This window comes from Cnephaeus nilssonii, assembly GCF_951640355.1.
Source record: "Cnephaeus nilssonii genome assembly, chromosome: 4".
NCBI classification, from domain to species: Eukaryota; Metazoa; Chordata; class Mammalia; order Chiroptera; family Vespertilionidae; genus Cnephaeus; species Cnephaeus nilssonii.
Window position 1 is genome coordinate 22,552,834 of NC_137075.1, and position 64,042 is coordinate 22,616,875.

General features: G+C 43.4%; 1 protein-coding gene across 2 annotated transcripts; it reads left to right on the top strand.

The window, feature by feature from the left end:
• Window positions 1–6,072: 6,072 nt before the first annotated feature.
• Window positions 6,073–32,948, top strand: EAPP (E2F associated phosphoprotein). 2 transcript variants are annotated; one of them, XM_079769827.1, is made up of 6 exons: window positions 6,073–6,238; window positions 11,117–11,295; window positions 13,176–13,271; window positions 14,889–15,006; window positions 25,162–25,275; window positions 32,391–32,948. In XM_079769827.1, the coding sequence occupies exons 1-6, from the start codon at window positions 6,165–6,167 to the stop codon at window positions 32,665–32,667; spliced, it is 858 nt and encodes a 285-aa protein (XP_079625953.1). In that variant the 5' UTR covers window positions 6,073–6,164; the 3' UTR covers window positions 32,668–32,948. The 2 variants fall into 2 exon arrangements, with proteins under 2 accessions (XP_079625953.1, XP_079625954.1); XM_079769828.1 differs by lacking the exon at window positions 25,162–25,275.
• The last annotated feature ends 31,094 nt before the right edge of the window (window positions 32,949–64,042 follow it).

Genomic DNA, 64,042 nt, shown 5'->3' on the forward strand with positions numbered 1-64,042 from the left:
TTACTGTCTCTGTATCTATCTTTTTGTTCAAGTTTATAATGTTCTTTATTATCCATATATGAGTGAGATCATGTGGTATTTTTCTTTCATTGACTGACTTATTTCACTTAACATAATGTTCTCCAATTTCATCCAGGTTGCTGCAAATGATGAGAATTCCTTCTTTTTATGGCAGCATAGTATTCCATTGTGTAGATGTACCACAGTTTTCTGATCCAGTCATCTGCTGACGGGCACCTAGGCTGTTTCCAAATCTTAGCTATGGTGAATTGTGCTGCTATGAACATAGGGGTGCATATATCCTTTCTGATTGGTGTTTCTAGTTTCTTCGTATATATTCCCAGGAGTGGGATTACTGGGTCAAATGGGAGTTCCATTTTCAGTTTTTTGAGGAAACTCCATACTGTTCTCCACAGTGGCTGCACCAGTCTGCATTCCCACCAGCAGTGCACGAGGGTTCCTTTTTCTCCGCATCCTCGCCAACACTTGTCGTTTGTTGATTTGTTGATGATAGCCATTCTGACAGGTGTGAGATGGTACCGCATTGTTGTTTTGATTTGCATCTCTCGGATAATTAGTGACGTTGAGCATGTTTTCATGTGTCTCTTGGCCTTCCTTCTGTCTTCTTTTGAAAAGATTCTATTTAGGTCTGTTACCCATTTTTTTATTGGATCATTTATCTTCCTTTTATTAAGTTGTATAAGCTGCCTGTAGATGTTGGAGGTTAAACCTTTATCAGTGATGCCATTTGCAAATATGTTCTCCCATGCAGTGGGCCTTCTTGTTGTTTTGTTGATGGTTTCTTTTGCTGTGAAAAAGCTTTTTATTTTTATGTAGTCCCATTTGTTAATTTTCTCTTTAGCTTCCATTGGGTAGACTTTTAAAAAATATGTGTTTGCAGCTCTAACTGGTTTGGCTCAGTGGATAAAGCATTGGCCTGTGGACTCAAGGGTTCCAGGTTCAATTCTGGTCAAGGGCATGTACCTTGGTTGCGGGTACATACCCAGTAGGGAGTGTGCAGGAGGCAGCTGATAGATGTTTCTCTCTCATCGATGTTTCTAACTCTCTAGGATTGTTTTTTTTCCCCTGCCATTCTTACTTTGCTTATACAATAACTATAATAAACAATTTTAAGGAAGGCTCTTCTAAGAAAATATCACATGTTTAAAGCTTTCTTTCTTTTTTTTTTGGTGTCTGTAGTTGTAAAATATCTTCTTGTATATAAGCTTCTAATTTTTTTTATTAAATTACTAGAGGCCTGGTGCATGGAATTCATGCATGCGGGGTGTCCCTCAGCCTAGCCTGTACCCTCTCCAATCTGGGATGCCTGTCACAATCCAGGACTGTTGGCTCCCAACTGCTCGCCTGTTTGCCTGCCTGATTGCCCCTAACCACTTCTGCCTGCCAGCCTGATCAACCCCTTAACCACTCCCCTCCCCTGCCAGCCTGATTGATGCCTAACTGCTCCCCTGCCAGCCTGATTGCCCCCAACTGCCCTCCCCTGCTGGCCTGGTCACCCCCAACTGCCCTCCCCTGCTGGCCCAGTTACCTCTAACTGCCCTCCCTTACCAGCCTGGTCTCCCCTAACTGCCCTCCCCTGCAGGCCTGGTTGCCCCTAACTGTCCTTCCCTGCAGGCCTGGTCGCTCCCAACTACCCTTCCCTGCTGGCCTGGTCACCCCTAACTTCCCTCCCTTGCCAGCTGGGTCACCCCTAACTGTCCTCCCCTGCCAGCTTGGTCACCCCAATTGCCCTCCCCTGCCGGTCTGGTTGCCCCCAACTGCCCTCCCCTGCAGGCCTTGGTCACCCCCAATTGTCCTCCCCTGCCGGTCTGGTTGCCCCCAACTGCCCTCCCCTGCAGGCCTGGTCACCCCTAACTGCCTTCCCCTGCCGGTCTGGTTGCCCCCAACTGCCCTCCCCTGCAGGCCTGGTCACCCCTAACTGCCTTCCCCTGCAGGCCTGGTCACCCCTAACTGCCCTCCCCTGCAGGCCTGGTCCCCCCCAACTGCCTTCCCCTGCAGGCCTGGTCACCCCTAACTGCCCTCCCCTGCAGGCCATCTTTTGGCGGCCATCATGTATACACATGGGAGTGGCCATCTTTGACCACATGGGGCGGCTATGTTTGTGTTGGAATGACAGTCAATTTGCATATTAAGCTTTTATTATATAGAATTTATCTTGGTAGCCTGAGCAGAACTAATTATTTTGAGGGTACATATAGTTGGTTCACTGATTGATTATATTAACTTTGAGCTCTAAAAGTTCTAATTATTAATTTGGTCTCTTCACAAAGTGATAAAAATTACCTTAAAATACTTAGTAACACAGTATGAATTTACTGTCTGAAGAACTGTGGTTCTATATAATTATGAAATGTAGCTCAAAGAGAATTGTCTCCTTCATCTAGAGATATAAGTGCTAAGGCTTTCAAACTTTTGGTAGCATTGTGTTGTTTGAACACTAGGCCATATGACTTGATTCTCAGGGCCGACATCACACTCGCTCTGAGGTTCCTTTGCCCAGAAAAGCTTCCTGTGTTGTTTTTTTTGTCTATAGACTTCTAGGTTGGAATAGGGAAAAATGTCAGAACAGTGTTGGAATCGTCAGATTGGAAAGACTGCAGATATTTTGTAAAAATAATGCATTGGATACTTTGGAGATTGGGTGCTTTCATTATCTCAAGACTCCTTAAAATTGAATGTGAGGTTGATCTTCATGTTCTTTCTTTACTCTCATTAGTGCTTCAGATACAATGCTAAATAAAACTCAGAAATGATTTTGCTTTAAAAATAAATAGCTATAACCAAAAAATATTGACTAATAACTTAATACCAATTAATACAGAAAGAAAGAAAACGAAAACTTTAGCCTTTTTTGGTGTCACGTAACTTTTTAAAAGAAATCTTTATTGTTGAGAGTCTTACAGCTGTCCTTCTCTCCTCCCGCCCCCTGACACCCCCATTGCCAACCTCCACCCAGCTCCTGTTCTGCCCCAGGCCCCTTTCACCTTATTGTCTGTGACCATAGCTAATGCATATATGCATATAAATTCTTTGGTTAATCTCTTCCCAATGACTCCTCCCCACCTTCCCTCTGAGATTCACCTTTGAATCATGTTTCCAAGCCTCTGGTTCTAGTTTATTCATTGGTTTATTTTGTTCATTAGATTCCTTGTTTGTTTATTGATTTTAAATGTTGATCGATATGTATTTATTGCTATTTTATTGTTGTAGTTGCTCTTCTTCTTCTTCTTCTTCTTCTTCTTCTTCTTCTTCTTCTTCAAGAAAGCCCTTCAAGCCCTAACTGGTTTGGCTGAGTGGATAGAGCGTAGGCCTGCAGACTGTAGGGTCCCAGGTTTGGTTCTGGTCAGGGGCATGTACCTTGGTTGCGGGCACATCCCTGGTGGGGGGTGTGCAGGAGGCAGCTGATGGATGTTTCTCTCTCATTGATGTTTCTAACTCTATCCCTCTCCCTTCCTCTCTGTAAAAAATTAATAAAATATATATATTTAAAAAAAAGAATGCCCTTCAACATTTCATGTAATACTGGTTTGGTGGTGATGAGCTCCTTTAGCTTTTTTGTGTCTGTGAGGCTCTTTATTTGACATTCAATTCTAAATGATAGCTTTTCTGGATGGAGTAATCTTGACTGTAGGTCCGTGCTATTCATTACTCTGAATCTTTCTTGCCACTTCCTTCTGGATTTCAAAGTTTCTGTTGAGAAATCAGCTGACATTCATATGGATGCTCCCTTGTAGGTAACTAACTGCTTTTCCCAAAAAATATATTTTTGTTGATTTCAGAGAGAAAGGGAGAGGGAGAGAGAGATAGAAACATCAATGATGAGAGAGAATCATTGATCAGCTGCCTTCTGCATGCCCCACACTGGAAATTGAGTCCACCATACAGACATGTGTCCTGACTGGGAATCGAACTGTGACTTCCTGGATCATAGGTTGATGGTCAACCTCTGAGCCACTCCGGTCGGGCCATAACTCATATTCTTTTTTTTTTTTTTAATATCTTTATTTTTTTTAGAGAAGAAGGGAGAGGGAAAGAGAGATAGAAATATCAATAATGAGAGAGAATCATTGATTGGCTGCCTCCTGCACGCCCCCTACTTGGGGTCAAGCCCACAACCCAGGCATGTGCCCTTGATCGGAATCGAACCTGCAACCCTTCAGTCCGCAGGCTGATGCTCTATCCACTGAGCCAAACCAGGTAGGGCCATAACTCATATTCTTTTTTTAAAAAAAATATATTTTATTGATTTTTTACAGAGAGGAAGGGAGAGGGATAGAGAGCCAGAAACATCAATGAGAGAGAAACATCCATCAGCTGCCTCCCGCACACCTCCCACTGGGGATGTGCCCGCAACCCAGGTACATGCCCTCGACCGGAATCGAACCTGGGACCCTTCAGTCCGCAGGCCGATGCTCTATCCTCTGAGCCAAACCGGTCAGGGCCATAACTCATATTCTTGAGTAAGCAAATTGTCCTGGATATGTGTAGGGAAATCAGTTTGGCATGATGGATTGAACCATATTTTGGAGGGCCATCAAGAATACTTCAGCCAAAACTGGTTTGGCTCAGCGAATAGAGCGTCGGCCTGCGGACTGAAGGGCCCCAGGTTTGATTCCGGTCTAGGGCATGTACCTTGGTTGCGGGCACATCCCCAGTGGGTGGTGTGCAGGAGGCAGCTGATTGATGTTTCTCTCTCATCGATGTTTCTGACTCTCTGTCCCTCTCCCTTACTCTCTGTAAAAAGTCAATAAAATATATATTAAAAAAAAAAGAATACTTCAGAATAAAGTGAACAGATTAGGAGGTAAAGATGAAATATCTGGACTTTTTAGAAAGGAAATCATCCAAAGCAAAGATGTGCTGGAAGAGGATCCCTCGGCCAGTAGAGAGTAGGATGGATTGCAGAGGGAACAAAAGCAAAACAAGGCTGTCATAGGAGCCTATATCAATAGTTAAGCTGAGGGGTAGGGAGATCAGATGTGGATGAGAGACATTGCTAAGAGATCTACAGACTTGGGAATTGAGGACTCATCCAGGGACAGAGAAAGAAAAGAGTCTAAGGACTTTCAGTCTATAGCAGTTGTAAGGATGGAGGAAGTGACAGAAATCAAGAGTCAAAAGTAGCTATTGGCCCTGCCAGGGGGGCTCAGTTGGTTAGAGCGTCATCCGGATAAAAGGTAGTGGGTCGGATCCCGGTCACGACACATACAAGAAATCAACCAATGAATGAATAAGTGGAGCAACAAATAGGTGTTTCTCTCTCTCTCCCTCCTTGCTCTCTCCCTAAAACCAATCAAGTAATAATAAAAAAAAGTAGTTATGGCTAAAGTATAGGAATGGGATGGAACATGTTGAGTTGGATTTGAGCTATATCGACTTTGAATTGGCAGGGGAGCAGCAGACGGAGATACCTAGCCAGGCAATGGGAAATCCGACATAGTGCTTGGAGGAGAGGGCCAGGATCCAAATAAGAGGGGATAGTGATCTGAATGGGATTTTGCAGATGGGAGGGTTGTCCGGAAGGAGGCAGGAACTTGAGTATAGGCTGGTACAGAGACGGGAGAAAAGGTGTCACAATCAAGAGGCTGTCTGCCTCAGCTCCAGCATGGAGTGGATAAGGGCTGAGCAAAAGTTGGGACTGAGAAGAGTCCCAAAAAGACAACTGGGAAGTAACTGGTGACAGCCTAACGACTTTTCCGTAGGAAGTCAGGGCCGCTGTCAGAGTGAGGAGTGAATGCTGAAGGCGAGGCGGCGGCGCGGCGCAAAGGAGGTAGAACGGCTTGAGGCGAGGGGATTGGAGGAACGTCGGTTGCCAGAGTCTGAGGACCTACAGGCTGCATGCATGTCCCTCCGCATCGAGATTTCTGCTTTTCACATCACGAAATGAGGTACGGCAGGACGAGGATTATTATATCCGGTGGTAAGGTAGCTGCTTCCAGGTAAGCAGAAGCGGCGGGCGGCAGTGACCGGATACACCCCTTCTCCCCGCCGCTGGGACACTCTGCGCAGGCGCGGGGGGGGCGGAGCGGAAGTGCGGGCGGAAGTGCGGGCGGAAGTGGAGTCCGCATCGCCTCAGTGAAGGGGCCCCGGAGGAAACGTACTCTGCGGCCGTCCGCGGACGGTGTTGGAGTGCGGAGGCCGACATGAACCGGCTCCAGGATGACTATGACTCCTACGCGGTTGAAGAGCCCAGCGATGAGGAGCCGGCTTTGAGCAGGTGGGCCCCTGCTCCGCCCCGGCCCAGGGCCTCGCTGCGGCCAGGCCGCCTCCTCCCTGCGCTGCGCCGGCCGGCCTGTGCGGACCCTCGGCCCAGCGCCTCGGGCCCCTGTCGCGCCCCGCTGTCGCCGGAGGGGGGTTCTGGTGAGGTCTTGCAGCCACGGGGGAGGCGGGGCCGAACCGACGCGGGGAATGGGGGCTATTCTGGAATCGCGCGTAAGTCTTCAAAAGCCGGGTGATCGAATCCTGCCTCTGCAGCTGACTAGCAGTGTGACCCAAGGCAAGTCGCTTCTCCTCGGTTTCTCATCTGTAAAAAGGAACTATAGCCGAAACTGGTTTGGCTCAGTGGATAGAGCGTTGGCCTGCGGACTCAAGGGTCCCAGGTTCGATTCCTGTCAAGGGCATGTTCCTTGGTTGTGGGCACATCCCCAGTAGGAGGTGTGCAGGAGGGAGCTGGTGGATGTTTCTCTCTCATCGATGTTTCTAACTCTCTGTCCCTCTCCCTTCCTCTCTGTAAAGAATCAATAAAATATATTTTAAAAAAAGGAACTATAATAACTATATCGTAAGTATGTTGTAAGGCTCGTGTCACTTAATGTAACGTGAACAGCTAGGAGACCAATACGCCATAAACAGAAATAAGAGGATTTTTAACAGGCTTTTTTTTACACTTGATCTTAGCCAAAAGGCCGAGAAGCGATTTAACAGGCTTTTTTTGAGCACCTGTTAATGTGCTTGCTCTGGGTTACAGAGATCAGTCATAAGGTTTTTACCTTTTACAGGTTTACAGCATAGGAGGGGAAATAATATACATACCTTGGAAGGTATATATGTTGGGAATAAGCATGTATCTCTGAAGAGCATTGTAGAAAACGATCTTAGCTAGGCACCGACGAAGTTTTCGTGGGAATTTCCAAAAGGAAGGACATAATCCTACCTGAGGGAAACTTGCAGTTTTGTTGGCAATAGATTTCCAGGCAAATTTAAGCCATTTTAGAGCCGTCAGCGGATCCTACTTATAACTTTAAGACATTTTGTCGGATTGAGCTTTCTGTAAAACTGTCCTACTTTGAATCGCAGTGTTTCCTTCCATTATCCTGGGGAGGGGCCCTAGGCATGGGAGGTCAGGCTGTTGTGAAGGTTTCTGTTGTGGGGAATGAGGATGGATTCCAGGATTCCCTGTGAAAGAGAGTTTCCTTACAGGGTCAGGTCTGTGAAAGGAGGTATAGATAGGCTTCAGTTAGTAATTCAGTTTGATTGGAATAGAGGAGTGTTTCTGGACTTGAGTTATTCTGCCGTTACCATCTCCATATTCACTTGTGTTACTTATTTAACACTTTTCTTTAAGTCACTTTACACTTTTGTAGTTAAATATCTTAAAGAAAGCTTATAATCCTGACAGTTGTTAATTGTAAAGTAGTGAAAAAAAGAAATACTATGAAAACAAAACAATGCTTTAAGGCAATATTGCCTGCTTGAGGCTCTGAATGCAGTGCTTGTTTTAAAGTGAATCCAGTGCTTGAGGCTCTGAATCCAGTGCTTGAGGTAAGAGGTATCTGTCAGGATTTGATTTTACTCCTCTTTATAAGATAATATTTTATAGCCTGTCACTGTTTCCTGGAAGCTGGCAGAGGATCTGAGACTCCTGGGTTACAGAAAACTCACAGCATAGCAGGCAGCATGAGCATTATGTTGGTATTGGTTGCTCTTCCTAACTTCTACAGAGGTTATGCAAAGAGACCAAGATGGATGCTAATATTCAGTGGATTGGTATCCTGGCTGAGGACCACTTGAGCTTGGAATCTACCTCTTTTACAGCAGGCAGTAAATAAGCCTGCTCTTTGTTCTGGGAAGGGACATTACCTCATCCATCAATTTTTTTTTTTTTTTTTTTACTGCAAACAACCCTGAAAAATGACCTAGGTAAAGAGTTTTGTGAACCTTGCATTCTTGGCATACTCAACAAGAATATGCAGGGCCCATGATGTATTGCCTTGACTAGCAGTGTTAAATGCTGAGACTTTTGAAATAATCACAAAGATTAAAGAAAATTTGCAAAAAGAATAACACTCTTGCCTTGGGTTTTAATTTTTTAAATTAAACATTTTGTTTTTACAAATAGATTCACATGTCGTTGTAAGAAATAATACAGAGAGATTGTGTCCCCTTTACTCAGTTTCCCTCAATGTTAATATATTGCAAAACTAGTACAATATCACAACTGGGATATTGACATGAATACAGTCAAGTTACAGAACATTTCCATCAGCATGAGGATCGTTCATATTCCCCACTTCCCACTCCCCATGCCCCACTTAACCTCTGGTAACTGCTAGTCTGTCCTCCATTTCTATACTTTTGTCCTTTTCAAAAAAATATCTGCGTATGTAACCTTTTGGGATTGGCTTTTTTCACTCAGCATAGTTCTCTGGAGATTCACCCCCACTTTTTTAGGTATTAATAGTTCATTTCTTTTTTTTTATTGCTGAGTAATATTCCTCACTTAACCATTCACTTGTTGAAGGACATCTTTCAAGTTTAGACTATTGTAAATAAAACTGGTATAAACATTCATGTATAGGTTTTTTTTTAAACCTCACCTGAGGACATTTTCTCCATTGATTTTCAGAGAGAGTGGAAGGGAGAGGGAGAGACAGAGAGAACACTGATGAGAGAGACACATTGATTGGTTGCCTCCTGCATGCCCTGACCATGGTTGGTGGCTCCTGAGGTACATGCCCTGGACTGGAATCGAACCAGGGACCCTTCAGTCCAAGGCCAATGCTCTATCCACTGATCCAAACTGGCTAGGGCTATATATAGGTTTTTGTGTGCATATACATTTTCATTTTTCTGGGATAAATGCCCAGGGGTTCAGTTGCTGAGTTGTATGGTAATTGTATGTTTAGTTTTATAAGAAACTGTCACGCTGTTTTCCATAGTGGTTGTACCATTTTACATTCCCACTAGCAATGGCTTTAGTATTCTTTAACGGGTCATCATCTATTCTGCTACTCATTAAAATAATCTATGTCCCACACTTTGGCAACACTTAAATATAGAATAGATCAGGATTTCTCAACCTTGGCAGCATTGACATCTTGGGTCAGATATTGACATCTTGGTTTAAAATTGATGGTTGTGAATTGGATTTTTCTGATTTACTTTCTGCTAGAGGCTCAAAAGCATTGTTTAGAAGACAAAAATAGAAAACCAAAAACCAAGAATAGTCTGTAAGTATTCATCAGACCATGAGTAACTGAGCATTATTTATGTACTGTTGACTGTATTAGAACTGTTTTGTGCATTTCAGATATTTCTGCTGATAATCTGGTTTAATTTTGTCCCATTCCTATTGCTGGGGAAACCCAGGCACAGAAGGCCAAATAAATTGGCAGAAATTGCTCAGGAGAACTTGGGATATAATTTAGTTTTATCTCTCTTTATAGTTCTCTGCAGCACTGTGCCTTTTATTTTTTTATTTTTAAATATACTTTTATTGATTTCAGAGAGGACAGGAAAGGGAGAGAGAGATAGAAACATCAATGATGAGAGATAACCATTGATTGGCTGCCTTCTGCACACTCCACACTGGAGATCGAGCCCGCAAGCCAGGCATGTGCCCTGACTGGGAATTGAACCCTGACCTCCTAGTTCATAGGTCGACGCTCAACCACTGAGCCACACCAGCCGGGCAGCACTGTGCCTTTTAAATTGTAATGTTTAATACTGCCGGTTAACATTTTATGTGGATATTAGAGATATATTACATATTTTAGGATTAATTTAAAAAGTATTTTTACTGATTTCAAAGAGGAAGGGAGAGGGAGAGACAGATAGTAATATCAATGATAAGAGAGAATCCTTGATCGGCTGCTTCCTGCTCGCCCCTACTGGGGACCAGCCCGGAAACCCGGGCATGTGCCCTGACTGGGAATTGAAATGTGACCCCCTGATTCCTAGGTTGACACTCAACCACTGAGCCACATTGGATGGGCATTTTAGGTTTAATTTAAATGTCCTGAGTTTTAAAAAACTGTGGAGTAAATTTTTCATTGCTGATAAAATTAGAATTGGTGCAATCCTCTGGAAAGCAGTGTGATAATCAAAGAAGTCAGAAAGATGTTTGTATCTCGCCGGTGGTCTTGTTCCAGCATCTAGAAGGGTTCAGAAATCTGGAGAAGGGGCTGTGCGTAAATTAAATAAGAGTCCAGAGATGAAACATAATTTTGAAAGGTATATTGGGGAGAGTCAGAGAAGACTTAGCTAAAGGAACTAAGTTCTCCTTGTCTCAGTACCCCTTGCTTTTTATTAACACAATTTGTCCTAAGGCATGGCGGAGATATACACATCAAAGGCCAGGGTTTGTACACAAATCCATTGTCAGATTGGGGAATTGCCTTCGGCTGTTCAGGTGTTTGGCCAGTAGGAGGCAATAACATGTAGATTAAGATGCCCTGAGCTGTCTGGCAGCAAGCAATCATTCTTTTCAGGTTTGGGGAAATACCTTTCAGCCATCCCAGATGACTCAGCCCTGCCTACATGCTGGAATTGGCTTCCGGCAGTATCTAATTCTAGACATTCATCCTAAGGAAATAAAGTTATATATACAAAGATGTTCATTCTAGTGTTTAATAGCAAAGAGCTAGAAATAAATGTACAACTTTTACAAGAGGAAGTGTTATGTTAACATTAAAAAATATACTTGTAAAGATGCAAAAATGGTTGATCTATTAAGTGAAAAAAGCTCTATGTAATATGCCATATAAATCAAATGCAACCTTATAAACTTAAACTTGTTGGGCAGTGAGGTGGTGGGAGTTGTAAGTTATTTCAATTCTTTAATATTTATATTCTTTATGATTTAAATTTATATTAGTTCTGAAGATGAAGTGGATGTGCTTTTACATGGAACTCCTGACCAAAAACGAAAACTCATCAGAGAATGTCTTACTGGAGAAAGTGAATCTAGTGAAGATGAATTTGAAAAAGAAATGGAAGCTGAATTAAATTCCACCATAAAAACAATGGAGGTCAAATTATCCTCCCTGGAAACAGGTAAACTTTTAGTTAGATTTCAATAAAGATATTTTTCCAAGCTCGTATTGGCAAGAACCTTGTTTGTGCTCTTTTGTGTCCCCAGAACCTTCAGTAGGTACTCAGTAAGTAAGTAATTAAAATAAATACCATATATATATATATATATATATATATATATATATATATATATTTATGGATAAGCTGAACTTTTAAAAAAATTCTTATTGATTTTTTAAAAATAATATATTTTTATTGATTTCAGAGAGAAAGGGAGAGGGAGAGCGATAGAAACATCAGTGATTAGAGAGAATCATTGATTGGCTGCCTCCTGCACACCCTCTACTGGGGATCAAGCCTGCAACCTGGGCATGTGCCCTTGACTGGAATTGAACCCGGGACCCTTCAGTCTGCAGGCTGATGCTCTATCCACTGAGGCAAACCAGCTAGGGCTTGATATATATTTTTTTAAGAGAGTGAGGAAGGGAGAGAGAGAGAAACATCAATGTGAGAGGGAAACATTGATTGGCTGCCTCCTGCATGCCCCCTACCCGGGATTGAGCCCAAAACCAATGCATGCACCCTGACTGGGAATCTAACCAGCAACCTCTTGGTACCTGGGATGATGCCCAGCCCCCTGAGCTACATGGACCATGGCAACTCAGTAAATATTTATTGAGTGAATGAATAAAGTGTTCAGCAACTTGAGCATAGTTTTCTTTGATGACTAGGGAAGAAGTTTTCTGTGTTATCGGACAGAGATTATTTAATACTGTTTATTTGCATGATTTCTTTTTGTAATTTTTACCCTGGGAGAAAAAAAAATAAGCAGGTTTATAGAAGCATATTTAGGGTTATATAGCACTGATATGGCAGGTTGAATGATGTGTCAGCACAAATTCCTATCTTATTAAGTAACTAGAGGCCCGGTGCACGAAATTCATGCACTCGGATGCGGGGCGGGGGGTGTCCCTCAGCCCAGACTACACCCTTTTGCAGTCCGGGAGCCCTCAGGGGATGCCCTCATAGGGAGCGGGCCTAAGCCATCAGTTGGACATCCTTAGCGCTGCTGCAGAGGCGGGAGAGGCTCCCACCACCACTACTGCGCTAGCCAGCCATGAGTCTGGCTTCTGGCTGAGTGGCGCTCCCCCTGTGGGAGCACATTGACCACCAGGGGACAGCTTCTGCATTGAGCATCTGCCCCCTGGTGGTCAGTGTGTGTCATAGTGACTGGTTGTTCTGCTGTTTGGTTGATTTGCATATTAGCCTTTTATTATATAGGATGAAACACTTTGTTTTCATATGTAAACTGTATCTGATTCAAACACTGATTTGTGATAGTAGGACTCCTCAGCATTGGTTTCCATGTTGATACGCTATGTATTAGTTGTTAAGAAAGTGTATATGATAATAATAAAAGCAAAAGCAGATTTTAAGAGGAAGAATTAGGATGCAGGCATATGATGACATAAGTGTAGGTAATGTCATAGCACTAGGCACAAATGAGTCCTTGAGTCATTCCCCTGCCTCTTTGTAGAGCTCTTACTCTCCCCTGAAGTTCCTTTAAAACAAGATGTTTTTTCCCTGTTCTCCACAGTATATTGCATGGCTGAAAGGTAGAGATATGTATGCTGGCAACCTGAAAATAGGCTATTTAATTAGATTTGTGGGAAGGGAGAGAAAAAAATAATCCCATGATCTGGAACATTTAATCAGGAGGGGCAGCTCTCTGTAATGCATGGGGCACCAATCTAGTAAATCATTGATATGAAAATATTTTTCCATCCAAATGAGATTGGGAATGAGTTGATATTACTTTGAAGTGATGGGAGAATATATGGAGATTTTTTCTTGTCAATTATGTAAAATTTAGTCTGTAAACTTCCTTATGGTTTGAACAGGGTCTTCTTCAGGAAATGGGAGAGTTGGAACAGCTTCCACAAAGTACTATGATGATATATATTTTGATTCTGATTCTGAGGATGAAGACAAAACAGGTAAGTAAAATGTTTACCAGGTTTAGCAGTTATATTTTATGAAGAAAAGTTTATCTAGGAATTATTTTGTATTAGGATTTCCCTGTGTTTGATTTTTTTCAAAGAAATCGCAGGCTGCTGATGTGAAAACAAAAGCAGGATCGATGAATAAGAACAGATGTGGTACAAATATTGAACTGTAATGTTGTACACCTTGTGATATATATAACCTTGTATACCAGTTTTACCACAAGAGAAAAAAAAGAACAGGTGGGAATGCATACATATGAGGACCAGCACTGGCTCTGCATAGGCACAGCTCAGGAAAGGGAGAGTATGTTTCAACTCTGGGCTCTTGGCCCCCCCTTCTTTCACGTTCCCTAGCACAGCAACATTTGTTTTCACACTTGCAAATAGTTTCTATATTTTTTTACCCCCCTTGCAGAATTCTCCCTAACTCAATTTAAAAAAAATATGTAATTTTATTGCTTTCAGAGAAGAAGGGAGAGGGAGAGAGAGAATCATCAGTGATGAAAGAGAATCATGGATTGGCTGCCTCCTGCACACCCCACACTGGGGATCAAGCCCACAACCAGGGCCTGTGCCCTCGACTGGAACCTTTCAGTCCGCAGGCCAACGCTCTATCCACTGAGCCAAACCAGCTAGGGCTTGTTATTTTTTAAAAATCAGCCTCTATTTTTTGGAATTGGTTTTGTATAAAATTTGAGTGAAGATGAACATACTGACAAGACCCAAAACTAATTTACTATATCAGTAATTACACTGGAATACACAAATAATAAATTTATTTGGTAAAGAAATAATTTTATATATTATTAAATATTGATGTGCTTAAGTACATTTTAAAAGTCTAGTGTATGTAGATGACCATATTTTTTTCCATTCACTTGAAATTTTTTTTTATGATTTCAGTAGCATTTTATATATGGGAACTTGTAGAGAATTTAGATGTCAAAATATTTTCTATTCTTGCCTTGCTTTGAGTAGCCTTTTTGGACTCAGAATTTTCATTATTTAAATACCAGTTTGAGATACCAGTTTTTAGTGAAAAAACAGTTTTGCCTCCTCTGTCATCTTCTTTTTAATGCCTTGTTAATTGGGCAAGAACTGTACTTGGAGGAATAGTTAAAATTTTTTAAAAGGAAAATCTAAATAGAAAAAATATGTAGCTTAGGAAATGGGATTCTTCATTCTGTATTAAAAAGTTATGAACTTTAACCGTGGCCGGTTTTGCTCGTGGTGAGTGTCAGCCTGAGGACTGAAAGGTCTTGGGTTCGATTCCCGGTCAAGGGCAATACCTTGGTTGCAGGTTCCCCAGTCCCGGTAGGGGTGCATGCAAGAAGCTGTCAATTGATGCGTCTCTCACAAAGATGTTTCTCCCCCTCCCCCTCCCCTTTCCTCCCCCTTCCCCCTCCTCTCTCCTCCCCCTCCCCCTCTTCCCCTCCTTCCCTCCTTCCCTCCCCTTCCCTTCCCCTCCCCTTCCCCTTTCCTCTCCCTTTCCCTCTCCATTCCACTCTCTAGAAATCAATGGAAAAAATATCCTCAGGTGAGGATTAAAAAAAAGGTGTGAACTTTAGACATGATACTTAGCCATATCCTTAACATTTTTAAAATTAGCACAGGTGACCAAGAGAAAAAAGAAGAAACGACACAGGATTCTAACCAATGATGAGTTACTATATGATCCTGAAAAAGATAACAGAGATCAAGCCTGGGTTGATGCACGGAGAAGAGGGTAAGAACTGAAATTTAATATTTGGAATCTTTAGAGAACATGATTAAAAAGATAATCTCACTACATTCACATTTTGAATATATGTGTATGCTTATATAGATGTACATAAAGAAGTTTGAGAACAAACTGCTGAATACTTGATTTTGAAAATAAAGCCAATTTCAGTCAGAAAGTTGATTTTTTAAAAAACTTTTGAATTCAAACTGTTGTAGTCAGTCTCTCCACTCAAGAACCAGAAATGGCCCTGGCTGGCCTGGCTCGGTGGATAGAGCATCGGCCTGCGGACTGAAGGGTCGCACGCAGGTTTGATTCTGGTCAGGGGCATATGCCTGGGTTGCGGTCTCGATCCCCAGTGGGAAGCGTGCAGGAGGCAGCTGATCAGTGATTCTCTCTCATCATTGATGTTTCTATCTCTCTCTCCCTCTCCTTTCTTCTCAAATCAATAAAATATATATGTGTGTGTGTATATATATATATATATATATATATATATATATATATATGAACCAAAAATGAATTAAAAAAATAGACAATTTAAATCTATTGGAAATTAAGCGTTTATGTGGATGAAGAGTGGATGTTATGTTTGCATCTGAACTGTTTTAACTGTTTATAATTGGATTTTTAATAATTAAAGTAAAATTCACATAACATAAAACTAACCATTTAAAAATACACTGACATTTAATATATTCACATTAAAGTGACATTGAGTATATTCACACTTCTATTTAATTTCCAACCATTTTCATCATTTCAGGAGGAAACTTCATATTCAAATTTGATTTTATAAAGGCTGATATGTCATAAAATAAAACTAGGTAACTTGCCACTATTACACAGTGCTTCCTTAACCTGGCTGTGCTTCAGAGTTACCTAGGGAGAATGAAATGCAAACCCTTGAGTTGTAGTCTAGGAAGTTTTGATTCCGGTAAGGTGGGGTCCAGGAATTTATATTTTTCAAATCCAGATATATTTTGATGTAGTGTGGGTCTTTATTCATTTTTTAATATTAAAGTTAATACAATGTATATGTTAATTTCAAAGCAATATAAAAGGATACAGTAAAAACTAAGTCCTTAAGCCAGACTCTAGTTGTCCTAGACTCCCTTTCCAGAGAAACCACAATGACCAGGTTCTTGCATATTCTTTCAGATAGCCTAGCCTATATAATAAAACCCTAATATGCAAATCGACTGAACGGCAGAACAACTGGTTGCTATGATGTGCATTGACCACCAGGGGGCAGACGCTCAATGCAGGAGCTGCCCCCAACCTGGGCAGCTTCTGCATTGAGTATTTGCCCCCCCAGAGAGGGAGGAGACTGGTGGTGGTGGGGTGGGGCCGGCAAGCGGGCAGCGCCCAGCCACCAGCCAAGGCAGGTGCCAGCCTGGGGGTGGGTGGGGGGGTGGGGGGGTGGGTCCCTGGATCGCCCCGCCTGCTGGTCGCCCCACAGATGGCCCTGATTGCCGGCTAGGCCTAGGGACCTACCCTATATATTGGGAACAGCCTCTTAGATTTAAAAATTAAAACCTGGTAAGGCTATTGCACATTTTGTGGTCAGCCCTGATTCTGACACTTTTAACTGTGACAAAGCCAATTACTTAACTTCTCTCTGCTTCAGTTTTTCCACCCATAAGATGGGAAAATGGTACAACTGCCTCAGAAGGATCATGTTATGTACTACCTTTTATAATCAGGGCAAAAAAATGTAGGTGACCATACAACAGCAAGATGCCTTGCACCTGTATGAAAAGTATGGTCACTGGTGCATACAGCGTCCCAGATTGCAAGAGGGATGTTCGACTGCCAGTTTAGGCCTGATCCCTGGCAGTTGAACATCCCCTGAGGGCGCAGGCCGGGCTGAGGGACCCCCCCCCCCCCCCCCACACACACACACATATTTTGTGTAACGGGCCTCTAGTAGATTAAATAAGTTAATATACTGGAAGTCCTTAGAACATTGCCTAACTCAAATCAAATGCCATATAAATATTTGCTTTAAATAGTGAAAGAGAAGGTGGTGGTACTGGTAGTGGAGTGATAGTAGGTGAGCATTTATCCACTTCAATCTTTTTTAGTGGCTAAATGTTATTATAACTGTAAGATAGTACTTTGAACATTCCCTTACAAAAGGTATGTGCCCTTGACCGAATGGAACCAGGGACCCTTCTGTCCATAGCTGATGCTCTATCCACTGAGCCAAACCGGCTAGGGCTCAGCATAATTTTTTTTAAAATTTAAATTCTTTATTGTTGAAAGTATTACATATGTCTCCTTTTTTTCCTCATTGTCCTCTCCCTGGCCGCTCCCATCCCCCAGCACATGCCCTCACCCCTTACTGTCTGTGTCCATTATTTATGTTTATATGTATGCATACAAGTCCTTTGATTGATCTCTTAGTACCCCCCCCCCCCCTCGCCTTTCCTCTGAGGTTTGACGGTGTGTTCAATGTTTCTGTGTCTCTGGATCAATTTTTGTTCATCAGTTTACATTGTTCATTATAGTCCACAAATAAGTGAGATCATGTGATACTTATCCTTCTCTGACTGGCTTATTTCGCTTAGCATAATGCTCTCCAGGTCCATCCATGCTGTTGCGAATGGTAAGAGTTCTGTTTTTACAGCACCATAGTATTCTATAGTTTTTTAATCCACTCATCTGCTGATGGGCACTTAGGCTGTTTCCAAACCTCAAATATTGTAAATTGTGATGCTATGAACAGAGGGGTGGATAAAGTCTTTCTGATTGGTGTTTCTAAGTTCTTGGGATATATTCCTAGAAGTGTGATTACTGGGTCAAATGGGAGTTCCATTTTAAATTTTTAAAAAAATGTATTTTATTGATTTTTTACAGAGAGGAAGGGAGAGGGATAGAGAGTTAGAAACATCGATGAGAGAGAAACATCGATCAGCTGCCTCCTGCACACCTCCTACTGGGGATGTGCCTGCAACCAAGTTACATGCCCTTGACTGGAATCGAACCTGGGACCCTTCAGTCCGCAGGCTGACGCTCTATCCTCTGAGCCAAACCAGTCAGGGCCCATTTTTAATTTTTTGAGGGAAGTCCATACTGTTATCCATAGTGGCTGCACCATTCTGCATTCCAACCAGCAGTGTATAAGGGTTCCTTTTTCTCCACATCTGCGCCAGCACTTGTTATTTGTTGATGATAGTCATTCTGACAGGTGTGAGATGGTACCTCATTGTCGTTTTGATTTGCATCTCTTGGATGATTAGTGACGTTGAGCATTATTTCATATGTCTCTTGGCTGTCTGTATGTCCACTTTTGAGAAGTGTCTATTTAGGTGCTTTGCCCATTTTTTGATTGGATTGTTTATCTTCCTTTAGTTAAGTTGCATGAGTTCCCTGTAAATATTGGAGATTAAACCCTTATCAGATGTCACATTGGCAAATATGTTCTCCCATGCAGTGGGCTTTCTTGTTATTTTGTTGATGGTTTCTTTTGCTGTGCAGAAGCTTTATATTTTGATGTAGTTCCATTTGTTTATTTTCTCCTTAGTTTCCATTGCTATGAGATATGTAGTATTGGAAGTGCTAGCCATAGCGATAAGACAAGAAGAACTAAAAGGCATCCAAATTGGAAAAGAAGAAGTAAAACTGTCATTATTCACAGATGACATGATATTGTACATAAAAACCCTAAAGACTCTATCAAAAAACTATTAGATTTAATAAATGAATTTGGCAATGTAGCAGGATAGAAAATCAACACCCAGAAATCTACAACATTTTTATATACCAATAATGAACTCACAGAAAGAGAAACTAAAAAATAAAAAAAAAAAATAAAATCCCATTTACCATTGCAACAAAAAAATTAAGATATCTAGGAATAAACTTAACTAAGGAGGTAAAAGACCTGTACTTAGAAAACTACAGGACATTGAAAAAAGAGATAGAGGAAGATATAAAAAAATGGAAGAATATACTATGTTCATGAATTGGTAGAATCAACATCATTAAAATGTCCATACTGCCCAAAGCAATCTGTAGATTCAGTGCAATCCCCATTAAAATACCAATGGCATATTTCACAGACCTAGAACAAACTCTCCAAAAATTTATATGGAATAAAAACACACACAAACAAACCCCCCTAATAGCCGCAGCAATCCTGAGAAAGAAGAACAAAGTTGGAGGGATCACAATACCAGATATCAAGCTATATTACAAAGCAACTATTCTCAAAACTGCATGGTACTGGCCCAAGAACAGACATATAGACCAATGGAACAGAACAGAGAACCCAGAAATCAACCCAAGCCATTATGTTCAATTAATATTTTGCAAAGGAGGCAAGAGCATACAATGGACAAGACAGTCTCTTCAGTAAATGGTGATGTGAAAATTAGACGTGTGTGTGTGTGTGTGTGTGTGTGTATACATATATATCCCATCTAATAATAGACAAATATGCAAATTGACCATACCTCCACCACGCCAACAAGCCACGACCACCATCCAATCCGAGTGAGTATGCAAATTAACCCAAACCAAGATGGCTACAGCCACAGAGAGCAAGGTTTCCTAGGTAACTGAGGAAGCCAAGCTTTCCTCCTGCCCTTGCCAGGCCTAAGCCTCCACTCAAGCTACAAAGTTTCAATTATAGAAGGTAAATTTAAACAAATGGCGGCAGAATGGAGCTTGAGAGAGCAGGCCAGGGTTGCCGCCGGCAACAGGGGAAGCAAAGCTTTCCGCACACCCTGGCCGGGCTCACCCGCTTAAGGCAACAAAGTTTCAATTATAACCCCAACACAAATGGCTGCTGGCCTCGGTGGGAGCCCCAGGCTTGGCTCTGCTCCAGGCTACAAAGTTTCAATTGTAGAAGGAAAATAAATTCCAGATACCAGGGCCTCCCCTTGGGTTGCCAGGGGGCGTGGCCGGCCTGCAATCCACCACAGGCCCCTCGTTCAGGCCGCCCCACGCCCCAAGGGAACCCCCACCTGATCCGGAACGCCCTTCAGGGCAAACCAGCTGGCCCCCACCCCTGTACCAGGCCTCTATCCTATCTAATAAAAGAGTAATATGCAGATTGATCATCACTGCAACACACAATATAGCTGCCCCCATGTGGTCAAAGATCCTGCCCCCATGTGGACACAAGATGGCCACCACAGATGGCCAGCAGGAGAGGGCAGTTGGGAGGCACCCGGCCTGCAAGGGAGGGCAGTTGAGAAGGACCAGGCCTATAAGGGAGGGCAGTTGAGAGGGACCAGGCCTGCAAGGGAGGGCAGTTGGAGGTGATCAACCCTGCAGGAGAGGGCAGTTAGGAGTGACCAGGCCGGCAGAGGAGGGAAGTTGGGGGCAAATAGGCTGGCAACAGAGTGGTTAGGGGGTGATCAGGCTGGCAGGCAGAAGCGGTTAGGGCCAATCAGGAAGGCAGGCAGGCAAGCAGTTGGGAGCCAGCAGTCCTGGATTGTGAGAGGGATGTCCGACTGCCCGTTTAGGCCCGATCCCAGTGGGCCTAAACGGGCAGTCGGACATCCCTCGAGGGGTCCCAGATTGGAGAGGGTACAGGCTGGGCTGAGGGACAACCGCCCTCCGTGCATGAATTTCGTGCACCGGGCCTCTAGTATATATATATGTATATATATATATCCTCTCTAATAAAATGGTAATATGCAAATCCACCATCACTCCGCTACATAAGCCACGCCCACCAGCCAAGCCACGCCCACCAGCCAATCAGGGTGAGTATGCAAATTAACCCCAATCCAAGATGGCTACAGCCACAGAGAGCAAGGTTTCCCAGGTAACAGAGCAAGCCAAGCTTTCCATAGCTGTTGCAGGCCTAAGCCTCCACTCAAGCTACAAAGTTTCAATTATAGAAGGTAAACAAATTCAAACAAATGGCGGCAGAATGGAGCTTGAGAGAGCAGGCCAGGGTTGCCGGCGGCAACAGGGGAAGCAAAGCTTTCCGCACACCCTGGCCAGGCCCACCCGCTTAAGGCTACAAAGTTTCAATTGTAGAAGGTGAATTAACTGCCCCAGAAATGGCTGCCGCCCCAGAAATGGCTGACGGCCCAGGCTACAAAGTTTCAATTGTAGAAGGAAAATAAATTCCAGATACCAGGGCCTCCCCTTGGGTTGCCAGGGGACGTGGCCGGCCTGCAAACCACCACAGGCCCCTCGCTCAGGCCGCCCCACACTCCAAGGGAACCCCCACCCTTATCTGTGACACCCTTCAGGGCAAACCAGCTGGCCCCCACCCATGCACCAGGCCTCTATCCTATTTAATAAAAGAGTAAGATACAGATTGATCATCACTGCAACACACAATATAGCTGCCTCCATGTGGTCAAAGATCCTGCCCCCATGTGGACACAAGATGGCCACCACAAGATGGCCAGCAGGAGAGGGCAGTTGGGAGGCACCCGGCCTGCAAGGGAGGGCAGTTGTGAGGGACCAGGCCTGCAAGGGAGGGCAGTTGAGAGGGACCAGGCTTGCAAGGGAGGGCAGTTGGAGGTGATCAACCCTGCAGGAGAGGGCAGTTAGGGGTGACCAGGCTGGCAGAGGAGGGAAGTTGGGGGCAAACAGGCTGGCAGGGGAGCAGTTAAGCATCAACCAGGCTGGCAGCGGAGTGGTTAGGGGGTGATCAGGCTGGCAGGCAGAAGCGGTTAGGGGCAATCAGGAAGGCAGGCAGGCAAGCAGTTGGGAGCCAGCAGTCCTGGATTGTGAGAGGGATGTCCGACTGCCCGTTTAGGCCCGATCCTGGTGGGATCGGGCCTAAACGGGCAGTCGGACATCCCTCCAGGAGTCCCAGATTGGAGAGGGTACAGGCTGGGCTGAGGGACAACCCCCCGCCGTGCATGAATTTCATGCACCGGGCTTCTAATATATATATATGAAACTAGACCACCAAATTACACCATACACAGAAATAAAATGGATAAAAGACTTAAATAAAGATGGGAAACCATATAAATCTTAGAAGAATTCATAGGCAGCAAAATATCAGGAAAAAACTCATTTTTACATTTCCATGGAAATCAGTGATACCGACCCAGATATTTGGTTAAGAAGTGAGCAAAGGAAAGAAGAGAAGCATGTACTAAGATACAAGAAGATGTTTTTCTGTACAATCTGGTATTTATTAGTACTTTGGTCAGAGACATCCAAAGTTCACTATACTGGAGGGATTCTGGAATCCCAGGCTGTTTCTGAGACTATAGGCTGAATGGCCTCAGCTTGTCATACTGGATGAGGTTTACCCAAACAACAGACCTAAAGTGCATCAGCAAAGATGCTAAGAACCCTTTTCTTCTAGCTGGGGCCTGTGGGTGAGATATTGATATAGACAGTGGAAAGAACAGTCAGACATTTCCTCCGCATCAGGAAAACTACAGTTCCATGATTTGCTCGATGGTATAGGTATCAGGGAACTAAGCAGGAACTGAGGGCTCCAGCCTCTCCAGCTGAGGATCTTGCCTTTGGACATCACTTGTGGGACGCTCGGTGATGATAGAGTCCCATGCCAAATTGGAAGGGCCTACAGGCTGAGGTGGAAGGGAGCTATGGGAATAATACGGACTGGTTGATGTTGCGGGTGAGGTGGGTACATTCTTGGCTGGAAGAATCTGATTTGGCTGTTTTAGTGATAGCTGCTGCTGCTGCCTCTGCTTCCTTGATTTGACTCTTTGGTTCCTTAACCAAGTCTTTATTGTTGACTCTGGTGGGTAGAGTTCCAAGGCAAGTTTCTTCTGGAGATTTTTATTTGGAAACCTGTTGCAGTTAAATTGAACCTCTATGTTGCATACACATGAATGAGGCATGTTTTCAGGGACCAGCTGGATGCTACCAAGAGACATGGTAAACATGAAACAAATGAACAAACAAGACAAAAACCCACAGACACAGACAGTGTGGTGGTTACCAGCGGGGTGGGGGTAGTAAAGGCGGTCAAACATATTGTTAAAGAAGATTTGACTTTGGGTGGTGGGTACACAATGCAATATACAGCTGATGTATCATGGAATTGTACATTTGAAACCCATATAATCTTATTAACCAACTAGAGGCCTGATGCACAAAATTCGTGCAAGAGTAGGCCTTCCTTCCCCTGGCTGCTAGCACCAGCTTCCCTCTGGTACCTGGGACCCGGGCTTCCCTCTCAGCCCGCGGCTTCATCCGGTCTAATTAACATTATGCTTTTATTATTATAGATGACACCCCAATAAATTTGATGAAAAAAGTAAAAAAAAAAAAAAAAAAAGAAACTTGGTAAACATAAAATGTATAAAGCTGCAGCCAGCATAAGGCACATTTGTTTTATAGCATATTTCTTATTTTTGTAAGTAGAAAGAGTCCACTCAAAATAATGATAAAAGTATATATAGTAAATATATAGCCCAGTAACATAGTTATTTATTATCATCAAGTGTTATGTACTGTACATAATTGTATGCACTATACTTTTATATTACTGGCAATGTGGTGGGTTTGTTTACACCAGCATAACCACAAACACTTAATAACTTGTTGCTGAGTAATACATTGCACTACAATGTAACCATGGTTATGATGTCAGTAGGTGATAGGAATTTTTCAGCTCCTTAATAATCTTATGGAACCACCATTATATATGTGTTCTGTCATTGACCAAAATGTTATGTGGTGCATGATTGTGTATTGTAGGAAGCCTCTCTAATTGGAATTTGCCTCATGTTTTTCTCATGATTAGACAGGGATTATATAGGTTTTTGGGAGAAGACCAAAGATTCAAAATAGCATTTTTATCACATATCAAGGGCACATACTGTCATCATGATTTATGACTATTAATGTTGACTTTAATCATCTTGGTTGGGTAGTGTTTCTCAGGTTTCTCTCTACTATAAAGGTACCCTTTTCCCCCTCTTTACATACTGTGGTTTTTGGAAGGAAGTCACTATGTGCAGCCCAGACTTGAGTAGGGAGTTATGAGGGGAGAGTATCTTCATAAGTTATTTGTAATTCTTCTGTATGGGAGATTTGTCTATTCTTCCTCATTTATGTATTCAACTAGAGGCCCGGTGCACGAAATTCGAGCACGGGTGGGTGGGTGGGTGTCCTTCAGCCCAGCCTGCACCCTCTCCAATCTAGGACCCCTTGAGGGATGTCCGAACTTTAGGCCCCATCCCACTGGGATGGGGCCTAAACGGGCGTTCGGACATCCCTCTCACAATCCAGGACTGCTGGCTCCCAACTGCCTTCCCCTGCAGGCCTGGTCCCCCCCAACAGCCCTCCCCTGCTGGCCTGGCCCCCCCAACTGCCCTCCTCTGCCGACCTGATCCCCCCCAACTGCCCTCCCCTGCTGGCCCGATCACCCCCAACTGCCCTCCCTGCTTGCCTGATCGCCCACAACTGCCCTCCCCTGCAGGCCTGGTCCCCCCCAACTGCCCTCCCTTGCTGGCCTGGTCACCCCTAACTTCCCTTAACTTCCCACAACTGCCCTCCCCTGCAGGCCATCTTGTGGTGGCCATCTTGTGTCTACATGGGGGCAGCCATCTTTGACCACATGGGGGCGGCCATCTTGTGTCATGGTGTGATGGTCAATTTGCATATTACTCTTTTATCCGATAGGATCATTTACATCAGCATAGACTCAGGAGAATTTATACTTTGGGTTAAAATCCAATACTACTTTGTTTATTTTTTTTTTATCTAATTGCTTTAGTTTTGGCCATTGGGAGTGCTTTCAGTTGGCTCCTGTGCCCCTTTGACATACCTACTGCATTGCGTTTTTCTTTTTTAAATATATTTTTATTGATTTCAGAGAGGAAGGGAGAGGGAGAGAGGGATAGAAACATCAATGATGAGACTCATTGATCTGTTGCCTCCTGCATGCCCCACACTAGGGATTGAGCCCAAAACCCAGGCATATGTCCTAACTAGGAATCAAACCACGATCTTCTGGTTCATAGGTTGACTCTCAACCACTGAGTCAAGCCAGCTGGGCAGGTTTTTCTTTTTCTTCTTCTTAGCACTTCCTTACTTTCTGGCACTACAAGTTGCTCCAGGTTCATCTTGTATGCCCCATTCCTAGAATTAACCAATTTTCTGAGGATTACTGATTACTTTTATTGAGAGTAGCATTAGAAATCAAGTTCTGGTTTTAATATGTCTTCCCCCTACTTTCTTTTTCTGTTCAAGATACCATGGTTTTGGAATACAGAGGCCACGCCAACAACAACAGCCTGTTCCAAATAGTGATGCTGTTTTGAATTGCCCTGCCTGTATGACCACACTGTGTCTTGATTGTCAAAGGTAACAGATAAAGGCTAACAATATACACATACACACAAAACAATAAAAACAAAACGGTGGGTCTTTTTTAAAATCTGAAGTAGACTTTTGAGGTAGTCAGGAATTCTGATAAGGTTCTGTTCTCATATATCCTTGGTGCTACATGGTTAATCTTTATATAAATAATTTTGTTTATACATAGTTCTGTCACAAGTAGTGTAAAGTGAAGCACTTGCCAGTATTGACAAGGATTCAGTGAAACTGTGTATATGTTGTGAAATTATATAATCTCTCCAATACACTCTTTTTTTTATTATGATAAAATACATGTAACATAAAGTTTACTATTTTAACCATTAAAAAAAATTTGGTGTTGAAGAGTACTTCATTGGAATATTTAATTTATTGTCAACAAGACCATTTAAAAAAATTAAAAATTTTTCAGTTTTATTGACTTATGAGATACAATAGGCATTATATAAGTTTAAAGTGTATAACATGATGATTTGATATACAAGTATATTGTTAAATGATTATCACAATAAGGTTAGTTAACACATCCATCACTTTTCTTTTTCTTTGTGGTGAGAACTTTCAAGATCTACTGTCTTAGCTACTCTCAAGTATGTGGTATACAGTATTGTTGACTATAGTCATCATGCTGTACATTACATCCACAGAACTATTCATCTTATAACTGGAAATTTGTACCCTTTGACATTTTCACCTATCCACCCTTCCCCATCAACTATCAATCTGCTCTCTCTTTCTATGATTTCAGTTTTTTTAGATTCTACATATAAGTGAGATCATACAGTACTTATCTTTCTCTGTCTGACTTATTTCACTTAGCATAATGCCCTCAAGGTTCCTCTATGTTGTCACAAGTGGCAGGGTTTCCTTTTTTTAATGGCTGGATAATATTCCATTGTGTGTATTTACCAATTTTTCTTTATCATTCATCTGTTGATGGGCACTTTGGTTGTTTCTATGTCTTGACTACTGTAATTAATGCTGCAGTAGGTTTTTGGTAGGAAGACCACAGAGGTGAAGTGTCATTTTCATCATATTATTATATCAAGGGCACAATTTATTTTTTTAAATCTGTATCCAAGGATATATTTCCATTGACTTTTAGGGAGAGTGGAAGAGAGAGGGAAAGACAGAGAGAAACATCCATGTGAGAGAAGCACTCACCTCGACCACGGCCCGGGGAGGAGCCTGCAATCCAAGTACATGCCCTTGACCAGAATTGAACACAAGACCCTTTGGTCTGCAGGCCGATGCTCTATCCACTGAGCCAAACCATCTAGGGCTTTATTTATGTTTTAATCCTCACCCAAGGATATTTTTCTTTTTAAAAAAATATTTTTTTTATTTTTTAAAAATATGTTTTTATTGATTTTTTACAGAGAGGAAGGGCGAGGTATAGAGAGTTAGAAACATTGATGAGAGAGAATCATTGATCGGCTGCCTCCTGTACACCGCACACCTCTACTGGGGCTTGAGCCCACAACCTGGGCACATGCCCTTGACCGGAATTGAACCTGGGTCCCTTCAGTCTTCAGGCTGATGCTCTTTCTACTGAGCCAAACCAGCTAGGGCATGGATATTTTTCTTTTCTTTTTTCTTTTTTTAATATATTTTATTGATTTTTACAGAGCGGAAGGGAGAGGGATAGAGAGTTAGAAACATCGATGAGAGAGAAACATCGATCAGCTGCCTCCTGCACACCTCCCACTGGGGATGTGCCCGCAACCCAGGTACATGCCTTGACCAGAATCGAACCTGGGACCTTTCAGTCCGCAGGCCGACGCTCGATCCACTGAGCCAAACCGGTTAGGGCTGGATATTTTTCTATTGATTTTTAGAGAGAGTGGAAGAGAGAGGGAGAGACAGAGCGAAACATCCATGTGAGAGAGTCACATTGATTGATTGCCTCCCGCACATGCCCCAACCAGGGCCGGGGAGGAGCCTGCAACCGAGGTACATGCCCTTGACTGGAATCGAACCTGAGACCCTTCAGTCCATAGGCCAATGCTCTATGCACTGAGCCAAATCAACAAGGGCGTTAAATATATTTTTATTGATTTCAGAGAGGAAGGGGAGAGGGAGAGAGAAATAGAAACATCAGTGATGAGAGAGAATCATTAATCAGCTGCCTCCTGCACGCCCCCTACTGGGGATCTAGCTCGCAACCCAGGCATGTGCCCTTGACCAGAATTGAACCCAGGACCCTTCAGTCCGCAGGCTAATGCTCTGTCCAGTGAGCCAAACCAGCTAGGGCTTTCATTGTAGTTTTGATTTGCATTTTCTTGATATCTAACACCTTTTCATGTTCCTGTTAGCCATTTGTAGGTCTTTGGATAAATGTCTATTCAGGTCCTTCGCTCATTTTTTAAATTGACTTGTTTGTGTCATTACTTTTTTTTAAAATTTATTTTTATTGATTTCAGAGAGGGAGAGAGAGATAGAAACACGAATGATGAGAGAGAATCATTGATCGGCTGCCTTCTACACCCCCTCTACTGGAGATCGAACCTGCAACCTGGGCTTATGCCCTTGACCATAATCAAACCCGGGACCCTTTAGTCTGTAAGCCTGAGCCAAACCAGCTAGGGCTGTTATTTACTAGGGCTGTTATTTACTATTGACTTGTATATTTTTACTATAACCCCTTATCAGATAGTATATGATTTGCAAATATTTTCTCCTATTTTGTAGGTTACTTTTTATTTTGTTGATTGTTTCTTTGCTATGCAGAAGCTTTTTAGGTTTATGTAGCCTTGTTTGTTTATTTTCGCTTTTATTGCTTGTGCTTTTGCTGTTACATTAAAAAAACATTTCCAAGACAAAGGTCAAGGAGCTTTTCCCATTTTCTTCTAGGAGTTTTACAATTTCAGGCCTTATATTTAAGTCTTTAATCCATTTAAAATTAATTTTGTGAGTGGTTTATAATAGGGGTACAGTTTTTTTTTTTTAAAATATATTTTATTGATTTTTTACAGAGAGGAAGAGAGAGGGATAGAGAGTTAGAAACATTGATGAGAGAGAAACATCGATCAGCTGCCTCTTGCACAACCCCTACTGGGGATGTGCCCACAACCAAGGTACATGCCCTTGACCGGAATCGAACCCGGGACCTTTGAGTCCGCAGGCCGACGCTCTATCCACTGAGCCAAACCGGTTTCGGCAGGGGTACAGTTTTATTCATTTGCATGTGAACATCCACTTTTGCCAATACTGTTTATTAAAGAGACTTATCTTTTCCACATTGAATATTCTTGCCTTCCTTGTCAAATATTGGTTATATGTTGTGGCTTTATTTCTGGGCTCTCACTTGATTCTCTTCTGTTGATCTATGGGTCTATTTTTATACCATTCCCATACTGTTTATACCATTCCTATACTCTAGCTTTGTATTATATTTTTGTTTTTTTTAAAATATATTTTATTGATTTTTACAGAGAGGAAGGGAGAGGGATAGAGAGTTAGAAACATCGATCAGCTGCCTCCTGCACACTCCCTACTGGGGATGTGCCCGCAACCAAGGTACATGCCCTTGACCAGAATCGAACCTGGGACCCTTCAGTCCTCAGACCGATGCTCTATCCACTGAGCCAAACCGGTTAGGGCATGTATTATAGTTTAAAATCAGGAAGTGTGATGCTTGCAGCTTTGCTCTTTTAAAAAAAATATTTTTATTGATTTCAGGGAGGAAGGGAAAAGGAGAGAGAGATAGAAACATCAATGATGAGAGAGAATCATTGTTTGGCTGCCTCCTGCATGCCCTCTCCTGGGGATTGAGCCTGTGACCTAGTCATGTGCCGTTGACCAGAATTAAACCCGGAACCTTCCAGTCTGCAGGCCAATGCTCTATCCACTGAGCCAAACCAGCTAGGGCCAGCTTTATTCTTCTTTTTCAAGATGACTTTGACTATTTAGAGTCTTCCGTGGTTCCATATAAATTTTAGGATGGTTTTTTCTATTACTGTGAAAAACACCAGTGGAATTTTGATAGGGATTGCATTGAATATATAGATGGCTTTGGGTAGTATTGATATTTTAACAATATTAATTCTTTCAGTCTCTGAACACAGGATATCTTTCAATTTATTTGTGTGTTGTTTTTTTCCCCAATTTCTTTCATCAGTGTCTTATCGTTTTCAGTGTATAGATCTTTCACCTCCTTGGTTAAATTTATTCCTAAGTATTTTATTATTTTTGATGCTACTATTGTGAATAGGATTGTTTTCTTAATTTCTTTTTCAGATAGTTGTTAGTATATAGAAACACAACAGAGTTTTGTATATTAATTTTGTATCCTGCAACTTGACTGAATTTGTTTATTCTAATTTTTTTTATGGAGTCTTTAGGGTTTTATATATATAAGATTAAATCATCTGCAAACAGAGACAATTTTACTTCTTCCTTTCTTTTTTATTTTATTTTTTTATTGTTTAAAGTATTACATGTAGTAGTACATATATCTCCTTTTTTCCCCATTGACCTTTCTTTCCCCCGCTACTTCTTCCTTTCTTACTTGGATGCCTTTTATTTCTTTTTCTTGCCTGACTGTTCTGGCCTGGACTTGCACTATTATGTCGGTTAGGAGTGGTGATAGTGGACACTCTTATCTTGTTTTCCATTTTAAGTGTACAATTCAGTGACATTAACTACAATCACAATATTGTGCAGCCATCACCATTATCCATTTCCAGAAGTTTTTTGTCATTCCAAACAGAAACTGTATCCATTAAACAATAATTCCCCATTCTTCACCCGCACTGCCCCAGCCTCTGATAATCTCTGTTATACTTTCCTTTTGGTTGTTCATTGCTGGTGTGCAGAAATGCAGCAGACTTTTGCATGTTGATTTTGTACCCTACAACACTGCTTACTTATTTTCTTGTACTTTTTCCTGTGTAATCTAGAGTTTTCTCCATATAAGATCATGTTTTCTGTGAACAAAGATAACTTTACATCTTCCTTTGTATACCTTTTATTTATTTTTCATACCAAATTTCTCTGATTAGAATTTCCAATACTATGTTGAATAGAAGTGGTGAAAGCAGGGATTTTTGTCTTTTTTCTGATCTTAGAAGAAAAGTTTTCAGTCTTTCATCAGTGAGTATGATGCTAGCTATGGGTTTTTCATATGTGGTATTTATTTTATTGAGGAGATTTTCTTCTATTCCTAGCTTATTGGGTATTTAATTTAATTTATTTTTTTATAATCCTCACCCGAGGATATTTTTTCCATTGATTTTCAGACAGAGTGGAAGGGAGGGGAGAGAGAGAGCAACATTGATGTGAGAGAGACACATCGTTTGGTTGCCTCCTGCACATGCCCTGACCTGGTCGGAACCCATACCCAAGGTATGTGCCCTTGACCGAGAATTGAATCCTTGACCCTTTGGTCTACGGGCCAACGCTCTAACAACTGAGCCAAATTGGCCAGGGCTTATTGGGTGTTTTTATCATGAAAGCATGTTGAATTTTATCAACTTTTTCTGCATCATTTGAGATGATCAAGTTTTGTCTCCCACTGCCCCCCCCCCCCCTTCCTTCTGTTAATCCAAATATAGTCATCCCTTGGTGTTGGAGGGAGATTGATTCCAGGACACACTCTCATCCCCTCCATCCCAGTGGATACTAAAATCCATGGATGCTCAAGTCCCTTATACTATGAAATAGCACAGAACAGTGCATACATTTTGGCCCTTGGCATTTATGGATTTCCAACTGCAGGTTGAAAATACTGTTTTCTATCTGCAATTGGTTAAATCTGAGGATGCGACACTAGCAGACATGGAGGGTTGACTGTATACTCTCTACCTTTTCCTTTCCTTTTTTCCTCTATTGGTAGCCTTATAAATGCCTAGCTTAGTCTGTGTTCTGAATCGAGTTAACTGAAACTAAGTGATGCCAGAGTGGTGGATTTGCTCTAGGAACTAACGAGGAACTAGATGCAAGTTATTCTTATTCACTACCTGGAAGTTTCTGATCTGCAACAATTAATTTATGTACTTTCCATGTGAACCCTTAAGCTTTTTGTATATAAATTGACACCTAGAATATGTTTATGAAATGAAGAAAAAGTAAAATGTCTTTGTACTTAAGTTGTTCTTTCAAATTAAACCATGTTACAGGGTTTCTATACTCAAAAGAAGTTGCTTTATAATCTAACAGAATTTTTCCTTGGTAAAAATTGTGTTTCACAGTAATACAGGATTCCAATACAGTGGAGTGTAAATGAAATTTTAATAATCTTACTTGGAGAAGCACCAGCTTGCACAGTCATAAGTTACCAGTGGTGGTGATGATAGCGGAGGTTAACATTTGGAACTAATGAAGGCATAACTGGAGTTCACTGTTTTTAACCAGATAGATATTTCTGTTACATGAGGTTTAAAGGGAAGAAAAGTAAAGCAACTTATTAAGTGGGGAAAGAAGTAGGAAAATATTAAGTATTTGAGGGAACAAAGGAAGCATTATCCTTTTTTTTTTAATCCTCACCTGAGGATATGTTTATTGATTTTAGAGAGAGAGAGGGAGAGAAAGAGGCAGAAAGAGAAGCATCAATGTGAGAGAGACACATTGATTGGTTGCTTCATGCACTTGTCCTGACCTGGGTTGGGATGGAACCTGCAACCCAAGTACATGCTGTTGGTGGTGTGCAAAATTGAACCCACGGCCCTTTAGTGTGTGGGCTGTCTCTCTAACTTAAGCAACATGAGCCTGGGCTCTTTAAGCTTTTAAAACTAGCTTTTACTGAAATGGTGACCAGAATGGCACCACTTGTAATGAGAGGATGGCAGAGTCTCAGATCACAATAGAAACAGTCAAAGATTATTTAAATATTACCTTTCAAGTTTCCTACAACTTATCTTCCTAAGTTTGAAGAGCAAATCAAATTTTTTTTCTGAGGTAAAAGTTACTTATGCACCATTATCTATTAACAAGTTTCTTCCTATTCTGAAAAAAGCTGTTAACATTTCTGTAAGTTTCCCATTTTGTTCTTATGTCTTTACTTTGGTTGGTATTTCAGTAATTTTTGGTGTCATATTTTATCTAAATGGATAACTATTAAAATAAAACATAAATATACATTCTCCATTTTATTTCCCTCTTAGGCATGAATCATACAAAACTCAGTATAGAGCAATGTTTGTGATGAATTGTTCTGTCAACAAAGAGGAGGTTCTAAGATATAAAACCCCAGAGAACAGGAAGAAAAAGCGAGGCCATAAGAAGATGCGGGCTAACCATGAAGATGCTGCAAAGCAGGCAGAGACAGAAGTGGAAGAAATCTACCACCCAGTCATGTGCACCGAATGTTCCACTGAGGTGGCAGTCTATGACAAGGATGAAGTCTTTCACTTTTTCAATGTTTTGGCAAGCCATTCCTAAATAGCTAAGTTTGCATTTAAGTGCCCAATAGTGTATATAAGGCAAATATGACAGTTATTTTCCTCCTGCCTATTTATATTAAGTGACATTCTGAGTGGAAGCAGTGTTTTATTTTTGAAAGAGAATGGTTACCAACCTTCACCTTTCCCCCTTCTTTAAAAAAATTTCCCCCAGCTCTGTTGAGACTGATTATTCATTCCCTTTTTGATGGACCTTGGGAACTTGGGGCTTTTCATTTATTAAAGCTCTTTAGAATTAAAGTGTTCTGGAGTTGTAAGTAATCTGTTTTAGAGTGTTATTTATTTATTTATTTTTTTATTGAGGTATTATATGTGTACATATCTTACCATTACCCCCCCACCCCACACCCACACATGCCCTCACCCCCCAGATAGAGTGTTATTTTTTATTTTAGACATACCTTTGGTGTGACTAAACTGGAAACTATTTCCTGACTTCTGTATGTATTGGTTTTGCTAAGAGTATCTTCATTTCCCTTCTACCCCACAGGGTGGAGTGACAGTATTTAGCAACTGTTACAATGACATGGAGTTAGTATTGCTGGCTGCTTTGAGGCATTAATGTAGGCCTTTCCTTAAAAGGATTGTACTTACTAGTATTTTAAACTTAATGAATTAACATAGGGAAATAGAAATTTGTGGTGAGGAAGAGCAGCCTCAGCCTCTAGCCTTAGATTTAAAAATCCTCTTGCTGCCCCTTGTATCTACTATATATTCCAGAATTTCTGTTGCTGGCAGCCAAGTTTGTCTTGTTTTTGTTATTAAGTACATCAGTGATTTTCAACATTTTTCATCTCATGGCACACATAATCTAATTACTAAAATTCTGTGGCACACCAAAAAGTATTTTTTGCTGATCTGACAAAAAAACCCCAAAGGTATAATTTTGATTCATTCACCCCATATGGCTGTTGTTGTTTTGGCTGTTGTGATTTTTTTATTTGACAGTCTAAGTCCGTGGTCGGCAAACTGCGGCTCGTGAGCCACATGCGACTCTTGGGCCCCTTGAGTGTGGCTCTTCCACAAAATACCACGGCCTGGGCGAGTCTATTTTGAAGAAGTGGCGTTAGAAGAAGTTTAAGTTTAAAAAATTTGGCTCTCAAAAGAAATTTCAATCGTTGTACTGTTGATATTTGGCTCTGTTGACTAATGAGTTTGCTGACCACTGGTGTAAGGGAAAAGAGGTCAGTGCCCCTGACTAAATAGGTAGGTACTACACGTTTTAAAAATTCTTGCAGCATACTGGTTGAAAATCACTGAAGTACGTAAAAATCATTAGTGGCAGCTGGGAGGAAATTACATTGTAGGCAACTGTACATTTTAGCTTTTAAAAAAATTTTTTTAAAAAAATATATTTTATTGATTTTTTACAGAGAGGAAGGGAGAGGGATAGAGAGTTAGAAACATCGATGAGAGAGAAACATCGACCAGCTCCCTCCTGCACACCTCCTATTGGGGATGTGCCCGCAACCAAGGTACATGCCCTTGACCAGAATCGAACCTGGGACCTTTCAGTCTGCACGCCGACGCTCTATCCCAGGGGTCCTCAAGCTTTTTAAACGGGGCCAGTTCACTGTCCCTCAGACCGTTGGAGGGCCGGACTATAGTTTAAAAAAAACTATGAACAAATTCCTATGCACACTGCACATATCTTATTTTGAAGTAAAAAAACAAAATGGCAAAAACACCTGCATGTGGCCCGCGGGCCGTAGTTTGAGGATGCCTGCCCTATCCACTGAGCCAAACCGGTTAGGGCTTAAATTTTTTATTGACTTTGGAGAGGAGGTGAGGGAGAGAGAGATAAAAACATCAATGATGAGAATCATTGATCCGCTGCCTCCTGCACATCCCCTACTGGGGACTGAGCCTGCAGCCTGGGCAGGAATAGAACCGTGACTCCTGGTTCATAGGTCAGCACTCAACCACCAAACCACACCAGCTGGGCCATTTTAACTTTTTAAAAGAGTGATATGATTGGACTGTTTCTAAAAACAACATTAGGAAACTCAGGGTCCTCTTGTTAATCTACTAGTAATAGATATGTGATAGAGTGAAAAGAAATCAGGAAATATGCTTTAATTTGGGCTCTATCATGGTAATCTTGGGCAAGCCTGTTCCTTGGAGTCTGTGTTTTCTCATCTATAAAATGAAAAAATTGGGTTAGGGCAGTGGTTCCCTGCAGAGGTCAGGGTTCAACAGAACTTGACGGGGACCTCTGCATACTGCCTCAGAGAATGCTCCACTTCCAGAAGGAAAACATGTCTCTCAATCCCTTGCCTTCTGTGCTTCCTAAAAGCTACATGTTAGGAGAGCTGGAACCAGTGATGGTGAAGTGTTCGTATGAATTGGGTGGAGGCAGAAAAATGATAAAAATATGCTAATATCTGATTAGAAGCATTATATATACTTTATTTTTAATTTTTAAATTGATTTGAGAGAGAGAGAAACATTGATTTGTTGTTCCACTTATTTACGCATTTATTGGTTGATTCTTGTGGTGCCTTGACCAGGAATTGAACCCACAACCTTGGCGTATCTTACTAACTGAGCTATCCAGCCAGGGCACATTATATATACTTTTAAATGTTTCAACATATTGCCAGATGGTATATTACAGAATAGCACTACAGTTTATTTATCTTAACCTTGTATTTGCCATGATGTAGCTTTGCAAGATTTCTTTCTGTCATTGCAAATCTACCTTCTTCCCAGTTCCCACCCCTCTACCGTACCCTCGTCTCCATTTCAGAGGGAGGTTCTCAGTGGTCTTATACATAAAGATCATTTGGAGCAGATATTAAAAAGGCACATTGTCGAGGCCCTACTCAAGGTGATTCAATAATAAAAATGAGGCCGGAAATCACAATGTATAAAGATGCAATTTATGACAATAACATAATGGGGAGGGACAGAACTGTATAGAAGCAGACTTTTGTGTTATATTGAAGCTAAGTTCAAGCTAGTTTGTTAGAAATTGAAGATGACAATTGTAAATCACAGGTTAACTATAAAGATGTTACAACAAGAAGAAAATTTAAAGTGACCCTAGAATATATATATATTTTAAGTATTATAAAGTATAAAGCTATGTATAACTATTCTTTATGTCCCTTTAACTTAAAAAAAAATCCTTGAAATATCACTTAAGTAAATTGGTGCAGAACACTGTTTTGGCTTGAAGTAGAGAGGGCTCTGACAGTTTTTCCACCTCAGTTTTAATGCCTCGCTTAGAATATATTTTCTGTTCTTTTGTTTTCTTAAGATGCTACCTACAATGTGATTACATTCAGATTATTCAAAAATCATACTGCTTTTGTGAAAGAAAAACAGCAAAATGGAGTTGATATTCTCCAGAGAGCCATCTGAAATGGAGCAGGGCCCAGCTGGTGTGGCTCAGCGGGAACCAAGAGGTCGCCTGTTCATTCTCAGTCAGGGCACATGCCCGGGTTGTGGCTCGATCCCCAATAGGGGTGCATGCAGGAGGCAGCCGATTGATGATGCTTCTCTCTCATTGATGTTTCTATCTATCCATCTCCCTTCCTCTCTAAAAATCAATAAAAACATATAAAAGAAAATGGAGCAGGGAGGCTTCTGGGAAGCTGGCTAACTCACCCCCTTCCATGTGAAACTGAACTTTTTAGCTGGCCTAAACCAAATGGCTACACCCTGATACATGTCCTGGAACTAGACTTGCATCATTGAACTCTTCTTTTTTTTAATATACATTTTTATTGATTTCAGAGAGGAAGGGAGTTGGAGAAAGATAGAAACATCAATGAGAGAGAGAATCATTGATCGGCTGCTTCCTGCCTGCCCCATACTGGGGATTGAGCATGCAACCTGGGCATATGCCCTGACAAGGAATCCAACCATGATTCATAGGTTGATGTTCAACCACTGAGCCACACCAGCTATTCATATTATTAAAAAATATTGATTTAGAGAGCAAGGGGGGAGGGAGCGGGGAGAGAGAGAGAGAGAGAGAGAGAGAGAGAGAGAGAGAGAGAGAAACATCGATCAACCGCCTCCCATACATACCCCGACTGACAGGGTATCCAACCCTCAATCTGATCACGAATGGAACCTGCAACCTGGGTATATGCCCTGACCAGAATTGAACTGGCAATCTTTTAGTACATGGGATGACACTCAACCAACTGAGCCACACAAGCCAGGGCTCTAGTCATATCTACACCACTGATTTATTTTTTTCACCACTGATTTATTTTTATACCACTGATTTATTTTTTTTCACTTGGATAGTTAGCAGTGTTTATTGAAAAGTCCCTCCTTTCCCCAGTGATCTATAATGCTATCTCTATCTTATCAAATATGCACGGATCTATTTCTGGGCTCTCCACTCTGTTTTATAGGTTTATTTGTTTTTGTATCAATACCGTATCATGCTAATTATTATAATGTTATGGTAAGTCAATCTATTACATTTTAGATTCAACTTGTTAAGTTTTGTAAAACTATGGTGAGATTTTTGTTGTTAATCCTCACCCAAGGCTATTTTCCCATTGGTTTTTTAGAGAGTGCAAGGGAGGGGGAAATACAGAGACAAACATCGATGTGAGAGAGACTCATCCTGCATGTGCCAGGACCAGGGCTAGGGATCGAGCTGGCAAAGGAGGTACATGCCCTTGACTGGATCGAACCCCGGACCCTTCAGTCCACAGGCCGATGCTTTATCCACTGAGCCAAATTGGCTAGGGCCCACCACTATTTCTAAATGTTGGTAATTGATCATCTGTTCAGATCTGTAACTTCATCATTTTGAGGATTTTATCTAAATGGACTCATAGCATATGTACCTTTTGAAACTGGCTTTTCACTCAATATAATTCCCTTAAGACCCATCCAAATTATTGCATGTGTCAATAGTTCATTTCCTTTTTATTACTGGGTAGTATCACATTTTCTGGATATATTTCAGTTTGTTGAGCTCTTCAGTTATTGAAGATGTAATTACTTTTCAATAAAAAGGCAAGTACCACTTTAATTATAATTCTGAATTGTTTATTTTTGTGTTAATATCCATCTATCTATATAATAGGGGAATATGCAAATTATCGGACGCCATCACATCATGACCGTTCACAGGGTGGGCGGGGCTGCGGGGCTGTGGGGCGGGACTCCGGGTCTAGCGTGATTTCGTCCCGCCCAGGCAGACTCCCCTGCAGCCCGCAGCCAAATCCCGACGCCCACCTGGGGTTTACTAAACTTTACTGGAGCTGCTCCCCACAGCTCATCCCCTGCCCCAGGACTGCGCTGCCCGCAGCAGGGCGCCCCAGCAGCCTCCCTCCCGTCTGGCGGGTGGCCTGGCCGGGGTGAGCAGAGTGGAGCAGAGGCTGCAGGGAGCCACGGAGGGGCGGGGCGGGCGGAGCCAAGTTCCCAGGGGTCTGAGGAGAGCGCCTGACAGGAGCCCGGACTGCAAAGAAGGAAGAGGAAGTGGCCTCGGGGAGCTCTTCCAATCCCCCTGCACGGGCACCCTACCCCAGCCCCGCACCCCGGGGGGGGGGGGGGGGGGGGGCGGGGTGGTGATGGGGAGGCTGACCGGACAGAGAGAAGACCCAGCCTGGGGGTAGCTACAGCCTGCACCTCCAACTCCCATCTCTTCCCCCGCCACCCCGCCAGGGGCGCCCACAACAATAGCACGCCAGCAATGACCCGTCATTCACCGCCTCCCCCCCCCCCCCCCCCCCAGGCACCTGCCTCCCACGGAAGCAGCGCGGCTCCCTCCCGCCGGCTCCCACGAAAGGCTCCTGCGGGCGCACTGCGGCTCCTGCGGGAGCGGTGGGCGGCCTACTGTGCGCGATATTGTGTGCTGGGCTACTAGTGTTTTTATAAAGTACAATAACTATGCTAGGTATTTGCAATATCTTTTATGACCTAGCCTTGGCAGCAATCGATCATTACTTCTGCCTTCTTCTATTGGACATATAGCCCATCCACGATTCAGGGTGGGAAGGTAGTTAACAAATACAAATATGTGAATATCAGGAAGCAAGGATCACTGGGGCTGTCTTGGAGACTGGCTACCTGAATCTTTCAGTTTATCTAGATGGAAAGCTGTAATGACTCTTGTAAACCTTAGCTAAAAGAATAAATTATCCCCTACCTTGGAAAAGTTATATGCTAATGCTTATTCACTGTGAGGATTTTTCTATTTGTGGTAGGTTTAAAGTTTATGTGAAAACCATGTAATTAGCCTTGGCCCGTTTGGCTCAGTGGATAGAGCGTAGAGTCCCAGGTTCGATTCTGGTCAAGGGCATGTACCTTGGTTGCGGCTGATTGATGTTTCTCATCGATGTTTCTGGCTCTCTATCCCTCTCCCTTCCTCTCTGTAAAAAATCAATAAAATATATTAAAAAAAAAAACCCCATGTAATTAGAAAGACTTTAAAAATGGGTTGGTATTTTTTTTAATCCTCACCTGAGGATATGTTTTGAGAGAGAGAGAGAGAGAGAGAGAGAGAGAGAGAGAGACCGGTGAGAGAGGAGCATTGATGTTGCTTGGCTGCCTCCTGTATGTGCCCCAAGAAGGGATTGAACCTGCAACCTACGTATGTGTCCTGACTGGTAATTGAACCCACAACCTTTTGGTGTATGGGATGATGCTCCATCCCGGCTAGAAAAATGGGTTGGAATTTAATGGAGCTATCTTTTGGCTGTATGATGCAGAAATAGTCCTTGACAGAGTTACTTTAATATGTAAGGGGTCCAGAAATAGATCTGATGGCTCCGTCTCTTTAACGAGGGCACAGTTTATAATCATCATAGAAGGATTTCAGAGATGCATGCTGCCTTATGAAGCTCTCTATAGAAAATCTAATGCATAAAACAGATAAACTAGGAATGGTGTTTGATAATTCCATTATCAAAAAGGAGGGTTTTAATTCTTTTAAATTTGAGAGCAATCTTTTGCACTTATGTCTTTACAGATTAAAAAATGTTAATGATAGTGTTTAGAATCAGAACAAATTAAGAACTAATGTCGGTGGAAAAAATGTTGGAGACTCAATGCCTAGAGAAGATAAATCCAAATTAAGGTCAGGTGTCAGGAGATTGGGACATCCTGACTTTGGAGAGTCTAGTCAATTTACTCTGGGTCCTGTTTTGGGCAGTTGGAAATGTTTCCCTTGCTCAGTGAATTCCTGGCATTACTGCCTCATGCTTTTGTTTGACTCTATGCAGTTTTACATACACACAACCTTGACGCAAACTAAGCATTATATGAATTGATGAAAGTTACGAATTTAGTAACTTCGTTAAGATTTAGGGTGGAGTATTTACAAGAAAGGAATTCTGTTGCAGGCCCTTGCCTGGCTTGCTCGCCCCCTCTGTAGTCTAGGTCTCCAGCTGTCCAAGGACTTCTTTGTTACAAGGGGAGTCAAGAGCTTCCTTTCTGCCCTTCTCTCAGGTCCACACCCAATCTCACAATACTGCAGAGCAGGGGTCCTCACCCCACAGAACCGTATGACCTTAGAAATGCAAACCTTCATGTCCCACTCTAGGCCAACTAAGGCAGGAACTCGGGGGAGAGGGGTGAGGACACTCAGCAATCTTTAGAACGAGCTCTCCAGCTAATGCATGCTAATGTTTGAAAACCAATGGAAAAGACATAAAAAAAACACCAAAAACAAAACACATGTGAGGAAAAATCAAGGGAGAGAACATTTGAACATTCATCCGAATACAGACACCTGATAGTGCCCTTGCCCTGCTCCTGTCAGGTGGGGTGTGTTGCTTCTACTTCCAGGGCCGGGAGAATCCCAGCCCCAGACTCACTAGTGGTGTGGAATTTTGGCTTTTGCCTGGTCAGTGCCAGCCATGGCCTGGTTGTTCTTTTCTCTTCATCCAATTTCTCAACCAGGACTGAGGACTAGCTATTACAAGGCTTTGAGAGAGCTTGTGGAATGTGAAAATCTGCAGTGTGTATTCCCCTGCATTGGGATTGTGGAGATCACTGATGATTACTTACAATGATTCTTTTGCGTGGGGGATGGAAATACCTTGAGCTAAAGGGGAAAACAATTGCATTGGCCTTTTCACAGATCCAAGGACTGAGGAGGGCATTTTATTTATTTACGGCACTAGAGGCCCAGTGCACAGGATTCGTGCATTGGTGGGGGGCATGGCCTGTGGAGATGGGCCCACTTATCCCTGTCAGCTGAGCGGCTGTGGACCCGCCCTCTGAGCAGCACTGGGAGCGCACTGACTACCAGTTGTTTTGGTCGTTCCACAGTTCAGTCGCTGGGCTTTTATTATATAATATTTATTTATTTAGTCCTCACCCGAGGACATGCTTATTGATTGTCTTTAGAGAGAGGGGGAGGGTGGGGGGAGAGAGAGAGAGAGAGAGAGAGAGAGAGAGAGAGATTGGTTGCTTTCCCAACCTAGGTATGTGTTTCTGTGTACAGGACGAGCCACACTGGCAGGGCCTGAGGAGGGTATTTTAAAGGCCTGAGCTGCACCATAGCAATTAGGTTCTTTAGACTTTAATCTATTAATCATTTTCTTTATTGTCCTGCTTTTGGGATTATAACTAAAAAAACTTTGTTCCTTATTTTCTCTTCTATATCTCTTTTATCTGGTTTTTATTTTTTTCATTAATCTCATTGGTCCACTTGGAATTTATTTTGGCTTGAAATTTCATTAAATGCATACATTTGAAGGACACTGACATCTTCATATCATGTTTCCCACCAACAATGTCTCCACGTTATTAAAATGTTCTTTCAGTTTTTGTAAATTGTAACAGTACCACACATTTTCAAAGTTTAGCCCTAGATTTATCTTTCGTTTTTTTGCCATTTCAAATGGCATCTTTTGTCCATTATATTTTCTAACAGGTTAGAGTTGGAGCAAAGCCATCGGTTGTTGCAAGCAATTGCTGTATTTTGAAACCAGCTTCCCAACATTGAGTTCCAATAGTTTCAGGTGATTCTCTTGAGTTTTCCTCCTCTCACCTGCAGGTGGTGCTGCTCCATTGTGTTCAGGGTTTGGCACTGCCTTGTTCCTCCATGAACACACTCTTCTTTCCCTCTAGAGTCTAGACCAGTGATGGCGAACCTATGACACGCGTGTCAGCACTGACACGCGTAGCCATTTCTGATGACACGTGGCCGCATGCCGAGGATGAAACATTTGCTGCTCCTGAGGATGAAACATTTGCGACTAGGGTCTTGGAGTTAGTTTTTTCCTCAAAGTGACACACTACCCGAGTTATGCTCACTTTTTTGGTGAAGTTTGACACATCAAGCTCAAAAGGTTGCCCATCACTGGTCTAGACTCTTCTAGACCAAGCACATCAAACCCAAAGGCTGACACCGGCCAATTAGACAAGGTTTACTATGTGGGCTGCAAAAAAACAAAAGCTTCAATTTCCATAGAAACGTAGGTTTATTTAGATAGAGACATGCTGAATACAAAGGGATGAGATAAATGAATAATCGTTAACATAAAATAATAGAACATGTTAATAAAAATTAATATTTTTTCTTGAACATTAACTTACCAGACACTGGATAACTACACAAATTAATAAGCATAACGCAAATAAATCTATTTTTCTTGTACTCCCCTGAAAGCAAAGTATTTCCTGTTGCACACACCAAACAAGTCAGTCCAAGACTAATGATGTGGCAATCGGCTGCTAAAATATTCGCTGCTAGACAAATGGTGCGCATGTGCATAAGGCACATAAGGGAAATGAATGCAACATGGTTATAGTAATCAGTCATTAGCAAACATTGTAGTTCGTTATTAATAAATATGTATAACAAGATATTGTAAAAATTACAAAATTTTTATTAAAACGTTTCTTACATACCGTTATATTGGCTGGGCCACAAAAATATTCGTTGTGGGCCACATGAGGCCCGCGGGCCGTGAGTTTGATGTGCTTGCTCTAGACCTTTGCTTTCTCCAAGTTTTAGTCCTTCAACCACTCAATACATAATCTCTTCCTCAGAGAGCTCATCCCCTTTTAAAAATATTTCAGCCTCAATGCAGTGGCTCCCAAATTTATGTTGAGCCTTGACTCTAATTCTGAATGTCCGAAAGCATGTTGGGTTTTCCTAGGACCTCACAAAATCTGCTTACCTAAAATGGAACAAATTGGCTATTCGAGGATTCCTTTATGCCACTTGTGGTATACAATTCATAGCTGTGTAGGCTTAAATTGTAAAATTCATGTGATTGTTTTTTCTTTGTCTCTCATTTCCACATAGTTATCAAGTCTTTCTTTTTCCTTTCAAATGTCCCATACTCATCTATATTTTCCTCCTAGTCATACTCCAGGTCATTTTAATCTCTCGTGGACCATTGCAACCACCTTTTAACTGGTTTTCTTGTTCTTAATCTTCCCTTCATTGATTGCTTCATTCTATTCAACATTAATCGGGCTTGTCCTATGTGCCAGGTGCTAGACATTTACAGATGAATGACAGGGGCCCTGCTCTCAACGAGATGAATGGGGCAAACAGGTAACCTAATAATCACAGTATCGTGTGGTGCGTGCCAGGGCACCACTGTGCCACCAGAGTACAGAAAAGGAAGGACTAGGGACAGCGCTAGAGAGGAGGTAATGTTTGAGCTGAGTCTTACAGAATTAGCATGAATTGTCAGGCACTCAGCCCTCTGAGATTAACTCTTTTTTTTTTTTAAACCAGTCTTAAAATTAAAAAAATAATCTTTATTGTTGACAGTATTACAGCTTCTCCCCCTACCTTTTTTTCCATTGACCCCATCCACCCTACACCTGCCCTCCCAAGCCTTCTCCACACTATTGTCTGTCTCCATGGGCTATGCATCTATAACAATAAAAGTGTAATATGCTAATTAGACTGGATGGCTGAACAGCGGAACGACCGTCTGGATGACCTTCTGGACGACCATCTGGATGACCATCCGGGACCACGCTATGACACCCACTGGCGCCAGGCCAGCCAAGGTGGATGTGATGCGGTTGGTCGGGGGCCGGTCAATGCCCCATGATTGTCCTGCAAGGGAGGCCCAGGCCACCAGCCGGTGGGGCGATCAATTGGGGGGCTTCATGATTGCCCCCAAAGAGGGAGGCCCACGCCACTGACCAGTGGGCTGTGGCGGGTGGTTGGGGCCTCCCTCTACAAGGGAAGCCCTGGTCCAGGGTGCCTGCAGGCAGCCAGAGGGAAGCCCGGGTCCCAAGTGCCAGAGGGAAGCTGGTGCTGGCAGCCGAGGGAAGGAAGGCCTACTCTTGCACAAATTTTGTGCATCGGGCCTCTAGTCCTCCTATATAATAAAGAGCTAATATGCTAATTAGACCGGACGGTGGAATGGCCTTCTGGAACAACCTGCCGGAATGACCAGTGGGCAGGGCTGTGGGGCCGTGAGGCAGCCAGGGCTGCAAGGCAGCCGGGGCTGTGAGGGCCTACACTTGCATGAATTTCATGTATCAGGCCTCTAGTATATGCATATAAATTCTCCAGTTAATCTCCCCGACTCCCACCCCCCCTTCCCTCTGAAATTTGTCAATGTGTTCTGTTTCACGTAAACCAAAATCTTCTTTGGGAAATTTTCTCCTCTCTAGATGCAAATTTTCCATATATCTTAATTTTTTTATAATAGACTTTCAGGCTCTTAAAATGCTATTTTCACATTTAAATCATTGTAACTCAAGTATAGAATCAAATATCAAGCTACCAAGTGACTATATTTACTAAGAAACTAAACCTCAGGTGTAAAGTTGCTAATCTTTCCCCCAGCTACAGCTATCTAGTCATATCCCCCATACTATGCTCTCTAGATTATTAAGTAGCACTTTGGAGATCAACAAGGTTTTCATAGATTTGATGCTGTCCTAGTCCATCTATAGACCTGTATTTCGACAATTAGGTTTATTAACTTACTAGTGGCCTGGTGCATGAATTTGTGTACACTGAAAGGAAATTAATTAGAAGAAATATTTTAATATCACTATTTGCCCTTTATAATAGAAGTGTCAATCAAATTCATGATTGACAATGACAGATCGAAACACGCATGCAATTGGCGCCAGCGAGAGCTTTATATGTATTGTGCATGCGCGACTCAACTTAGTCTTTTATACATATAGAATAAACTTGCTTAATTAGACCTGCTTTCTGATTTAGCTAAATTTTTTCCAACCTAGTGAAGCACCCCAACTTTCTTTCAGGTAATTGTCAGCAACACAGCAGTAAATATCAACATGAAGCAGATTATTACTATAGATCATGCAGGGAGAACAAAGGGTAAAATATTTAAGTGCAGCAGTGTTTGACTATATTCTGTGCAGTGAGAAAACCTGAAGTCATTTTCAAGATCCACCATTTCTCACTTCTTTTCAGTTGGGTCAAATTTCTAAGCTTTCTAAATCTCCATTTTCTAGCTAATGAAAAGAAAATAGGATTCTACTGAATCTCCTATCTACCTACTCCAGGACTTCTGTGAGGATCAAATGAGATGAGGCATGGGAAAATGCTTCACAGACATTGGTTACAGTGTAAAATGTTTCCACCTGGCTATAAAGCAAGTCTTGTTCCTGGGCTGAAGAAACTGCAAGGAGGCTAGTCATCGCTAGAGATAGGAAGCCGGGCGTTGCTACGTGACGTCATTACCTGGATGGACACTTAGCATATTAGCCTTTTATATATATACTAGTGACTCAACACGTGAAATCGCGCAAGACCTGGGACCCCCCCCCCCACCCTCCCGTGCCATGGGACTGCCCTGAGTCCCAGAGTCCTGCCCCGCATGGCCGGTGTGCCGTGGGATGGCCCCAAGTCCTGGAATGCTGCCCCAATGCCCTGCCTCCAGGCCACGCACAGTGGCCGCTGGGCCCTGCCCCTGTGGCGCGCACACAGGGCTGTGGAAACCCCGGCAGAAGTCATGTGAAGCAGCTGCCAGGACCCCTGCATCCCCGTGGGGCCGCAGGAACCCTGGTGGAAGCCATGTGGAGCGGCTGCCGGCCCTGCCCCTGCTGCCCCGCCCCCTCTGTGCTTGCCACCATCTTGTGATGGTGTTATGGCGTGAAGGTCAATTTGCATATTACCTCTTTATTATATAGGATACTAGTAGATGGCCTGTCGCTAGGGAGAGGAAGCCGGACGTTGCTATGTGATGTCATTACCCGGCGCCCACAGCCACCGTTTCCGGGCTGGACTGGACCGTGGGCCGCATTTTGTGCCATGGGGTCTCGGAAGCGTTGGCTGCAATTTGGTGGGGTGTCACTCCAGGGTGGTGGCGGGGCCTGTGAACCACTTGGGGGAAGCTGAGTGTTGCTTTGTTGGCTCCAGGTCCACGCTGCTGTTTCTCTGTAAATGGCCAGAGTGCGTCATGGTAGCTCCTGCGTTGAGCGTCTACTCCCTGGTGGTCAGTGCGCGTCATAGCGACCAGTCGGACAGTGGGAGGGACACTTAGCATGTTAGCCTTTTATATATATAGATGGCAATGAGGGAGGCTACACTCCAGACGACCAAACAAAGGATAGAATTGATATAAGATTTGGGGGAGGGGAGGAAATAAAATTTAAGTGAAGCGGTATTTTGACAGGCTAATCCAAACAAGACTCAATTAAAGGAGTCAATGTCAGGTCTAAACTGTGAAGTGGCCCCAGTGTTGTTTCCTTGGAGATGGCAGTGTAGATGTGGGACGCTGTTTTTCTGAATCTTTGTCAAAGTGACTTAGATTCGCCAGTCAGGAATGGAAGGTTTCATTTCTATTTATTTTTATTTTTGTTAATCCTCACCTGAGTATATTTTTCCATTGATTTTTAGGGAGAGTGGAAAAGAGAGGGAAAGATGGAGAGAAACACTGATGTGAGAGAGACACATCGATTGGTTGCCTCCTGCATGAGCCCCCACCAGGGCCCTGGTCGGGGAGGAGCCTGCAATCAAGGTATGTGCCCTTGACTGGAATTGGACCCCAGACCCTTGGGTCTGCAGGCTGATGCTCTATCCACTGAGCTGGCTAGAGCGGAATGTTTCATTTTTACTGATACAGTTTCAGACAGCAAAATTTCCAATAGACAGTGATTTTAGAGAACAAAAACTTTTGGCGCGTTAGAAAGCAGTAGTTACAGCACGAAGGGGGTTGTTTTTGATATTTTACAGCTGTAATGTCATTGGGCGAGACGTTTTTTCTTGTTGTTTAGCACCCGCCTTTACCTGTGCCTGTTATCCTAGCCTGGTAAATGACAAGGCAGATTTTTTTTTGCTTTTTAAACAGGTCTTTTTTTTAAAAAAAATATATTTTATTGATTTTTTACAGAGAGGAAGGGAGAGGGATAGATAGTCAGAAACATCGATGGGAGAGAAATATAGATCAGCTGCCTCCTGCACACCCCCTACTGGGGATGTGCCCGCAACCAAGGTACATGCCCTTGACCGGAATCGAACCTGGGACCTTTCAGTCTGCAGGCTGATGCTCTATCCACTGAGCCAAACCAGTTAGGGCACAAGGCAGATTGTTAATTTTCTCAGTCCTACCACATTTTGACCTTTTCACTGTGTACATTACGATAAAGCAGGGTCTGCAGACAAAGGCAGAGGCTGTGATGAAGGTGAGGGCTCCTCAGCGAAGCCTGTGGTGGTGCCTCTGTGCTCTGGCGTCAGCTCCCGCCCTGCAGCGGGAACGGAAGGGTACTGTCCTCGGTTACGCATCCTGTTACGCACCTGGGCTGTGAGCTTCCTGAGAACTGCTGAGCCTTTCAAAGACTCCCTCTGCACTGCCTGTTCCTGGCACACGATGTTGAGTGAACTCATAAATGAGTCATCAGGGTTGCTCACCCCGAGTTTTTATCATCTGTCACTCTTCCAACATTTCTTAGGTGGAGGTTTCAAGTGCTGCCTGTCCCCAGAATCTTCAGGGCTATAAACGTGCTGTGGGGTGGGGGTGGTAGAGATGGGGGATTTGCATATGTGTCAGAATCAGCTAACTCAGTCTCCATGCGGAGCCCGGAGCCACGTTCTGGGCGTCTTGCAGAATCCCTGGCCCAGCCTGGTAAAGCCAGGCTTCTCCTTAGCTGTGGCGGTGTGGGAGCAACGCCCCTCGCAGCACCGCTGGCAGGGGAAAGGGTGATGATGCTATGCTCTTCCGGAACATCACCGAGTTTAAAAGAAGCAGCATCGTATTTAAATGAACTCAGCCTCTTGAACTACCTTCACTGGTGTGCAGTCCGTCTGTGTTGTTGTAGGATTAGCCAAATATGTCACTTCAAAGGTCCTCAAGTTAAATCACTTTTTCTTGGTGTTGTAATTGCCAGATTGTGTGTCTTTAGCTCAGGATTCTTGGGCACCTGCAGAAATGCCAGCTTTTGCAGGGCTCTAGTTAAAGGGCCAGCATGATCTCCTTTCTCCTTTTACTGTGTAGTGAGCTGCTTTATAAAGTAACTTCAGCTTTTCTGTGTTCAGCTTCTATTTAAGAATTTTTCTTTTCTTTTTAAAAAAATCTTCATTGTTGAAAGTATTACATATGTCCCTTCCCCGCCCCATTGACCTCCTCCAGCCTGCCTCTACCCCCTGCCCCAGGCCTTCACCACCCTATTGTCTGTGTCCATGGGTTATGCATATATGCATACAAGGTCTTTGGTTGATTACCTCCCACCCACCCACCCTCTTCCTCCTCCCCCCTCTGAGATTCCACACTCTGTTCCATCCTTCCATGTCAGAATTATTTTAATGAATCATATAGTGGTCCCTGAATACCAGTTGTCAAGGCAGTTTTCTGCTATGCTATTCAACAACAGGGTGAATAATGCATAGGGAGGATCATAGCCTGTCAGGATATACCTGGTGCCTTCAGTAGCTTTCACCTGCAGATCTCAAGAGAGATCACAGATGGTCCAGAAATGCACAGAAAGTGCCCTTTGCGAATGTGTCTTGACTAAAAAAATGATTTTCATCTTTAGGTGATGCATACAACTTTGGCCCCTATCACTGAAGATCTCTCAGAATTTTTAAATTTTAATTTTTATGAAGTTAATATGTAAACTGTTTTAAGGATAAAATAGTACTAAAAGGGAACAAAACAGTTTTCCTCCCTAGCCAAGATGCTGCTACCCAGAGGCATCTCCTTCCAATTTAGTTGTTTTTTTTTGGGTATTCACTTCCTCTATCTAAAAAATATGCTTAATACTATGGATTTTCAATTCATCAACTTTAGATAATTGTGTTTACTTTCTACAGTATATGGCCAACAAGGACCTAGAGTTTTCTTATACTCTGTTCTCTCAATATAAATGTAGCACCGGCTTTCTTTTCAAAATCAGTATTAAAGAGTTATCTTATTTAATCATTTAATAATGTAACTAAGCGGTGTATGATGGTCACAATTTGTTTTTCTTAGAGTTAAAAATTGCTTTTACTTTTTTCATTTGCTTAATTTTCTTGAACATCTAAACGAGTTTTCCCACATCTTCTAACTGCTTCTCAATGAATCATTCCACATGGTGAAACCTAGCAGATAATCCACTCCCGCCACATGTTCCTAGGAACCGCCCTCCTGGACGCCTTGATCTTACTCTGCTCTCTAGAGCTTTGCTGTACACTTGCCGCTCTGTACCCTCCCTTTTGCCGTAGTATGGGGAATTTGCTTTATTTCACTCCTATGTTGGATCTTACTTCCTGGATTCTGTGCCTCACTTTTTCTTTCTCTCTCTTTCTTTCTTTCTTTCTTTCTTTCTCTCTTTTTCTTTCTCTCTCTTTCTCCTTTCTTTCTTTCTTTCTTTCTTTCTTTCTCTCTCTCTCTCTCTCTCTCTCTCTCTCTCTCTCTCTCTCTCTCTTTCTCTTTCTTTCTTTCTTTCTTTCTTTCTTTCTTTCTTTCTTTCTTTCTTTCTTTCTTTCTTTCTTTCTTTCTTCTTTCTTTCTTTCTTTCTTTCTTTGCTAGAGCATGCCCTCCAATACCAGAGAAAGGGAATATGTGACCTAACATATAAATTGACTTCATTCTTTCATCAGATTTAATTGAAAGTTTGGCCAGTTAAGAATTTTGATGAGATATATTTGTCACTAAGAAAATTAAAGGTATTGCTCACTGCATTCTAGTATCTGGGGTTGCTATCAGAAATCTGATGACATTGGATTCCTTTTCCTTGTACATGACAGAAGCAGATGATGTTCATGCTCATCTGTAGCCCCTCCACAGTCCCCACTCCCTGTCTTCTTACTTTAAGTGCCCAAAACACTTGGCCCAAGGGCTTTCTCTGACCCAAGATCCCACGAGGCCCAGACCCACTACATGACGAAGTGCTAGGCAGCTTCAGAGTAGTCCTCAGCCAACGATGAAAGCAGTTGATGGTCAATACCCTTGGATGGGACAGCTCTGAGTTGTGTTCTACACTGTCTCCCAAAGGTTCCTGGTGGAACTGAGCCCCAGTTGCTCACATTAAAGCTCCCTTTTCCCTCTATCTCACCACTTTTCTACTAAGGTTTCTTTGGGACCATCTCCCAATAAACCACTTCTTCCAAAATCCTAGATTCAAGGTGTACTTCTGGGGTACCTAACCTACGGCAGCCTGTATTCTACCCCTCACCTCTTTTTCCTTTACATTCTGAAATCTCACAACGCTGTGTCTTTATTTATTTATTTTTAATCCATAGAATGAGTCACTCAGATGGCCCATTGAATCTGGATCTTGAGCTGTAGAGAGTTTTTTTTAAAAAAAATTTCTGTCTAATTTCCTTCTCACTAGCCCTATTCTCTATTAGGATCTCTTGTCAGATGTAGAACCTTCTGATTTATTCTTATTCTCTTCGGTTTCCTTAAGAAAAGTAAAATATGAAATTTTGTTCATCTTTTTGTCTTTATTCCAGCCAGGATAAGTATGCCCAACTCTTTGTCATTTTGATCTTTCTGGGAGATTTCCTCAACTTTATCTTCTAGTGTACTTATATTATTTTTTATTTGTTGCTTTTTTGTTTATTACATAGATTTTTTTTCCTGATTGTTACTTTTATAACATCCTCTTGTTTTTTAAAAAAAATATATTTTATTGATTTTTTACAGAGAGGAAGAGAGAGGGATAGAGAGTTAGAAACATCGATGAGAGAGAAACATCCATCAGCTGCCTCTTGCACACCCCCCACCGGGGATGTGCCCGCAACCAAGGTACATGCCCTTGACCGGAATCAAACCTGGGACCCTTGAGTCCGCAGGCTGACGCTCTATCCACTGAGCCAAACCGGTTTCAGCAACATCCTCTTGTTTTATGAATGTTATTTCTTTCATCATCCTCCACACCTTCCCTGGTCCACTTCCTTCCCCAGTCACCATACATATTTGAATGACTTCCTCCTCTGTGCTTCTACCATTTTGTTCGTGACTGTTAGATTGCATTCAGCCTTTTAGCTTGTCATCTCACTGCTGGAGTCTAAGACTTATCAAGGCAAGGCAATGTCTTTCTCATCTTATAATTTTAGCATGTGTCTTGTATTGAAATGTAATCAAAGCGCATCCTAAAAGAATTAGAAAGAGAAGCACTCTTTGGGGATCTTATCTGAAACAAGAAGAGGTAGCTGTAGTTAACATTATTGAGGAGTTAATTTATCAATTTCTAGGTTATCTGGGCATCTTATTAATTTCCCCCATTACGGTGGCTTTTTAGCAGCTTCATCCCTTCCAGATCAGGGTGAAAGGAAACTGAGAGTGAGATTACTATAAGATTTGTTACTATGTAGTAATTAAAAAAAAGTATTTAATTAGAAAAAAGGTTGAACTTGGGGTTTTAAATTCCATTAATTTTATTCCTGTATTTCTGCTTCTCCAAGACACATATAATCAAGATCTAAGTGCTTGTTGCCAGATGCATCTTTTGTTAATTAAGCCACTGAGAGGCTAGCTCCAAACTCTTTCTCATTGACATTGTAAACTGGTAGAACATTGTGACACTAAGGCCAAAAAGGAATCTAAAATTAGGTAGAGTTTAGCTTTTAAAATGAACATGATAAATTTGAGTGTCATTAATGGAAACATCCACAAACTCTTTCCCCCCCCCCCTTACTTTTTCTTTTTTTAAATTTCTTTATTGATTAAGGTGTTACATATGTGTCCTTATTCCCCCATTATCCCCCCAGCCCCCTACTCATGCCCTCACCTCCCCTGTTGTCTGTATCTATTGGTTAGGCTTATATGCATGCATACAAGTCCTTTGGTTGATCTCTCCCCCTTACCCCCACCCTCCCCTACCTTCCCTCTGAGGTTTGATGGTCTGATCGATGCTTCTCTGTCTCTGGATCTGTTTTTGTTCATCAGTTTATGTTGTTCATTATATTCCATAAATGAGTGAGATCATGTGATATTTATCTTTCTCTGACTGGCTTATTTCACTTAGCATAATGCTCTCCAGTTCCATACATGCTGTTGCAAATGGTAAGAACTCCTTTTTTACTGCAGCGTAGTATTCCATTGTGTAGATGTCCACAGTTTTTTAATCCACTCATCTCCTGATAGGCATTTAGGCTGTTTCCAAATCTTAGCTATTGTAAATTGTGCTGCTATGAACATAGGACACCCACAAATTCTTACTCTGATACTCAGATAAATGTGCTTAACTTTGAAATAGAAAATTAATCAGAAAAAATGATTTTATGCTAATTCAAAATGCAAAAACAGTAGTTTGTTCATTCTGTAGGATGCCTGTCTAATTGGTCCAGCACTGCGGTGTTGTGGGCAGCAAGCTGGCTGCACCCTTCTTGAAAAGCTTTCTTCTCTGACACACCTTTTCCTGATGTTCTGTCTGTGTCGCTGGCCTTTCCTTATCAGTCTCTTGTTGGTTCTTCCTCTTCTTCCAGACTTACATGTTGGTGTTGCAGTTCTGTAGGTGTGGTCCCAACCTTCACCTGTAGGTGTGGGCTCCAGACATGTACATCCAAATGGCCCATGTTCTCTGCCTTGATGTCTCATGGGCACCTCAGACCCATCATGGCCACTTGGCTTCCTGCTGTCCCCCTTCCGTCTCTGAACATTTTACCTGGATAACTTCTGTTTATCCTTCAGGCTTCACCTTTATGCTGACTAAATGCCTAATATGTGCTTGAATGTCCCATCCTCAGGGAAGTCTTGGCTCATGTTCAGATCAGGTTTAGGTACCCCTGAAGGCTACCAGGTAAGCCACGCTCTTCTCATTAGGGCACTTATCACAACAGAAGTTACATGATTTTAAAAAAAGAAAAAAATATTTTACTCATTTTTAGAGACAGAGAAAGGGAGAGAGAGAGAGTGAGTGAGAGAGAAACATCAATGTGAGAGAATGTAAGACAGAAAGAAACATCCATTGGTTGCCTCCTGGGAATTGAACCAGTGACCTTTCTTTCTTTTTTTTTTTTCATAATTTAAAAAAAAAATTTCTTTATTGATTAAGGTGTCACATATTTGTCCTCATCCCCCCATTCCCATCCCACACCCCTCCCCATGGATGTCCCAACCCCCTGTTGAACTTAACCATTGGTTAGGCTCATATGCATGCACACAAGACCTTTGGTTGATCTCTCCCCTCTCCCCCCACCCTCCCCTATCCTCCCTCTGAGGCCCGATAGTCCGATCGATGCCTCCTTGTTTCTGGTTCTGTTCTTGTTCATCAGTCTATGTTGTTCATCATTTCCCCTAGATGAACGAAATCATATGTCACTAGAGATATACTTATAAGAATTGAATGTGAGACGAGCAATAATAGTTATGCTGACAGGCAAATGAATCAGTTTGTAGTGAGTTTCTTTCTGGACCAGCAGTTCTTTTGAGACCCAATATCAATGTCCACCAGTTCCTTATGAGTACATGTCGGCACTGACCCCTCAGCTCTGGATGGTGGACAAATGGTGGTAATGCAGGTCCGACTCCCTCTGGTTTGGTCTCGGCCGGACCCAGGGGCACGGCTTCACCCGGATCCAGGGGCCCATGGCCTCACCCGGACCCGGGACCCAGCCTCACCCGGATCCAGGGGCCCACGGCCTCACCCGGACCCGGGACCCAGGCTCACCCGGATCCAGGGGCCCACGGCCACACCCGGACCCGGGACCCAGCCTCACCCGGATCCAGGGGCACATGGCCTCGCCCAGATCCAGGATTCAGCTTTACCTGGACCCAGGGGCGCATGGCCTCACCCGGACCCAGGGGCGCGTGGCCTCTCCCAGGCCTGGGAGCCAGCCTCATCCGGATCCAGGGGCACATGGCCTCGCCCGGACCCGGGATCTAGCTTCCCCCGGACCCAGGGGCACGTGGCCTCACCCGGACCCAGGGGCGCGTGGCCTCTCCCAGACCCAGGGTCGCGTGGCCTCACCCGGATCCAGGGGCCCACGGCCTCACCCGGACCCGGGACCCAGCCTCACCCGGATCCAGGGGCACACGGCCTCGCCCAGACCCAGGATTCAGCTTCACCTGGACCCAGGGGCGCATGGCCTCACCCGAACCCAGGGGCGCGTGGCCTCACTCGGACCCGGGACCCAGCCTCACCCTGACCCAGTTCCCAGCCTCACCCGGACCCAGGGGCGCGCAGCTTCACCCGGATCCGGGACCCAGCGGGGTTTCATCTTCTTGATCCCAATTCCTGTTGGTCAATTCCCTCTCAGCAATTCCTTCGGCCATTTTCTCAGAGCTCCAGGGCAGCCACCGCAGAACTCGTTGGGCGGCGGGCTCAGCGAAGCTCCGGTGTGCCCGGTGCGCGGCAGCGGGCTGGTCCGGGGTGGCTGCGTCGGCCCTTGGGTCTGCAGCGGTGGCCGGTCGCCGAGCGTGCGCACCTGGCCGCTTCCGGGGCGTTGAGATTCTTGAAGGACTCGGGGGTCAGCAAGCGCGGAGTCTCCCACCCCATGTCTCCCAGGGGCTCGTCTGTCCATGCTCGGCAGCGAGTGGAGCCTTCCCCTCAGCTGGAGACCGCTGGGGGAACTGCGCCGAGCACGTTCCAGGTCGCCATTGTGTCTCCTGAGCCGTAGTTCTTAAAGTGTGGTCTTTGGGTCACCGGCATCAGCTTCATCCCGCGTACCCCTCTCTTTTATTCTAGTTGTAGAGCATCTGCTCAGTCAGCCCTCCGGTGGTTCTGGATGGTGTCTGCTCTGCTCTCCCGTCGTAGTCTCAAAATTGTTGTGGTAGGCAACAATCAGGCTTCTGCCCTATGCCTCCATCTTGGTCCTTGTTTGTATAGTTAAGTCTTGATTGTTGTTGGTGTCACTGGGAGGAATTGTCCTCCAGGCCACTTGGCTGTGCGGACCCTCTGTGTCTATAAAGGAAGAGTTGCTGTGCGGGAGACACGTTTATGTGCCGGGTCTTGGTGCAGCAAGGCTTTGGCGCTCACTGTGTCTGCCTCTTGAATGTGTCCCTTATGCGAGTGGTTGAAATCTGGTGTCATCTCACACCGACCACTAGATGCCCTCGTTTCTGGGTCTCCAATGGAGTGTAGGTCAGCTACTGCCTGAGGCCCCTCAGCAGGAATTACAGCATCCCTTATATTCGTGACCTGTTTCGGTGTCTTCCCCTTTTGGCTGCCTCCCTATCGCTCAGCTTCCCCAATCTCCCTAGGTGGTCGCTCTTGATACCCCCCTTTGTGGGCTGAGTGCAAAGTCTTGGTGTTGTTAAGCCTTGATTGCTGTTGGTACACTGGGAGGATGTGACCTCCAGTCCAATTGGCTGTGAGGATCAGCTGTGTCTATGCCGGGAGACAGCCCCATTCAACTAGACTTGCAAAATTGTAAAAGCCTCTGTGTTCAGCTTGGATGGGGCGGAGTTACAGGGCGGAGCCTACCGCCTTGGCTTCCCGTCAGCCCCGCCCTATGAGGTTCCTGTGTCTCAGTGTCCCTCTGTACTCCCAGCAAACACCTCTGAGAGAAAAGCGCCCTGGAGTTTCGCGCGCTGCCAAACAGTCTAGTCTCTCCCCCAATGAATCTGGATTCCCAGATTCTCGCCCGGAACTGGGTTTTCGTGTAGTCGGAACTGGGGCTCACCGCAGTCTGGCGCTTTTGTCTCCTTCCCACCAGGGCGATTCAGCGGCACGGTCAACAGACCATCCTCTGCTCACAATCCCGTGCGTGCCTCCGGTGCTCTGCCCTTCGCCGCTTCTCTGCATTTCTGCCTTACAGCCCAGTTTTCCCGGGTCTTTCCCAGAACTGGGGTTCAGTGCAGTTGGAACTGGGGTTCAGCACGGTCCGGAGCTTTTGTCTCCTTCCCGCTAGGGCAATCCAGCGGCACAGGCAACAGTCCCTCCTCTGCGCATATTCCCGTGCGCGGCTCCGGCGCAACTCCTCTGTGCCTCCGCCCCACCGCCCAGACTCCCCCAGCATGAGCCCGGCTTCCCAGGGTTTCGCCCGGAACTGGGGTTCAGTGCAGTTGGAGCTGGGGTTCAGCACAATCTGGCGCTTTTATCTCCTTCCCGCCAGAGAACGCCAGCCAGGCCGTCAGCCGCCCCTTCCTCTCCGGCTCCGTCCTCTCCGCACGCGCGCGGGCTCGTGTCTCTGCCTGTGTCTCCATACCTCAGGCTTTTACGGCTTCTCTGATTTTCCTTGTGGTTTTCTCTTTCCTTCTAGTTGTGGGCATTTCAGTCAGCCAGCTTTCCTGTGGTTCTGGATGATGTCCGTTTTGACTTTTAGTTGTATTTTTGAAATTGTTGTGCCAGGCTGTAGGTTAGGTGTTTAACCTATGCCGACATCTTGGTTTCTCCCTGAACCAGTGACCTTTCTGTGCATGGGACAATGCTCAACCAACTGAGCCACACTGGTCAGGGCAGAAGTTACCTGATTTTAAAAATAAGTCTATCCCACTAAATTTAAGGTCCATAAGAGCAGATATAATGTCTGTCTATCACTGTATCCCAGTGCCTAAAATAGTGCTTGGTACATAGTAGGTGCTCAATAAATGTTTGGGGAATGCATGAACATAAAAGGATTTAAAGGAATTGCTTATAATCTAGTTGAGGAAAGACAACTTTTTCACATGCAACAGATGTTTACAAAGCAATGCTGACAAGGAAGTGGTTAGACTATACGACTTTTAAAGTCTTATCCAGTCCTGAGACTCTGTGATTCTTAACCTCACATCTAAGTTAACACAGAGCACTGTACCTTCTGAGGTAATACAAAACAAAGGCATGATCAGAGTTGGGTATAGTTAATTCAGGAATATTTCTTAACCCAAATAGATGAATTTAAGGCTCAGCTTAAAGCAGCATTTCTCAATTTGAGCACTATTGACATTTTTGGGCCAGATAATTCTTTGTTGTGGGGGGCTGTCCTGTGTATTGTAGGATATTTAGCAGCATCCCTGAACTCTAGATGCCTGTAGTAACCCCCAGTTCTGACACCGAAAATGTCTCCAGATGTTGTCAAATATTCCCTGGGGGAAGAGGGGTAGAGTGGAAATCACCCCTGGGTGAAAACCACTGACCCCCAGGAGGAGAATAAATTGCATTGCCTGAAGGAGAAGCTTCCTAGAGGCATTGAGTTGTGAATGAGCAAATCATGCTTAGGAAATGGCAAGATTCTCTTGGTTGGAGTGGGAAGTACTGAGATAAGAAGTTGGTCAGGGGGTGGAGAGCTGACTTCTGCTCATAAAGGGTGGTTTTGGGGGCATCATTATATGTTTGAAAAATGCCAGTTCTGTGGAAGTAAAAGTATGAAAGTCAAGGGCAGCCAACTGGTGAAATAAGGTGACTAAGTGAGCTCCTTGGCGAATGGGTGGTGTGCCTCACTGGGCCGGCTGCCTCCTCTCTGGCTCCGGTGGCCCGCGCAGGGCGCTTCATCAGAGCAGCTACACCAGGAAGCCTCTCTCTGCCCAGCCCGAGTGTGCTTCAGGGCTCGGGTGAGGCTGACCCAGCACAGCGCCTGCCCAGCATACTGACGAAGTTCATTAAGTGAGCCCTTAGCTGGGCTGACCTGAGAAGGATGAAGGAAAAAGCCATCAGGAAAGGCAAAAATCTTCGAGTTTGTTGGTGTGATATCTATCCTATCAAGTTCTTAGAATGATATCAGTAAATCAGGCACTGCTTTTTTTTAAACAACTCCTCATTCGTCATCAGATTTTTATCTTTCTGATTTCTATCTTTAGCCCAGGCTGGAACAGGGAGAGAAAGGTGATAATTTCTGGCTTAATTAGTCATAACTCTTAGGTGTGTAAGGATGACACATTTTTAAATCATTTTTTAAAATCAGGGGATGATATTACTAAAACTTTCATATTTTAAAATGACTTCCCCTGCAACATACAAGATACCAGTAACATGCCACTATTTTTTAAAATTAATTTTATTCCTAATGACTTTGGGAATCTGTGTGCTTATTTGCCTGATGCTAGTGCTGCCAAAGTATTTATCTTTCTTTCATTTTTTGCTGCCCAAGTATTCTAAGAGCTCTTCTTTCTTTTATTTATCCCTCCAATGAACATTTGCTGAGAATCTATGTTGTCGCAGGCACTGCTGGGGCACAGAGGTGAAAGGGCCCTGGCTTGTCCTCCAGGAGCTCACTGAATGGTGGGGTGATAGTGGCAGTGACATCGCAGGCAGCAGGTGCTCTGGGCGAGGAGTGAGCTAGGTGCTGTGTCCTCCAGGGGGGAGGGGAGGGAGGGCTGCTTGGAGTCCGAAGGAGGCAGTGAAGGCAACATGAAGGAGGAGGCTGTGGAGCTGGTCCTTGGAAGGCCAGCTGGAGTTCCCCAGGAGGAGCAGGAGTGGGGACTCGGTGCTCCCAGTAGAGGGACCAGCAGTTCTTTTACGTAGGCAGAGGGGAGTGAGAGAGGGTGTATTCCACAGGAGAGTAGTCATTGCTCATGGAGCTGGGGGAAGAGAGGGCAGAGCAGAAGTGTGAAGAACCTTGACCGTGACAGGAAACCATAAAAATACTAGAGGAATCCACAGGCAGCAAAATCTCAGACATATGCCGAAGCAATTTCTTCACTGATACTGCTCCTAAGGCAATGGAAACTAAAGAGAAAATAAACAAATGGGACTACATCAATATAAAAAGCTTCTGCACAGCAAAAGAAACCATCAACAAAACAACAAGAAAGCCCACTGCATGGGAGAACATATTTGCCAATGTTATCACCAATAAGGGCTTAATCTCCAACATTTACAGGGAACTCATACAACTTAACAAAAGGAAGATAAACAACCCAATCAAAAAATGGGCAACGGACCTAAATAGATACTTTTCGAAAGAAGACAGAAGGAAGGCCAAGAGACATATGAAAACATGTGCAAAGTCACTAATCATCTGAGAGTTGCAAATCAAAACGACAATGCGGTACCATCTCACACCTGTCAGAATGGCTATCATCAACAAATGACAAGTGCTGGGGAGGATGCAGAGAAAAAGGAACCCTCGTGCACTGCTGGTGGGAATGCAGACTGGTGCAGCCACTGTGGAGAACAGTATGGAGTTTCCTCAAAAAACTAAAAATGGAACTCCTATTTGACTCACTGATCCCACTTCTAGGAATATATCCCAAGAAACTAGAAACACCAATCAGAAAGGATATATGCACCCCTATGTTCATAGCTGCACAATTCACCATAGCTAAGATTTGGAAACAGCCTAAGTGCCCATCAGCATCTGAGTGGATTAGAAAACTGTGGTACATCTACACAATGGAATACTATGCTGCTGTAAAAAGGAAGGAACTACCATTCGCAACAGCATGGATTGACCTGGAGAGCATTATGCTAAGCGAAATAAGTCAGTCAGAGAAAGATAAATACCATATGATCTCACTCATTTGGGGAATATAATGAACAATATAAACTGATGAACAAAAATAGATCCAGAGACAGAGAAGCATCTATCAGACCATCAAACCTCAGAGGGAAGGTAGGGGAGGGTGGGGGTAAGGGGAAGAGATCAACCAAAGTACTTGTATGCATGCATATACTAGTAAGCATAACCAATGGACACAGACACTAGGGGGGTGAGGGCATGAGCTGGGGTGGTAGGGGGCAATGGGGGGGGGTAAGGACACATATGTAATACCTTAATCAATAAAGAAAAAAAACGGAAAAAAGAAAAAAAGAACCTTGCCCATAATGCTGAGGTGACAAAAAATAATTGGAAGGTTCTTATGAAGTTCACTTTGGCAGTAGTGAGAAAGGATTGGGTTTGGGGACAAGACAGAAGGATGAGGTATGAGGCTGATGCTGTTCATCTGCACAACCTGTGGGAGGGCACCGGGGGGTGTCTGGGAGAATATGCACCCCCAATTTCTAGAGGGAGTAGGAAAGCTTTTAGAACTCTCAAAGTGATAGAACTATCCAATATATGAACCATATATGTACATGGTGAAAGGTAGCCCACATAGCAATTGAACATTTTCCATCAGAATAGAAAATGACAACCTGGTTTTCCCCACCCTCTCCCTGACCAACAAACGTGTTAGTCATACTGCACCTTATTAATCCAGGTGAGAATCAATGGTTAACCCAAGTTAGGGAAGGAATGAGGTGGCTAGGACAATGGAGTCATTCAATGGCTTGGGAAATGATTATAGAGCTCGGTCAGTACTTTAAGGTGATGGTAGGGGCTGAGGGGGTCGACTAGGATAATTTCTATATTTCTAGCTTGGTCACTAACTTTTAAAATTGCCTTCTGAGTCCCTTTATGGGACAAGAAGATCATATTCATTACTTTTTTACTCATTCTATGGAGCATGAACCAGTTTGGTAACCTACATGAATCACTAAATTCTCCTCTAATTGCCTTTGGGATATTTCCAAGAAAATGGAATCTCAGTGTCAACTTTCAAAGGATAAGGTTTACTATCAAATCTCAGTGTCAACTTTCAAAGGATAAGGTTTACTATCAAATCTCAGTGTCAACTTTCAAAGGATAAGGTTTACCCCCAGTAAAGATTTGCAAGAGAACATACATGCCCAAGCTCTATCTTAAACTTACAAATGTTTCTTCTTCTTCTTCTTTTTTTTTAATCTGGAACTGGGAAAATATTTCGTAATTAGAAAGACAACTCAGTTGTTCACTGAACTAATGTGCTTGCTATTCTAAGAGGCTGGGACTTTCATGTCCTCAGTGTCTCTAGTTCAGGCAGTTTCCTCTGTCTGGAATGTGTCCACGTGGCCCCCTTCCCCTGCTTTCCAACTTTAAGCTGGGAATCATACACAATTTTGAGGCCAGGTCCAAGGTCACCTCTTTTGCCTTCCTGACACCCTCACATTTCAGGCAGGAAAAATTCTGCCCCTTCCAGACTGTTTTCTCCAGTAAACTCTGCACTTTTTCATGGAGGCCCTGCATACTCACCTTGAGTCACCTGCATGTTCAGCATGCACCCACCTAGATACAGCATACGTTTGATTTGTTTGGTTGAGTTGTGGAGGACTCAGGAATGCAGTAACCAACCTTCCATCTGCCTAGGAAGGTTGGAACCCAGAGCCCTCCATGAAGATCAGCAGCAACAGTGGGCATCAGGGGGGACTGCCATAGAAGCAGGGTGGGGCTGGGCTCAGGGGCAGGGTTTCTGCCTCTAGAAGACCTGGAGGGATGAGCTCGACAGGATAGAGACTTGGCATGGAGTTGGGGAAATGGAAGAAGGAAAGGGACTATTGGGAATCCTCTATAACTCAACCAAACAAATCAAACATATGCCATATCTAGGTGTGTGAATGGGACAGTTTACAAGGGGGTTTAGGGACCAGAGTTAAGGTGTAACCCAAAATGTGAGGAAAAAAATCAAGCGTCGAGCCAAATTGTTGGTACAGACAGGCTGTCATTATCTTTGGGAGAAAGGGAATTATTAAATTTGAGAAGGAAAACTTAAGCTGGGTCTGGAAGAACATGATTTGGACATTTAGAGGCAAGTGGGGGGAAATCCAGGCATAAAGGTGGAAGCAAGCATGTAGTGTTTATGAATGGAGAGGCCATTTGTGAGTGTGTGGGGCCACCAGCAGGTGTGGAGACGACAGTAACCGGAAGGGCACAGTCCAATTGTGGAGATTCTAGAAAGCACGGCAAAGGAATCTGTCCCAAATGCAGAAGGGAATGGGGCTCCCTATGCTTTCTGAGCAGAAAGAAGAGTGGTGAGAACAGCCCCATGCTGGGGAGGTGGTGTGTGTGCTTGACTGAAGCCTGTGGATCCCGCAGTCCTGGAATTGCCGAGACTTTGACAATCAAGTCTGAGCTGAAGGTGAGGTGGGAGAGGCTGCGGCCAGTTTTCAAACTTGAATCTCAGTTGAAGCGTGTGCCAGGGATACTTGACACCAACATATGCACAATTCCCATCTTCCTGGAACATTGAATTCATTTGGGGAAAATACTTATATATTGAAGCAAATGCAGATATATGTTTTTGGGTTTTTTTTTTTTTAGTAAAATGCAAATTTAGAATGAGGTTTCAAATAAATACTGTGCCTCTTCTCTGGCATCCCGTTTCTTTACATTCCTTCATGGATCATAGTGCATTTAAACTGGATGTAAATTAGATGAAGGAACTTAGCTGACATTATTGAAAGGGGACATCTTACACTATTGCCAAGGTTTGATAGAGCGACTTTAAGAAAATGCCAAGTTGGTAACTGCTTCCTTTCATAGCAAGTTCCCAGGAGACAAAGATTTTAAAGATCACTGACTGCCACCTGGTCAGATTTTGTTTATTGGAAAGGACATCAAATAAAAGACATTTTCCAACCTCACTGGAAAGGATTTATCAGGTACTTACCCCTGAATGCACATCTGCCCCTGTCTATGGACATCAAAGGCTCCTTGAGGACAAGAAGCCAGTGAAACTGGAGGTAGACAGCTACCCCAAGACATTGACAAGGCCTGAATACCTATAGATTGATACTGAACTCAGAATCCATTTTATTTGATTGTTTTAACCTATTTGCTAATGATATTAGTCATAATAGTTATACCTGTTCTTTGGAGTGTTTATATAGTCCAACTGCTTATGCTTACTAAACATGTATAAGACAACTATTAATATTCTTTTCATGGTTTATGTAAATACTAGTAGCCCTGCGCACGAATCTGTGCGCCAGTAGCTCTCTGTGGGACTGGCTGCTCTGTGCCTGCTGCCCAGAGACTCTCCGCGGCCCAGAGGCCCGTCCGTGCCCTGGCCTGGCCAGAGGCCCATCTGCGGCTGGGCGTGGAACACTTGCCTCGTTGCCAAGAGGCAAGCATTCCACCAGGCCGCTCACGCCACCTGGGACTGGGGGACTCCGGTGGGGCTGAGGGGACTGGACGCCGCCATCTTGTGGCTATGGGCGCCACCATCTTTGTGATGGAGTGACGGTTAATTTGCACATTACCCTTTTATTAGATAGGACTAGAGGCTCGTTGCACAATATTCATGCAAGAATAGGCCCTCCTTCCCCTGGCTTCACTCCCAGCCACCGGGGAGCTGGCACATCCCCACTCCCGGCCCGCCCGGGAGCTAGCAAGTCTTCGCTTATGTCCGGAGCACCGCTCCAGTAACTCCCTCCGCCACCCCCCTTCCCCTCATAGCAGGCGTCACGCCCCTCCAAGCTGCTCTGTGCCTGCATATGCAAATTAACCTCCATCTTTGTTGGGTTAATTTGCATGCTCACTTTGATTGGCTGTGGGTGTAGCGGAGTGATGGTTAATTTGCATGTTTCTCTTTTATTAGGTAAGATTATACTAGATGCCAAATACAGAAAAATGAGACATAAGGCAAAGCTCGAATCATGATAATTCATAGGATAGAAATGATCCAAAGCATTTTTTTTTTTTTTTTGCAATGACATCCTTAAGGCCTGACTGCCTTCTATTTACCTGCCCTTCCCTTGGTATAAGGTTTGTGGCTTGGAGGTCAAGGTACTGTTTTCCATTAACAGAGATAAGAAAAGTGAGTTTTGGGTGCAAGATTAGTTTGGAGCCAAATATGTCTCTGAACTCGTGTCCATAGTTATTAAGTAAAGTTGTACTAGCTCTTTCTGAGGAAATGAGATAACAGATGAAAGCACTTTGAAATTTGAAAAGTGGGAAGGACTAGGTTATTATGATAATAATAACCTTTATTATTATTTTAACTATGTTTAGATATATTCTGCCAGCAGTTAGAATAAACACTTGAGTGACATTAGGGATTCAAAGGAAGGGATGAGACAACTGAGAGAGCAGGCATGGATGGAGAAATAGAGGGGCGAGCAAGTCTTTAGAGATGGGGGAGAAAATAGGATCTATCAAGGGAGCAGTGAGAGCTGCAAGAGAAGGTGAGATAGCCCTAACCGGTTTGACTCAGTGGATAGAGCGTTGGCCTGAGGACTGAAAGGTCCCGGGTTCGATTCTGGTCAGGGGCGTGTACCTTGGTTGCGGGCACATCCTTGGTAGGAGGTGTGCAGAAGGCGGCTGGTCGATGTTTCTCTCTTATTGATGTTTCTAACTCTCTATCCCTCTCCCTTCCTCTCTGTAAAAAATCAAT

Excerpts from the sequence above, each read along its gene's own strand:
- EAPP (XM_079769827.1), top strand. The coding sequence starts at position 6,165 with ATGAACCGGCTCCAGGATGACTATGACTCCTACGCGGTTGAAGAGCCC. Across the intron at positions 6,239-11,116 it reads GAGGAGCCGGCTTTGAGCAG|TTCTGAAGATGAAGTGGATG; the intron begins GTGGGCCCCTGC and ends AATTTATATTAG. Across the intron at positions 11,296-13,175 it reads ATTATCCTCCCTGGAAACAG|GGTCTTCTTCAGGAAATGGG; the intron begins GTAAACTTTTAG and ends TGGTTTGAACAG.